We start from the raw sequence: 72089 nt of genomic DNA on the forward strand, positions 1-72089 counted from the left end.
CTTCTAGATGTGGGTTTTTTTTTCCAGTGGATTTGTGCAGCATATTGCACATCTCCTTTGCACTCCCCCCATAGACTTCTATGGGGACCCTGGGTGTGCAAAAGTAAAGCAAGCTGTGCAAATAACAAGCATAAATATGGAGATGTGTTTGAATCCATTTAATTCAATAGGTTCTATTCTCTGTCTCAAACGGCCGTAAATCTGGCCTTGATCTGGTTCTTTAAGGTCTCATAAGGGGCACTTAATGGGGTTAACCATATTGAATAACATGTTTAAAAATTGCAGGTACCCCAGTAACAAAGGTCTCTGAGCACCATGTTAGTGTTTGCGCCACCCCAATATATCCTGATGGAGGGAGTCAGACAATCTACAAGCTTTATAGTAGAACAGTTACAACTAATGCTCCAAACTTTGTGACATTTTTGGAAGGAATGTGCTGCTGCCCTTCCACTATGTGGAGCAGCCAGGGTGAAGGAGTGTCTGTGTGTACCTGTAAGCTCTTGAGGGGAGTCGTCGTGATGTCACTCTGATGTCAGGAAGCTTGTGCAACCTCAGAAGGAGGAGTGGAGAAGTGAGAGCAACTAGCAGATTAGACCCAAGTCGTCCAGCTGCCTGTGCCCAGCACGGGACTACTCTGCCACCCTCCTCCAGCCCAGGAATAAAGTGCCCCTTGTGCTGCACACCTGGAGGAGATCGCCCCCAGAAAGTGACAGGTAAGAGTACTGGGGAAATGCAGGAGTTTTCTCTGCAGCTGCTGCCATGCAAGGAAACTCTCCAGTGGGCTTAATGGGTTCAGCGTAGTTTTGTGTACTGTTTGCTTGATAGAGTAATGTGGAGGAGAAGGAGTTAAATGGAAATTATTTTGCCTGCAGAGCATGAAAACCCTGCTTTCTGGACCACTATGGAGAGGAATAGGTTAAGTATGCATTATTTGTAGCAGTATAGTCTCCGGTGTAAAGTAATGAGTATATATGTATATGTTACATGCATATGGCAAGTCTCCTCCACTTTCTAGACCTCTGTTGGAGGCAATGGGTGCTCAATACAGTGTACAGCTAGCTATACAGGAGCTCCAGGGCAGGAGTAGGCAGGGAGCTGCACTATGGGTTAATACATTGTTCTTACCTCTACCTGGAAAATAATTCGATTAGAAATGCATCATATGTGGAATGAGCCAGGAATGGGATATTCTTTTGTTGGCTTGCCGGCTGTCACCAAGTAGTGGTTTTCTGGCTTTAGCTAAATAAAGCTGGATCACTCTAATAATACATCCATAATACAGATCCATATTATGGACATAGATCAAAAGACGCGACATCTGTATGTCATCAATTTTTCATCGATATTTGTCTCTGGATTTGTATCACTTTCTATTGGACAAATACTGATCTGTATACACCCAATAAACAAAGAATACAAATACGGAGGCAAATACGCAAAAAAATAGGCCATGCTGCATTTTCGAAAAAAATGGCCTTGATATTAATTCTATTGATATTACAATCCCCTAGACACTAATCTAATATGGAGCAAAAATATTCTTGTCTGAAAGGGTGGTTTCACATCTGAAGTGGGGATTCAATTTTCCTGCTGCATTTGTGAAGCAGGAAAGGGGAATCCTCTGGCCAAATGTATCTATTTTATGACGGAACCGAATAGCGCCGAACAGACCTCAGTGACTGTAATGGTGTCAGTTTGGTTTCCGCTCAACTACCTGGCATTTAACGCATAGAGAGTTTTTTTCTTCCTTTATTTTGTACCGGATCTCGACAGAGCCTCCGATCGGACGTTCCAATGCAGATGTGAACCCAGCCTCAGGCTGCACTCACACAATTGGGTCGGATTCCACTTGCGAATATCTGCAGCAAAAGACCTATTAGTCATTGCGGAAATAAGTTGCAAATGCCAGCCTACGGTCAGCGTGTAGTCCGCGCGTTAGAAAACTTGCAAGCAGGGAATGAGATCAGAACATCCCATAGTCAACCGCCCAGGCTAAAATCCCTCTTTCTCTCTCTCTCTCTTTCTGTATTACCGCTGATCGTCTGCGTGGACAGCGATCGCGGAATCCGCAATTCAATTCTGGTCGTGTATGACCAAGAAGACGTTTTGCAGCATTCTAATATACTCGGTGCTACACGTCTTCTTAGTTTGTAAACAACATGATTGTTGTTTACATTCACATGTTGCAAACAGGTAAAGACCTTAATACTTCACAGTTAAAAGTTTGCAACAGTGTATCCAGATTTGGCAATCCTCAGAGATAAGCACAACAGTAGCATCAGATCTCTCTCCTCTGCTGTCACTAGATGGAAACAAGATTGTTCCCATTCACTGACAGAAAGCAGAGGACTTGAACATGGTGGGAACTTGTACCTCAGCCTGTATTTAGAAAGTTCACTATGCAATGCTTTTATATGCCGAATAGCTCTTTAGACATACAATATGCTTGACTCAAGACCTCCGTGGAGGGGAATGGGTTAAGAAGGCAGTACAGTATAGGTGGACTTGGAGGAAGTGGATTAAGCACACAGCATATTTGGGGAACCGTGGAGCAGGCAGTATATGCATGCTTGGTAGATGTGCAGGCAGTATATTCATACTTGGGGGGATAAGCAAATGTGTGGAGGGGAAGGGGTTAGCAGGTATTAGCAGTCCTGGGAAGCACAAAGGCTATAGTGTATGCTATTTATGGTTTACGCATTGCCTGCACAGAGCTTCAAACACATCCCAAACTCCCAGCAGACCCGTATACAAGCAGGCGACGTCTGCTACAAGGCGCAGCCGGTGGAGAATTTTCCACAGAGGTGGAAGATGTATGCAGCCTTAATATGGAGGGCGAATCGGGCAGGAACTACACCTAGACCGAGGGACGATATATGTGCCCACTCCCAAACATGTCTCTTAGGAGGAGGGGAGATGGATGAGCCCACACTGGTACATGCGTATTAGAAGGGGGAGATGGATCTGATATGTGTATTAGGCCAGATTCACACGAGCGTTTGCGTATTTGCGTGCACATGAGCGTAGCATTTTTGTGGAACAAACCATGCTTTTGTGCACGCACATTGGCATATTTTACTGTCCTTTTTGCACATGCATGGCATGTGCATTTACGAGTGCCAAAAAGATATGCAACGATTGAAATGGCTAATGTGTTCTTTTTCCGTAATTACACAGTGTTTCACGCATCTCCTAGCAGATTTTGCGCGCATCTGCACATGCCTATTGATTTCTATGGGGACGTTTTGTGCGAATTTTCACAGGAACATAGAGCATGCTTTGTTTTTTTGGCGCGACGAAAATGCGCAAGAAAAATACGCACATGTGAATGAACCTATTGAAATCAATGAGCTCTAGTCTGCGTATTGCGCATGCAGATTTTGTGTGCACAGATACACCGATGTGAAGTCATCCTTTACATGTATATAGAAGGAGAGGAAGTGGGATGCCCGCTCTGAGACATGTATATTAGGTGGTGGGGAGATGGATGTGCCAACTCTGATAATATTCACTAAGATTAGTGAGATGGTTGCACCCATTTCTCAAACGCCCTTCTATAAGCCCAATTTTTCTTACTCGATCAGGAGATAACTGTTAGGCCTCTTTCACACAAACGTCATTTTAACGCTCCGAAAGGCGCTCCAAAAAAATCACGACTATTACATGAACGCATAATGGTCGCAACCAAGTTGGGGCTATTATTCGCAATTTTTCACGGCTGGCTGTGGCGCCTTGCAGTGCACTGATGCCGCAGTCCTGAAATCCCTCGCTCAACAAAACAACTTTAATGACTTGAAATGCCTCACTAGAGGCATCTGTTATTGTTTAACAGCGCTAGCCGCTGTTAAACTCCCTCCCCCTCCCATTGCCAGTGACTCCCATAGGAGTCTATGGGAGCCACCAGCATTTTGCCGTCAAAAGATAGGACAAGTCCTATCTTTTGACACGAGAGAAATATCAGCGTTATTTTTGACGCATGACTTTTAGGTGCATCAAAAAATCGTTCATCTAAAAGAAGCCATAGGAAACCATCGGTTCTTTTATACGCAATTTTTTGATGCCCCTACTCTGTGTTGAAATGCCGTTCATGCGAAAGGGGCCTTAGGCTCCTTGTACACAATAAATCGATCGTTCATGCAGCCTGTTTATACAGGCAGACAAATAATTAGCAATGTCGTTCAGAATTGCGCTCGCATATTCAGTTGTTCACATTTACTGTACAAGTGAATATGAGCGACTAAACAATTGCTGTTTACATGCAACGATATGCGAACAAGCGATCGATTACTTTTATGCATGCATAAAATGAATGACGAACGAGAAGCGAAAGACATCGTCCAATCGTTAACTGCGTTTATTGTTCACATTCGCACTACCCGATGGTTTTTTGAATGATAATCGCTCCGTGTAAAAGGCGCCCCTAGCCACATCTGTTTAATGGTAGGAGCAGAGGGATAGGTGCCCATCAGATGTATTTGGCGCCACTTATCTCAAGGGACAATAGGATTGCAGCTGTCTCATGTCTGTGAATATCATTAGATCTTCAATAGTTTAGATCATGGCGGATCTTAGTAATGGCGGCACCATATAAAGTGAATAAACGCCTTCAGATTCACAGTGGAAGTGGTTAGAGTTAAACACCAAGTGACCTCATTACTTCTTGAGTTGTGTTTTTGGTCACAGTGTTTACACAAAACAGGCTGCACCTTTGTGCGTCCTACTTATCCAGACGCGACTCTGGACACCAACTGTATTTGTGCCCGTTGATTTGTATGTTCTGCTGTGTGTGTGTTAAAAATGATCTATAATGTTGACCTATAGGACCACCATTGACTCCGCCACCTATACAACTAGTCGTGTGCCGTACCACCTATGTAATCTATGGCCATGATGAGCTGCACATATGTTGTGGCTCAACAATGGAAGTGACTGCAGTGTAGATGAAGTTGTGTCATCCAGCCTCACTGTATGGGACCCCTTGCCGGATTAACAAACATAGAAAGTCTATTAACATAGTAACATAGTATGTAAGGCCGAATGAAGACAATGTCCATCTAGTCCAGCCTGTCTATCCTACCGTGTTGATCCAGAGGAAGGCAAAAAACCCCAAGGCCAGAAGCCAATTAGCCCTTTTGGGGGAAAAATTCCTTCCCGACTCCCTAATGGCAATCAGACTGTTCCCTGGATCAACCCCTAATAGTTCCTACCTGCCTATATACCAGGATTGACACTTAACCTAATATTTATATCCTGTAATATCCTTCTTCTCCAGAAAGACATCAAGTCCCCTTTTAAACTCCTCTATGGATTTTGCCATCACCACTTCCTCCGGTAGAGAGTTCCACAGTCTAACTGCTCTTACAGTAAAGAATCCCCTTCTATGTTGGTCATGAAACCTGCTTTCCTCTAATATTGTTATAGATCATCGACCACACAGGCTCAAGAGATCTAGTTTAAAAAAAGTTTTACTCAGCTGCTCCTTTAAATGACCTTGTATGACCTTGTATGTCATTAGAGAAAGTTGCAGAGCAAAGGACCAATCCCTAGTGAACAATAAGGTTATAGAGGAGTTTGCTTTTAATTGAAAGTCTTGGCAATAAAACTTTAATAACTATTGGACTGGGCATTCTGCTTTGCTGTGGCCTTGGCATGGCCTGAATAAAGCTATGTAGGACCTTGAGCAAAGCCTTCTCTGCAATGACCCAATAATGTCACCATTCTTGCTTTCAAGGAAATGCACAGCGTATTGCGCGTCCCGTTACACATTGCATGCACGTTTGCGCACCCCCATAGACGTATATTTGGGGACCTCTGGTGCACACAAAAGTAGAACACACTGCAATGTTTTTCGCATTCGGAGAAAAATAAGGAATGAGAACAAACCCATTCAAATCAATGGTATCTTTTTTCTGTGAATTGCGTATGTAAAATTTGCACGTGCAAATACACGCTTTGAAGCTGGCTGTATAGTTGCTGGGACCTGTCCTGAAAAATGTGGCGGAGGCCCCAGCTCACCTGCCTCCATGAATTTTAGATGGATGTTGATGGATCCTATTATGATCCTCAGGATTCACTGATGTTCTGATGTCTCTGTGGAGTCTTCACACCATAGCAAGGAGTGTGAATTAGAAGAGGAAGAGGCTAATTAGAGTAAACAGGCAAGTTTCAGTGTCCTGAGGGATGAAAGGTAATAGCCTGAGATGTATCATCTGCATAATTGTATGTAAATCCTCCTCTGTGTACTAATTACACTATAGACAATGGCTAACAGGGACTATTAGGGCCCTTTTACACAGGAGGACCTATCAGGCACAGATGTGCAATAGGTCATCCCAGGGTTCCTTCCATTGTGCATTGGTAGTGTAGACTTCTAATGCACCAGCCAATCAGAAAGCAGTGCACAGCGTGCATCAGGTAGTTAGAAAATTGCAGTAGCCATCTTGGACGACTAATAACAGGATTGGAAGCCTTAAAAGGACAGCAAAGAAGAACAACTGCAGGTACCATACTATACCAGGATAGTGGCTACTTACGAATAAATGAATTTGTCATTCTAGATAAACTGTCAATTAGAATGAACAGACTAGGAAGTATATAGAGTGACGTTTTTCTGATAGTCTCCATCAGAATGGACCAGATAAAAAGGATACCTCGTTTTTTTATGAGGCTAGCAAGAATAAGTCTATATTACTATATAGTCAGGAGCTAGGTTATGGTTCCTGACAGAAAGCGACCGTTTGTTTTGTTGCTTACAGGCTGGCTAATCTCTCAGCTGATGTATAGTGAGATGATGAATAGACCTAGCTAATTCGCGGAACTTAGCCCCGCCCCCATCCTGCCTCCTTTTATTGCAAATAGTGCAGAGGGGCGGAGAGGAGGCAGAGAGGGGGCGGGAGCTCAGTTCCTGCTCCTGGCTCTTCCATCCTCGACTCGTGAAAACCGAGCCGATATACGTTCGTGTGAATGCAGCCCACGGCCGCTCTCAAACACGTGTTCAGAAAACGCAGCTTGTAATCGTGGCATTTTTACCGGAATTTTGAGCCGTGTTTTTGGACACAGCTTACAGCGTGTGACGGTGCTTTTTAATGCATCCCATCATTGTGATGGATGAGGAGATGTGTTAAAAACCACGAAAACGCAAAAATAGAACAGACAGCGCTCGAAAATCATAGGGACAGCGCAGATTTGAGTAAGCTCATTAAAATCTATGGGAGTGTTGTACCGCGGTTAGTACGGCGCTCGGGACACCGCGCTAATAGCGGTAAAAAGCGGTGTGTGAGAGTGGCCTGCGGGGCTACAAACAAATGTTCATGTTCAGGAAATGCGTCATGTTTGGAAAGATTATGCCAAGGGGCAGATCATGTATGCAGCACGATATGGGTATGGGTACGGGGGAGTGTGGGGTGGAGGCCCGGGGGGGCCCCGAGCTGAACTTTTGCACTCGGGCCCCTTAGCCCTTAGGTACGCCCCTGCCTGCAGGGTTTTAAGAAACCCAGATTAGCTCAGTTAGTGACTACTGCTAGTACAGGGGGATGTTTTACCCTGTAACTGGGGTTCCCATGGATGACCCAGGTACAATGGAAAAGTAGTTTAAAAAAAAGTCAATGTGAATGACCCCCAGAGGTCTTATGGGATGTCATAGGGGACATTGATGGTTATAAATTTAAAAAAAAATCTTAAAGAATAAAATAAAAATATATGTAGAAAAGAAAAAATGACCTCCCGCCAATGCCACCCAACTGTCCTGTACTTTCATTTAGCGTCAATATACTCATTTTAAAAATAAACAACTATAAATTAAAATAAAACTAAAAAAAAAGAGAAAAGCCAGTAAAAAAATAGCCCTATATGTCGTGGGGAAAAAAAAGATACAGCAAAAATAATGTTGGTAATTGAAGAACAAAAATTAGGGCAGTAAAACCACCACATGGGTAAAATCCACAAGGGGTTAATCTCATAACCTTTTACATTGGATTCAACTATCGTCAAGGTTTCTGACCTAGTTAAGGTTTAATTACATTTACTTTACCAAACAGGTGAGCTTAAGGCCACCTGCAGACGAGTGGGTCGGATCCGGCGGTGAGAATTCTCGCCGCAGGATCCGACCCGAGCGCCTGCAGAGACGAGCGCGTACTCACCCGCGCCCGGCGGCCCTGGCTCTTTCATGTGCGCAGACCGGAGCCGGCGGCCGGGTGAGTGACGTTTCTGTGCGGGGCTCTGCTCTTCCCCTTTAGCATACATGGTCAGAGTGCGGGGCTAAGCCAGACCGGCTGCTGGCAGCACAAGTCTCTGGGACATGAGACAAGTGTGGTAAGGTATGTTTGGACAATGGATAGGGCACAGGTAACCTAGAAGTGATAAAAATCTACTTCCTAGGTAACAGACTGCAGTAAACACAACTTTGACAAACACAAGATCGTTTGATGCTCTGCCTGCCAACCTGAATGCTGGATACATAATGGGTTCCACTGCGACTCATTCCCCATTTGTAAGGGTCCTTTCCCGTGAAGCGTATGCTGATCAACAATGAGCATGTCAGTCAGCGCTAGTCTTTTGAGCAGATTGGTGCACAGAAGAGCTGCTGAGGAGAAGATGCAGCTGTGCAAGTACAGAGGGTACCGGTGTTATTACAACTGGACACAATTCCATAGTGACGGTACACGCCAAGAGAAGACACCACCGCCGCCCATTGTTCATTGTCTCAACCTTGTATTTAATGGACTCTTGCCTTACTTTGGTGGCCATGTTCCCCAGTAAAGTTTAATGAGTTCAAGATGTGTTCTTTTGTCTCAAATGCGCAGTGTTTCACGCATCTCCTAGCATATTGCACACACATTTGCGCATCCCCATTGATGTCTATGGGGACTTTCGGTGTGCAAATGTGCAGGAAAATAGAGCATGCTGTGGGGTTGTTTTGTGCAACCAAATTGCGCAGAAACACACTTACATGAGTGAACCCAATGAAATCAATGGGTTCTATTCTCTGCGTAGGTGTACCCGTGTGAATCAGGCTCAGGTTGTCAGGCCTCTGTTGCATCTATTTCATGGCACCCTTTAAACCCCCCCAGCTTACAAGTCAGTCAGGCGGTTTCATAAGTTGCCCTTTAAACACGAAGCTAACTAGGCACCTGTAAGCCTATCAGGGTGTTGCCCAGCCTTCCCTGAGCTTGCACGGACTACCTTGGTGACCACCTGGACCACCAGAAGCAATGAAATAATGACAGATAATTGTACAGTGATGGGAAACGTAAATGACTGAATTTGCAAATAGCTGGCACAGAAAAAAACAGGACTATACTGTATTTGTCTCTTTTTCCTGGGGTGGGCATAGTAGCGCATAGGACACGCTGAGGATGCCATTCATTTCTTATGTATTCTGGAAGCTATTACGTCTTCTCTCTTTCCTTTTTCCCAAGTGGAGCTTCCCTGCGCATTTTGCAGGCAGCTGCTTACATTGCTGGCCACTTCCTGAAATATGCAGGAAAACAATCAGAAACTCCAAAGAATTCCTATACTTAATGCATAGGTGATTGTATATGGAGCTATAAGGGACTTTGGAAAGGAAATTGCTGTGAAAATATTCCGCTGTAATGGAATTCTGTACCAAGGCAGAAGAGTCCTTGACCTGTTCCTCAACCCCTCGAGCTGGAAAGCCCCCCCAGAGTCAGGGGCAAGTGGTCTCCACTCAGCAAAGCTTACGGAGCCCTGTCTTTGCTTTATTATCTCCTTCTGCTGCCATCACTGTAGAAGGAAGAGATGGCCACATTTGTTAACCTTCCACATAGAACTCCGTACCGAGGCAGAAGAAGGGCCATGACCTATTTTCCAGCCCTCTAAACCAGATGGTGAGCAGCCCCCTGAACTCAGAAGTCTCAGTTTAGCCAGGTTGCAGGAAAAAGGGAAACCTGATAGCCACACAATCCCCCATTGATCCCCAGGTAGGACACTAATAAGGGCATCGCACCCTAAGTGACAAACAATGTGCAAAGGGAACACGCGGTGACATTTAGTGTATTTTCACATGTTGCGGATTCTTTGCTGGCTTTCAGCAGCTGAAAATCTGCACTGGATCTACAGTTTTAATTGGACTGTCTGAATACACCCCACGGCCATATGCAAGTTAGATGTGAGATTCAAGGGCGTAAATTGCATATATGGCACACAGACACGTGGCAATGTGCAGCCCGATCCCCAGTGGACATTGCATGTCTGATTCTCGTCTGTCATATGGATGAAAACCGGACATGCTGCGGGGTTGTTTTATGCATAGTCCTTTGGTCAATGTGAAGAAGCACCTGTGTGGATTGTCTAATTGGCTATAATGGGTTTGTGTGCTGTCCGTGAATCTTAGGGCTCGTTCTCTCAAGGGACTTAATCACTCCAAAATTCTGCAATTAAAAACGCACGCAGATATCTGCACCATTTAGGTCCTATAGCATACCTAAAATGCCCTAAAATAACCTTTCCAGGCCCAACCTCTGGAAGCCAAAGCGCTCTCTCCTTTCACAGGAGCTGTTTGCTCAGTTTAACCCTCGGATTTCAACAAGTGTAATGTTACATCTTCACTAACTTACTGGTTATTGTGTCTCTTCTTAGTTACAGATTTGTTGACCAAGCTCAGTAATGCGCAGTCATGTGTTACTCCCTTGCCAATGACAGGCGCTGTGGTATTCCTCGGCCCTGGCACATCTGGGAGACAACCTTTGAAAAGCTCCTGGGACTTGAAGGGTTACTTTTTCATGAGCTAAGCGTGATTTGCAGATGGGGAACAATATGTTTGCTGTCTGCCTGGGTAGTGTGAATAATCTGTTATCAGCTGCTCATATACATCAGGTTGTACGCCGCCAGCAGACTCCTACATCAGGTTATACGCCATTAGCAGACTCCTACATCAGATTATACGCCACCAGAAGATGCCTACATCAGGTTATACCCCACCAGCAGACGCCTACATCAGGTTATACGCCACCAGCAGACGCCTACATCAGGTTATACGCCACCAGCAGACGCCTACATCAGGTTATACCCCATCAGCAGACGCCTACATCAGGTTATACCCCACCAGAAGATGCCTACATCAGGTTATACGCCACCAGAAGATGCCTACATCAGGTTATACGCCATTAGCAGACTCCTACATCAGGTTATACGCCATTAGCAGACTCCTACATCAGATTATACGCCACCAGAAGATGCCTACATCAGGTTATACCCCATCAGCAGACGCCTACATCAGGTTATACGCCACTAGAAGATGCCTACATCAGGTTATACCCCATCAGCAGACGCCTACATCAGGTTATACGCCACCAGCAGACGCCTACATCAGGTTATACCCCATCAGCAGACGCCTGCATCAGGTTATACCCCACCAGCAGACGCCTACATCAGGTTATACCCCAGCAGCAGACGCCTGCATCAGGTTATACCCCACCAGCAGACGCCTGCATCAGGTTATACCCCACCAGCAGACGCCTACATCAGGTTATACCCCACCAGCAGACGCCTGCATCAGGTTATACCCCACCAGCAGACGCCTACATCAGGTTATACCCCAGCAGCAGACGCCTGCATCAGGTTATACCCCACCAGCAGACGCCTGCATCAGGTTATACCCCACCAGCAGACGCCTACATCAGGTTATACCCCACCAGCAGACGCCTGCATCAGGTTATACCCCACCAGCAGACGCCTGCATCAGGTTATACGCCACCAGCAGACGCCTGCATCAGGTTATACCCCACCAGCAGACGCCTGCATCAGGTTATACCCCACCAGCAGACGCCTGCATCAGGTTATACCCCACCAGCAGACGCCTGCATCAGGTTATACGCCACCAGCAGACGCCTACATCAGGTTATACCCTACCAGAAGACGCCTACATCAGGTTATACGCGATCAGCAGACGCCTACATCAGGTTATACGCCACCAGCAGACGCCTACATCAGGTTATACCCCACCAGCAGACGCCTGCATCAGGTTATACCCCACCAGCAGACGCCTGCATCAGGTTATACGCCACCAGCAGACGCCTGCATCAGGTTATACGCCACCAGCAGACGCCTGCATCAGGTTATACCCCACCAGAAGACGCCTACATCAGGTTATACGCGATCAGCAGATGCCTACATCAGGTTATACCCCACCAGAAGACGCCTGCATCAGGTTATACCCCACCAGCAGACGCCTGCATCAGGTTATACCCCACCAGCAGACGCCTGCATCAGGTTATACCCCACCAGCAGACGCCTGCATCAGGTTATACCCCACCAGCAGACGCCTGCATCAGGTTATACCCCACCAGCAGACGCCTGCATCAGGTTATACCCCACCAGCAGACGCCTGCATCAGGTTATACCCCACCAGCAGACGCCTGCATCAGGTTATACCCCACCAGCAGACGCCTGCATCAGGTTATACCCCACCAGCAGACGCCTGGTTCCTGTTGTAGTTTTCGTTGCTCTTGTAGTTTTCACAGGCAAAACACATTCATCTGTAAAAACCGCAGTAAAAACATTTGCTGTTGTTCCAGTGTGGTTTTATCCGCACATCAACCATAAGCAAGTGAATGTACCCTCAGGATATGTAGTCTTCCTTTTCATGTGGCAGAATCGCTACAGGCATTCCACAGTGGAATAGCCACAGTATTGGGTCGTTCACATGGACGATTTTGCGCAGCTAAGTTACATACGCAAAAAAGTCACGACAAATGGAACCAACCTTCAATGTAAACGTTCAGGTGAACGAATTTTATGCGCGCTTAAAAAAATAGGACATATGCGCTGCCTCTCTATCTCTCTCTCTTCTCTTCTCTCTCTTCTTCCTTCTTCTCTGCTCTTCTCCTTTCTCTTCTCTCCTCTTCCACTCTCTCTTCTCTCTTTTCTTCTCTTCTCCTCTCTCTTCTTTCTCTTCTCTGCTCTTCTCTCCTTTTTCTTCTCCTCTCTCTTCTTTCTCTTCTCTGCTCTTCTGTCCTTTTTCTTCTCCTCTCCTCTTGTACTCTTTCTTCTCTCCTTTTTCTTCTCCTCTCCTCTTGTACTCTTTCTTTTCTCTTTTCTTCTCTTCTCTGCTCTTCTCCTCTCTCCTTCTCTATTCTCTCTTCTCCTTTCTTTTCTCTTCTCTCTTCTTCTCTCTCCATGTGAATGAGCCCTAAGGGTGCCTACCCACTAGCGTTTTTTTAAGGCTGCGGTATTGCTGCATTTTTTAAATGCAAATATCAATGGGACTTTCTAATGTTAAAAACGCATTGCACAAAAATCGCAAGTTTGCGTTGCTGCGATTTTCCTGCGATGCATTTTTAACATTAGAAAGACCCATTGGCATTTGCATTAAAAAAAACACTGCGATATCGCTGCGTTAAGAAAACGCTAGTGGGTAGGCACCCTAAGGGCGCCCACCCACTGGCGTTTTTTTTTTCTTTGCGTTTTTTCTCAAGAGCAATTAGTTTTGAATGTGTTCCTGTCCACTGGCGGTTTTTTTTTCGGTCCGTTGCGTTTTTTAACATAGGAACTGTCAGTTGCATATGTGTTCTCGTAATGCACCCATGAATGTCAATGGAAATGGCGCGAAAAAGCCGCGAAAATGCTGCAAAAAACGCCGCGGAAAACGCTGCGTTTTTCACGCACAGAAATCGCAAACGCCAGTGGGTGGGCGCCCTAATTCTGCAATAATTCCACGGTGGCCAGATCCACACTTCGCCCGGATTCACACAAGCATATGCATGAGTGTAGCGTGTTTGGCAGGACGAATGTTGCTTTGTGGCATGCGCATCAAAGAATTTTACTGTATTTATTAGATGCGCAAGTCATGCACAATTGCGCGCAAAAAAAAGTGACGATGCTTCTAGCCATAATTAGTCTAATGAGTTCCAGATGTGTTCTTTTTCCTGCGCAATTATGTAGCTTTCCACACATCTCCTACCGTATTTTCCACGCATTTGCACATCCCCATTGCTTTCTATAGGACCTTTGGTTTGCAAATACACAAAGCATGCTGCTTTGTTGTTTTTTTGCGTGACCGAAATACATGCGCAAAATACACAAATGTGAACAAACCTATTGAAATGCATGGTTTCTATTTTCTGCATGTTGTGTGCGACAATATGCCCCTAAATAGTGCAGATTTGGCCACGTTTTCACTTGTATAACAGCTGCGAAATTCAACTCAAGTGGAAAAAAACACTGCATTCAGATGTTTATTTATAGGTGAGCTGCGCATTTCCACAGCAGCTATGCAAATGCTGAGCTGCGTATGTGCATATGGATTTAGCCATAACCCGTGTGCAGAATTTGCAGCACGGGCTCCACATGGAAACAGTGCGGAATCTGCTTCCGAAAGTGGCATGTCACTTCCCTTTTTTACTGCACATACATTTGAAATCCGCATGTGGAAATATTGTCCCATATACACTACAGCACGGATTCCCATTCAACTGCACAGGAAGCGGATTTCATGCAGAATTAGCAGCAAATTCCGCAGCAAAAGTCTACTGCATTACCATGGCCCAAGGCTTCTGTATAAGTACAAAAAAGACAAACAAAAACCTGTATGTAACCAAAAAAGGCCCAAACATGTCACTGAGGTGCTTTCACGTAAGAGTTTCATCCAATTGCGATATAGAAGCAACTCGCACATGAAAAGTACAAATATATTTTTCTCTTGGACCAATGCTCCGAGATAGAAAAATCGCCTAATTTTAGGCGATTCTTGATTTAAGAATCGCCCATTATTTCCATTGGCAGGCAAAACTGAACGTGTCATTTTGTGAGCGTATGTGTGAGAGCAACCTAAGACTTCGTTCACATTATTGTTTTGGATTTGGTTTTCCTGCTCTATAATGGCAACAGGCAATAACTCAATCCACTGGCCAAATGGATCTGCCTTGTGATGGAACCAGGAGGCGTTGAACGGACCCTATTGACTATATTGGAGTCTGCCTGATTTGGGCTGAGGAACAACACTACACAAGACCTATAGACTTGGGAGCATTGTTTTGCCATGTTTTTAAGACCCTGAAAGAAGGAAAACGTTCATGGATGGTGCCCTGAAACCTGCATCTTTTAACCTTTGTTTCCATATTCTTTACAGGAAATGGCTCTGTCTAGGAGTTTCTGTCCATCTGGAACCATCTTGGCTTCAACATGGCTTGTGTTCATCTGCTCTAATATGGTCAAGGCTCAAACCGCACCTGCAGGCTGTGGAGAAGATTTAAATACAATCTACTATAATTTATGTGACTTGTCGGCAGCATGGGGCATTGTCCTAGAAGCCTTAACCAGTGCTGGCATTGTCTCTTCCTTTATCCTTACCATTGTCTTAGTAGCCAGCACCCCCTTCATTCAGGACAAGAGGAAGAAGAGCATGCTGGGCACTCAAGTGTTTTTCCTCCTTGGCACAACTGGACTCTTTTGCCTTGTGTTTGATATGATTGTCCAAAAAGACTTCTCCACTTGTGCATCACGGAGGTTCCTCTTTGGTGTCTTGTTTGCCATCTGCTTCTCCTGCTTGTGGGTCCATGCCGGGAATCTTAACTACTTGGTGAGGAGAAACATCGGGCCAAGCGGTTGGTGGATTTTTGGCATAGCTGTTGCTCTTTCGCTGGTAGAAGTAATTATCAACACAGAGTGGCTGATTATCACCATCGTACGGACCACCGGTACAGTAGGACAGCCATGTAATTTTGTAAACGAGGACTTTGTAATGGCATTAATATATGTCATGTTCCTCATCATCGCCGGATTTGTGACCGCCTGGCCAGCCTTCTGTGGACGATATGGTCACTGGAAGAAGCACGCGGTCTTCATTATACTCACACTTTTCCTATCTGCTTGCATTTGGATTGCATGGATTGTTATGTTTGTCTATGGAAATTCTAGGGCTAGAAAATCACACCTTTGGGATGACCCAACATTGGCCATTGCTCTGGTATCAAATGCCTGGGCTTTTGTGTTTCTCTATATAATTCCTGAGATCTCTCAGTTGACCAAGCCAAGTCTAGAACAAACATTTGAAGAAGACCTTTATCCTTCTCGAGGGGTTGGTTACGAGACCATCCTCAAGGAGCATGCCTCCCAGAGCATGTATGTGGAAAACAGAGCATTCTCTATGGATGAGCCACAGTCTGGTAAGCACAGCACATAGGGTTGAATTCCTCTAGTGTGGATCTTATTCATAACTTTGTGGTACAATGGGGTCAAGAAGTTGATGGGCACCCACAGGAGAGAAGAAGAGGAGACCAGGGCCTCCAACACCTTGTGGAACTATGGGGTCTCCACCACCTTTGAAACCAAATATGGTCTCCACTGCCATCCTACCTGCACAGGATGGTTCTTCAATCCTGTTGTTAAAATCGTGATTGGTTCAGTCATGCAAGGGATCCTTAGGCTTCCTTTCTCATCATTCACCTTGGAGGTTGCAGGCTAATTTTCCAAACTTTGCTATGGATCATAGCATTTTTTAGTTAAAAGGGTCTTCCTACGAATTAAAACTGCTTCATGGCCACTCTGTCTTTTCTAGTTGCTGCTGACCAAGACATGTGACTGCTGCAGCCAATCAATGGCCACAGCAGTGAAGTTCTATAAACAGTGATTGGCTGCAGCAGTCATATGTTCTGGTCAGCAGCAACCAGGAAGAACAAAGTGGTTGTAAAGCAATTTTAAGTAATGTAAAACCCCTTTAAAGAGATTTTTTGGGACACCAGTATTGATGACCTATCCTTAGCCAATCAGCTATTTGAAGAGACAGTGGCGCTCCAATGAACGCTGTGGCCGCTTCTCAGACCATTAAAGGGGTTGTCCCGCGCCGAAACGGGTTTTTTTTTTTATTCAATAGGCCCCCCGTTCGGCGCGAGACAAACCCAAGGGATAGGTTAAAAAAAAAACAAGGTTTAGTACTTACCCGAATCCCCGCGCTGCGGCGACTTCTTACTTACCTTACCAAGATGGCCGCCGGGATCTTCACCCACGATGCACCGCGGGTCTTCTCCCATGGTGCACCGTGGGCTCTGTGCGGTCCATTGCCGATTCCAGCCTCCTGATTGGCTGGAATCGGCACACGTGACGGGGTGGAGCTACGAGCACCACCTCTCCGGCACGCATATTAGCACTTTCTGCTTAGGTTAAGCAGCGCTGCTGATTAGAGCCACCTGATTGGCTCTTCGGCACCACGTGACTACACAGCATGCACGCGGATTGCCTTCAGCAGCCGTGCACTACACACTACAGTTAAGCAGCACGGGGTTAGGGTTTAGGATTAGGTTTAGTGTTAGGTATAGGGTTTAGGGTTAGGTTGTGGGTTAGTTTTAGTGTTTAGGGTTAGGTTTAGGGTTAGTGTTTAGGGTTAGGGTTAGGTTTAGGGTTGGGGTTAGGGTTTAGGGTTAGGTTTAGCTAACCCTAAACCTAACCCCGTGCTGCTTAAGTGTAGTGTGTAGTGCACGTCTGCTTAACTGTAGTGTGTAGTGCACGGCTGCTGAAGGCAATCCGCGTGCACACTGTGTACTCACGTGGTGCCGAAGAGCCAATCAGGTGGTTCTAATCAGCAGCGCTGCTTAACCTAAGCAGAAAGTGCTAATATGCCTCCGGCACGAGCGGCCCCATTCACCAGGGAGAAGACCGGACTGCGCAAGCGCGTCTAATCTGGCGATTAGACGCTGAAATTAGACGGCACCATAGCGACGGGGACGCTAGCAACGGAGCAGGCAGGTGAATAACTTCTGTATGGCTCATAATTAATGCACGATGTACATTACAAAGTGCATTAACATGGCCATACAGAAGTGCTGAACCCCACTTTCTTTCGCGGGACAACCCCTTTCATGTAATATTGATTCAGCAGATCACTCTCACTCAACTCAATGGGATTAAGCTCCTGCACCAGGCGCCACCGCTATGTACTGGTGCTCTTCTTGGTATGCAGTGAAGATTCCACAGCACTTTCTAACCGATGCTGCCTTTTTAAAAGCTGATCTGTAAGAGTCCGGGAGCCTTGGAGCTAAAAAAAAAGGCAGCAAAAGTGAGCAAAAAATAAAAAACTTGAAAAAAGGCACCATTTTTTATTGTGTTTGATAACTCCCTGAAGAGCTACAGCTAGCATCTGGCCATGGTGTTCTTTGCAGGAAAAGGCAGCAAAACAATACAGAAAAAAGAAAAAAAATGCAAGAAAAGTTTTTGATGGTTTATGCCCCCCTTTTCATTTTTCTGTATGAACAAGCTGCCTGAGCGAACGAGCTAACGGTGACATCATTGGCTCGTTCAAATGCTAATCTTTTGACCCTTAATCATAACATACAATACATATTGATAATATATACAATGTTCATATACAGTATACTAAACCCCAAGGATCAGAGGACCACGTAAAGGTAGACTCCTAAATGGCCTCAACTTGACAATAAAATAACTTGTAAAGCTGCGTGATTAACTCTCTACACTCCCCAAATTTTATCAATTTTGGCCCAGGCACTGCGCTTTTTATACATCCAACTAGTAATTATTAGGAAATTACAGTACCAGTGTTTCTAGTGGCCCAATGCGCCACACAGCTGTGCTACATGGTACATCCATTATGATCCCCACACACACAGCTCTACTACATGCATCCTTCCTGACCCCACACATTACACACACAGCTATGCTACATCCATCCTGACCCCCCACATTACACACACAGCACATTAAACACACAGCTCTGCTACATCCATCCTGACCCCACACATTGAGCAAACAGCACATGATACACACAGCTCTACTACATCCATAGTGACCCCACACATTACACACAAAGCTCTACTACATCCATCCTGACCCCACATATTGCACACCCAGCATTTTACACACACAGCTCTACTACATTTATACTGACCCCATACATTACACACCCAGCACTTTACACACACAGCTCTACTACATCCATCCTGCGCCCACACATTACACACACAGCTCTACTACATCCATCCTGACCCCACACATTGAGCAAACAGCACATGATACACACAGCTCTACTACATCCATAGTGACCCCACACATTACACACAAAGCTCTACTACATCCATCCTGACCCCACATATTGCACACCCAGCACTTTACACACACAGCTCTACTACATCTATACTGACCCCATACATTACACACCCAGCACTTTACACATACAGCTCTACTACATCCATCCTGCGCCCACACATTACACACACAGCTCTACTACATACATACTGACCCCACACATTACACAAACAGTTCTACTACATCCATTCTAACCCCACACATTACACACACAGCACATTACATGCACAGCTCTACTTCATCCATCCTGACCCCACACATTCCACATATAGCACATGAGGCACACAGTTCTACTACATCAATCCTCACCCGACACATTACACACGCAGCTCTACTACATCCATCCTGACTCCACACATTACACACCCCACACTTTACACACACAGCTCTACTACATCCATCCTGACTCCACACATTACACACCCCACACTCTACACACACAGCTCTACTACATCCATCCTGACTCCACACATTACACACCCCACACTTTACACACACAGCTCTACTACATCCATTCTGACCCCACATATTACACACCCAGCACTTTACACACACAGCTCTACTACATTCATACTGACCCTAGACATTACACACACAGCTCTACTACATCCATCCTGAACCCACACGTTACACACACAGCTCTGCTACATCCATCCTGACCCATACATTACACACAGCTCTACTCTACAACCATCCTGATCCCACACATTGCACACACATCACATGGCACACACAGCTCTACTACATCCATCCTGAACCCACACATTACACTCACAACACATTACACACACAGCTCTACTACATGCATCCTGATTCCCACACATTAGACACACAGATCTGCTACATGCATCCTGATTCACACATATCACACACACACATCTGTTGTACATCCATGCTGATTTCCAGACATCACCAGCTCAGCAGACTCCCTGATACAGTGATCAGCCCCTGGTGGTGTGATCCCTGACTCCACCCACACAGGTGATCACATGACTGTGACATCATCCCAGGCACTGGTAGCTGCTGTTGGCTTATCCAGTATACAGTAATTTCTATCAAACTGCACAATGGCTTCTCCCACAGCAGTGACGTTACCAGAGGTCCTTTAGCCCACCGGATCTCTATGGTGACAGTAAGTTGGTGTCTCCTGTCAGGACTACTGAGTTGTGTCAGAGATAATAACTGCTTAGTTGTATTCTCATTTTGTTATTTTTGTCCTCCCCTTCCAAGAGCCCCAACTGTGGTGTTCTTCTGTCGGTCAGGCTCTGTGTTTTATATATGTTGTAGGACCTGCGTTGATGTCACCAGGGGGCGGAGCATGAGAAGCACCCACACACAAACATACATACTCATGGTCAAGTGATAGTTAGTAGTTTGACTTTGCAGTTGTACAACCCTATACTACTGCATATCCAATGCCATGTAAATTCTAGGAAGTCCGGGTAATAGCCACCACCACATATCTGCTTGTCATCCGGCCAGCTGATTCCCAAATGTCATATTCAATCAAATATGCAAATTTGACATTCAAGACCTTAGAAAAACCTGGATGAGGATTCCTATGGGAACAGTATTAGCAGCCATATTGGTAGTCTCCCAGCTTACTGCAAGCAAGTATAACTAGATAGCATCTGAATAACGTTGTAACAACACATCAGTCATATCGGCATTGCATGGGTAGACTTTCCTCATCAGACTTCATGGTGTAGAATGCTTCAGGCTGATTTCTGGCATTTAGTTTGGCCATGTTGTATAATTACAGCTTTAGGCCTCAAAATGTGTGCAGCTAAATTACACGCACAAAAATTGCAACTAGAACCAATGGTTTCCAACGGAAGCGTTCAGACGAAGGAATTTAATAATAAAATAGGACATGAGGTCTTAACCTATCCTTGGTGCGCAAAGCGCAGAAGCCCCCCTAGACTCCTGTGGGAGCTCGAAAAGAAGGGAGGGGGAGGTTAGATGCGTCCAACGCTCGTAGGACAGGTGTCTGTATTTAAGACATTAAGAATCATTGGGATGATCTTTCTGCCACCCACCGCCCCCAATCGTGCGAATGGGCAATTTTTGTGCTAAAGAGGCTCGGGGCATGATTGTGGAAAATCGTCCATCACACGATTTTGCCGTGATTTTCTCTTTTTGCGTAGCTATCTTCTGCGCCATCTTCACACCCACGTGAACGAGCCCTAACACGGCCGTATTTGCGCGCGTATATATGCACGCAAAATTTGTGTGTGCAATACACAGTGAATAAATCCTACTGATTTCAATGGGATCGTTCACAGATGCGGATTGTCCGGTGCATTTCAGTCGTGCAAAAAAAAAACCGCAGCATCTTCTATTTTCCTGAGCATCTGCACACTAAAAGTCCCCATAGAAGTCAATAGGGAGTGGAAATGCGTGCGCAATACATTAGGAGATGCGTAGGAACACTGGAATTGCATAGGAAAAAGTACACATCTGGAACTCATTAGACTAATTAGCCATTTCAATGGCTGGGATCATCGGTCCTTTTTTTTTGTTGGCATATGCTTTTGCGCACGGAAAAAACTGTGAAGTATTTACAGATGAACGTAAAAAAGCATAGTTCATAGTTCCGCAGATACGCAGCACTCATATGTGCGCAAAACCACTTACACTCGTGTGAAGTCGGCCTTACTCCCGTCTACCTTGTGAAACATCCCAATTACTTTATATCCCACAATCTGAGTATTTGGCGCTCCCGCGGTAGTCATGGCAATAACGCACGAGAAATTTTTCAAGTAAAATTTTACTTTTAGCCAGGAAAACAATTGCGCTACATGAGGAGGCGACCGCCAAAGCTTACAATATGGGTTTGTTCGGTGAACTCCATTGTCCCAATCAAAAAGATAAAGTGTATCTGGCAGCTGTCCAGAGAAATTTTCCAAAGTTTGGGCCGTATAGAACGATTCACCATCTTGGTTGGTTCCACTGATCCTCCCCTACAGCGCGTGCTTCGGGGGACTACTTTATCATTTTATTATTGGCTGTACATACCAGGGTCTTCTTCCTCCTCCACCCAGTTATGAGGTTAATGTCTGTTATCTGCTTTATTGGGGCTTTCGCTTCTGACTGACATCACAGTCAATGGCTCAGAACCATCCCTTGTGGTTTGGGACAGGATTATATTTGCTCTACGACGGCTCAGTGATTTATTTTCCAACAGAATGGTCCCGTTATACCCAGATGCCAACCGTATGGAATCTAGCCAGAATATGAATGTTTGTTGTATAAAACAGAAATTTTTGTAATTTGCGTTAGAATTGTTTTGGTTTTTTTTCAAGTAAACTTTTGTGCTTGCATCCCTATGATAACACTTCCTGCCTAAGGGTGGATACCCACTTGATAGCCTTGCGATGCGAGAGTGAGTGAAAATGCATGATAATGAAACCAATGATTTTTAATGGTTTCATTCTCATTTGCGATGTTTTTAATGTAATCTCGCATCGCAAAGAAGAATCTGCGATATCGCCCATTGTTTTCAATGGGGCCAGCGGCAGCAGCACTAGCATCATTGAAAACATAGGGAGAACATTGCACTCCCCTGACACAGCTGTGACAGCTATGGTAGGGGATTGGATTCCTTCACCACCGCCACCGTGGGGACCACGGGGATGAAGGAATCCTCTGCTACAGCTGTCACAGCTGTGGCAGAAGCCCGTAATGCCATCCCATTTCTTTCAATGCTGTGGCCAGTCAGAGGCAGTACTCAGCTGTCTTTCAATGATGGCTGGGCACTGCCTCTGATTGGCCACAGTGCTCAGCCAATCAGAGGCAGCGCTTTCTGGAGGCGGGAATTTTTCAATTTTTCAAGAAGTCTTCCGGGGCTGGAGGGAAGAGCCGGACGGCTCTTCTAGGGGAGTTAAACTTTTTTTTTTTACAGCTTGCTATCATTTTCAGAGAAGGGCTTATATTTCAAGCCCTTCCCCGAAAATCATTGCTCCAAACCCACTGCTTTCAATGGGACCGTAGCAGTGCCAGCCCCATTGAAAGAAATGGGATAGCATCACGGGCTTCTGCCACAGCTGTGTCAGCTGTGGCAGAGGATTCCTTCATCCACGCAGGGGGTGAAGGAATCCCCTGCCATAGCTGTCACAGCTGTTTCAGGGGAGCGCAATGTTCTCCCTACGTTTTCAATGGGGCTAGCGCTGCTGCCGCTGACCCCATTGAAAACAATGGGCGATATCGAGATGCTATCGTACAGCAAGTGGGTGTCCACCCTTAGGCCAGATTCACATGGGCATATTTATGCACGCAATACACAGTGAATAGAACCCATTTATTTCAATGGGTTTGTTCACATGCATATTTTTCCTGTGCATTTTGGTCATGCAAAGAAAACCCCCAGCATGCTCTATTTTCCTGCCCATATGCGAACCAAAAGTCCCCATAGAAGTCAATAAGGGGGGCGCAAATGCAAATATGCTAGAAGATGCGTGAAACACTGCAGAATTGCACAGAAAAAAACATATCTTGAACTCATTAGACTAATTAAGGCTGGGAGTATCGGTACATTTTTTTTGCACGCGCAACTTTGCACACAAAAAGCACCATAAAGTTCACTATTCCATAAAAACGCTGTGCTCATGCCCCCGCAAATACGCATACGCTCGTGTGAATCTCACCTTAGGGCTTTGGCGGTTCAGTGTTATTATTGGCACCCTGGCATTCTTACTAACCAATTATATGCCCTCTTTCACTTTTTTACCAGTACTAGTAAAGATAAGGCTGTATTTTGGTTCTTTGCCAGGAACCTCAGTGTCCTAGGACAGTGTGACAAGTGTGAAAATTACGTCTGCAAAAAGTGCCGAAATGAAAAATGTATTTCAATAGCTTCGCTTTCACTAACACGATTTTTACGCCATATTACTACACGCGAGAAAACATAGGATTTGCCCTATCTTTCAGATTTTTTATTTCTTGCACATAATAGCGAAAAGTTTGAACTGTTTAAAAAAAACAACAATCTATCAATGGTTCATGCACAAATACGCTGTGTTGAGGCGAGTGTATTTGTTCCTGTGCCTGTGTGTTCAAGCCCCAATGCAAGAGGTTATATAATGTGGCATTACCCTCAAAGTTAACAATTCAAAGTCCACAGCATGTGTGATACTTCTTTCTTAGTAAAACATTACAAAGGTTAATTATGGCAAAGCTGCATGCTCGGCGCCTGAGTCCTTGTTAGTAAAACTACAATACGTGTCTTTTGTACATGTACTTCTTGCTATGCACACACACTACTGCATAAAATATATCTCAATACCGTCACACTCTATAACTACTGATGACTTGGCTCATGGATATTATATCTAATTTTTCACATTTTTAAAGTTCAGATAAAACTTGATACAATAATAGTGTTTTCTATATTAACCTTGCTTCTAATGCCATAGTTTCTTTCTCTGTTGCCAGCCAAGCGCCCCGTGTCTCCATACAGCGGATACAATGGACAGATGAGGAGCAGCGTATACCAGCCCACGGAGATGGCATTAATGAACAAAAACATGGTAAGAGCCAAGCACAAGCCTGTGGCTGCCTGGGAGCTCCTACTTCCAGATAGCAGCTACACTGCAGCTATTCATAGTACACCGGATACTCATCCAAAGCAGACACCACTTCTAAAAGTCACACAGCACAGTTAAAGGGACAGTAACCTGACTGTAACTGACTTTTCATTGGCTTGTCTCCAAGAAGGTGGTATGTAAGCTCTGATTGTGTTTGCTACATCATATATATTATGCTCTCTGCATACCTCACAATCCCCAGATTTGTCTGGTTCTTTAAATTAGTCACAATTAAAGGGTCTGGATCTAATTAGAAGTGACATAGCTGTTTTCTTCCAAGAACAATGCCACACCTGCCCCAGGCTGAGTTTGGCATTGCAGCTTGGGTACACAGGGTGAACTGCAATATAACATACAGCTTGTAAACAGGAGTGGCATCTGCAGGGTCACACATGGCACATTAACCCTGATCTGCCAGCGACTAATGCACAGGACCATATTATGGTGCCCACAGAGGTATAGTCGATGCTACTCTAGCCCACACTATTATCTCAGTAACATGACATCACTGTAGCATGGAGCTTCTATGCAGATAGCACAGGGATATTTTCCAAAATGTCCATTAAGGGGGGAAAATAAACACCTTACCCCCTTGCCAGCTGCATCATATAAATATACGTCATATGATTGCAAAGGTGTGAGCAGCGGACTCAGGAGTTAAGTCCGCCCCACACCCAGTAGCTATCAGCTGGTTTTGAAAGTTGCCATCAATGCAGTCTGCCATAGGCTGCCATGCATCAATGCCTATTAATCCTTGCCTGTAGCAGGGCTTAATATGCACCACTGAAAATCACTAGATCCTGCAATACTGAAGTACTGCAGTCTTTAGTACAGCCGATTAAGTGATCGCAATTTCAAGTTCACTTTGGGGACTAAAAATAAATATAGAAAAGGGTTTAATTTAAAATGTAAAAAAGTATTAAAAGTTAAAAAAAAGCCTTTTCCATAAAAAAATATAAACAATGAAAACCCCCATATATTTGCTATCACTGTGTTCGTAAGAGTCCAAACTATTAAAAAATTGCACTATTTATCTTGCATGGTGAACACCAAAATAAAAAAGCGCAGAATGCCAGAAATTCAGTTTTTTTTGGTTACCCCAGCTTCCAAAAAATGAAATAAAAAGTGATCAAAAAGATGTATGTATCCCAAAAGTTACTAATGAAAACTGCAGCTCAACCCACAAAAAATGAGTCCTCATAAATTACCATAAAGACTTAAGAGTTTCAGAATATGGCGATGGTATGCTATTTATTTATTTTTTTAAAAAAAAAGCTTCTTTACTTTTTAAGAGTAGGAAATCAAAAAACTATGAATTTGGCATCGCTGTCATTGTGCTGCATGCAGGCTCTTCTATCCCTTTCTGTGTTTGCTGTTAATTAGTTGCTAAACTTCTTCTTCTTGCCTTCAGCCACAGACAGAGCTTCCATATGATGTAATCATTCCCAGAGCCACCGCCAACTCTCATCCAGCTTTTAGCGGAAACTCCACACTGAGAGCCGAGGATGCGTACGCTGCACAGAACCCGCACGGGGCAAATAACGGACAGGTAGACATACGCGCATTTATCTCCTCCTGATCCTTGGTTACAGCTTGTACTGTATGCCATTCACTAGTTAGCTGGCATCAGAGTTGACATCTCAGAGCGCGTGCATGGGATTCGTGTTCGGGGAAGTGTTCGCTTTTTTAACCGCGTCATTTTATTGAAAGTACTACTCCCCTAATATCCATCCCAGCCTGCTCTCCAGCCGTACAGGACAGTGTAAGGGTGTCTATAGGTGCCATGGTTAAAAGGGAGAATCCTGGCAACACTTCTAGTTTCACACGGTTGAAAATCACAGCAAAATTGCGTCTTTGTTCCCGCACTTTTCTAGCGTCAGCTATGCTTTTTCTTGAGAATAATCTTGTATTGCATCACTGCCTCCTGTGATTAAATCGCACGCTTTTTTTTATTGCAACAGTCAATAGGACTTTCTAATGTTAAAAACACATCGCAATGCACTAAAAAGTTTGTGCGTTGCGATGCAGAAAAAAAGAAGGCTCCATAGTGAAACCTGGGAGATAAAAAAAAAATCACACATCACAGAAAGAAAGAGCACGCCGCGATTTTTTTTTTCTCGCAACATTGTAAGAGTGAAAATATCGCAAATCTGAAGGAAAATGATTGGTTTCATAATTCTGCGTCTTTATTCACTCTCGCATCGTGCGATTTTATCGCTCGCATGAAACGACACTTAGGGCCTTTTTTTGCACTGGACGATTATCGCTCAGATTGCTGCGATCCAACAAAAATCTGAATGATTATTGTTCATTGTAAACACATGAAGCGAAGTCGTTGGCTTCTCGTTGGGTGTTCAGTTTCTGCATACAGAAAACTGCACAACCTATCGTTCCGTGTAAACAGGCGGTATCACTTATGAACGACCGCCTGCTTACTGCAAATGGAGGCGGGATGCAACAATCCGCGGAGCTCCGCCTCCATTCAGTCACCACGTTCATTCCTATGCGCACGAACAATTATCATTGGGACGAGCTGTCGGGCTTCTGCACCCAACAGGTCGCTCCGTGTGAAGGAACCGTTAGCCTGGCTTCCCACTAGCATAAGCGTATTTCCGTGCGCATTTGAACTGCATATTTGCAGAATGGGTGTTGCGTATTTGCACACGCGAATGCCTTCTCTACTGTACTAATTGCACATTTCAATGGATGGGAGCGTGATTGGGTGCTCTCCATGTATTAAACGTGTCATGAGTTCAAAAAATGCACACACAAAATAGACTTAGGTGAACGCGCAAATTTTTCACACACAATACTCAGCGCAAATACGTTCGTTTGAACCCAGCCTTTATCTGTGTGCCATTACTTTACAGCCTCTTTCACGCCAGCGTTTTATCGCGGCTATTTTGCAACAATGAAATGTTGGCTGACAATCGCGACCATCTTAAGTATTGGATTCCAATGCATTCATTCATATGGCCACATTTTAGCCGCCTCAACACATCATGGCCGCGATAATACGACATCCTAGCCGAATACGCTGGCCAATGTTTTGACGCAGCCGGAAAAGATAGGCCTTGCCCTATTTTTCACCCGTGGTCAGCCGGCAGCTCCCATAGAAGCCCATGGGAGCTGCCAGCAAAGGGAGGGGGGGAGTTTAGCAGCGGCTAGTGCTGCTAAAACATGTCAGCTGGCTGTATTGAGCCATTAGAAGTATTTAGGCCGGCCGAAAAACGCATCGCCCGTGTGAAAGAGGCCTAAGAATGGTTTTGTAATTACTTTGTAAGGCGAATATATGTTGTGTATGGGCGAACTCACATACGCATGCGCTCATGTGAAGGAGCCCTCAGCCCCATGCAGGATGTAACTAAGAATCGATACATGATACATTGAGAGATTAGTAAACGAGCCAGCGATGATTTTCTTGCTTGCATGAAACAAATGATAAGCGGATGAATAAACACCGCTGGCTGCTTTTATACTGAACTATTATTGTTCACATTCGAACGATCCCACAATTTTTTATATATTTTTTTAAGATCATGGTTCTGTGTAAACGCAGCTCTAATTGGGGACGAGGATTCGGGTTAGATATGGACAGAAATCTTGGTTTTTATTCTTTTCCTAAGATTCATTGTATTTTAATTTGTATTTTAGGTAAATCAATCCCCCTACAACCAATGGTGAGATCCAATTCTGCAACCAACAAAGCTGGAAACCACTTCTCCCCCTCTTATGTACCATCCAGCATAGTGGACTACAGAAGAGTCTTGTCACACAGCTGGCACTCTAATATGGATAATCATCTATCATTATGGGGCAAAAGCACCAATTTAGAAATGCAGGAGAGGTTAAAGGTTACTACAAGGTCAAACTTATGAATTACCAGTTAATGTGGCGTTCCATAACATAACCACGTGCGGTTGAATGCTTTATTTGCACAATCCTTTTGGAATTTCACCCCAGAGGCAGCCGGTATGTGCTCAGGTCTCAATAATCTCACTACTTCCCTAGTGCAACGATAGACTGAATTATCTCTATGGCAAATGTCTGCTTCCATACTAGGTCCTACATGTACCCTCCAAGGGGATGATATAATGCAGTCATTTCCAACCTGCGGCTCTCCAGCTGTTGTAAAACTACAACACTCAGCGTGCCTAATGCTAGAGACCAGGGGCATCACTGGACAATACTGGGCCCAATAGCAAGTTTTTGAGTGGGCCTCCCAGAGAACTTGCCAGCTCCATGTGATAGATAGGAGGTACTTGCGGACTGAGTCACAGGAAAGTCACAACTTCTGTAGAAGTACAGCTCGCAGCGCGGTCTGACTACTGTGCCGCAGAGGTGTGCCTTTATATGTGGCCCCAGACATATACTGTGCCTCCATATGTGCCCAATATACTGACCAGACATATATAGATCCAAGACCAGACAAAAATATATATACACTCATTGTAAAAAAAAATCCCTCCCCTAGAAGTTGTCAGAATTGAATTAAACTTTCTCTGTATGATTGTAACTTTGATATAAGTGATTACAATATCAGAGCAAAAGGAGAATTTATTGAAGAGAACTGACTCCTTGTAGGGAGGCTCTAGTACCCTGTTGTACCGTCTCTAGCTTAGATACAAGATGTGATACGGGTGGGCATGGAGGCTCTAGTACCCTGTTGTACCGCCTCTAGCTTGGATACAAGATGTGATACAGGTGGGCATGGAGGCTCTAGTAGCCTGTTGTACCGCCTCTAGCTTGGATACAAGATGTGATACAGGCGGGCATGGAGGCTCTAGTACCCTGTTGTACCACCTTTAGCCTGGATACAAGATGTTATATGGGCAGGCATGGAGGCTCTAGTACCCTGTTGTACCACCTCTAGCTTGGATACAAGATGTGATATGGGTGGGCATGGAGGCTCTAGTACCCTGTTGTACCACCTTTAGCCTGGATACAAGATGTTATATGGGCAGGCATGGAGGCTCTAGTACCCTGTTGTACCGCCTCTAGCTTGGATATAATATGTGATATGGGCGGGCATGGAGGCTCTAGTAGCCTGTTGTACCACCTCTAGCTTGGATACAAGATGTGATATGGGTGGGCATGGAGGCTCTAGTACCCTGTTGTACCACCTCTAGCTTGGATACAAGATGTGATATGGGTGGGCATGGAGGCTCTAGTACCCTGTTGTACCACCTTTAGCCTGGATACAAGATGTTATATGGGCAGGCATAGAGGCTCTAGTACCCTGTTGTACCGCCTCTAGCTTGGATACAATATGTGATATGGGTGGGCATGGAGGCTCTCTAGTACCCTGTTGTACCACCTTTAGCCTGGATACAACATGTTATATGGGCAGGCATGGAGGTTCTAGTACCCTGTTGTACCGCCTCTAGCTTGGATACAAGCTGTGATACGGGCGGGCATGGAGGCTCTAGTAGCCTGTTGTACCACCTCTAGCTTGGATACAAAATCTGATACAGGTGGGCATGGTGGCTCTGGTACCCTGTTATACCACCTCTAGCTTGGATATAAGATGTGATGGGGTGGGTATAGACACTATAGTACCCTGTTGTACCACTTCTAGCTTGGATACAAGATGTGATATGGGTGGCCATGGAGGCTCTAGTACCCTGTTGTACCGCCTCTAGTTTGGATACAAGATGTGATACGGGCGGGCAGTGGTCAACAAGCTCTACACAAGCAGAAGAAGAGGTCACTACACACAAGGAGCCTCCGAGAACCTTTTATAGGCCAAGGGGGGAACCAGTTTTAGGGCCTCCGGTGACAAGACTGTTCATCTAATCACCACAACTATCATCATCTGTTTATCTGCCTGAGATGGAACTGCAGGACGAGTTTTGCAGCAAAACAACTTTTTCTGGGGGCCCGGAGTATTTTTGACAAAGAGAACTCACAGAACCCAGACTAGACCCCCAAATTAATTTGGACTCCAGACTTAGATTCCCAAAAAATAAACTCAGGCCCTAGACCAGACCCCTCCATTTACGTACAGCTTCTCACCCCCACATCTTCCTCACCCCTGGACGGCACTGCACATGGTGTTCTGTGTGTAGGAAGCGGGAAGTGATAATGAGCGTTATCTATTTATCAAACTCAATATACTGTATGACCACTGACACCAGACCCTCCTGAGAGCAAGCAGCTACCCCCTGCTGGGACTAGTAGTCTCGCACCACCACTGCTAGGATGCAACAGGCCTGCACTGTCACACAGCGGGCTCTGATTGGTTGCTAGGGGCAACAAGATGACATTTTTCTCTCCTGGCCCCTTTCAGCCCTGTGGGAATAATATCTGCTGCCGTACTGCTCCTGACTATATGCCAGGGCCCTGAAAACAACCGAAATGTACTAAGGAAGTCCGTTTATTTCACTAGTTGCTTACGGAGCAGTTATGGAGAAAATATCAATGTTTTTAATGTATACTTTACCTGATGTTGTTTATAGAGTATTATTTTTAGGGCTGACTCACACAGTCATACGTTTGCTGCGTATTACGCGCATATTTTTTACGCACTTAGGCCTGATAAACACGAAGGAATTCACACGACTAACTTACATGCGCAAAACAAACATGCGACTATTAGAACCAATGGTTTCCTATGGAAACATTCAGATGAAGGAAATTTAGCTGCGCAAAAAAAAGCGCACGTACAAAGATAGGACAAGCGGGACTGAAATTCAGCGACTGAAAATCCTGCTGCGTGAAAAGATGGGACCTGAGCTAACTTTGGTGCGCAAAGTGCAGAGGCCTCCATGGACTCCTACGGGAGGCGACGGGCAAATCCTGCTGCTGGGGATTTCCTTATTTTCCCCTGCATGAGATCCCCGGAATTGCGCTGGGAGGAAAGGAGTCCCCAGCGATGAAGGGACCCCCCTTTGATCTCTGTCGTGGGGCTTCCCTTCACTGGAGAGATAGAGATGAAGGGGGTTCCCCTGGGGACTCCCTCCTTCTCTCTTACCAGCAGCACATCTTTTCGGTCAGTCCCGGCCAAGTGAACAGCTCTCACCCTTACAACTAGCTCTGAATGGACGATTTTCTGCGGCGCTAGTTGCGCTGCTAATAGCTGCATGGATTCCACGCTTGTGTGAATGAGGCCTAAGTATGATTTATATTAGGCCATTCAGACCTGCGTTTTTTTCTCACGAATGTGTAAAAAAACCGCAGCATATCCTATATTGGTGCAAATCACATGCGTAATATGCGCATTATAGGTTAGATATGCGTAATATGTTACATGCGTATTCGCTGCGTACAGGGTTTTACGCACATAATACGCAGCAAACATACGGCTGGGCCCGTGAGCCCTTACACTTTGTTTTGCGTATGCAAGTGATTGAATGTCGGTGTGAGTGATCTTGCTATGGGGCGATTATATGGTCTTCTGTTACCGTGCTTGCGCTGGCTCCAAGAAGAACAAGAATGTTCTATTTAATTCACCCAAGGAATGAACCTCTCACTTCTCGTAGCTTCATGGCTGCATTTATGTTTCCAGTTGATGAAAGAAAAAAAAAGTAAAGTTAAAAAAAGTACATATTTAAATTAAATTTGTTATATTGCCATTATTTGTAAATAAATGGAAAGAAAACTGTACATTTCATGGCTGAATTGGAGTTTTTCAGATGGTTGTTATTGTGTCCCCTTCAGTTTTTCCTTTTCTTCTTCTTATCCCTTCTAGAGGTCCCTTAGTTTCAGTAAAACTTTGAAAAGCATTTTTTAAGATATAAGCTTTTCTGGCCGATTTTGGACTGAAAATTGGACGGAAATAGGACCTATTTATAGGAATGGCTTTATGCACACAGGCTTTTCTTCACGCGGACTAATAGTCCAAGTAAAAAAAAATTGCAGCCTGTCCTATTGTTGTTCAATCTTCGGAGGAGAGTAGGACACACGCACATGTGTGGGTTCCTGTGCATCAAACCGCATGCGGGCCAGATGTCCGATCTGAGAATCTGGTATTCTCTGCTCTGTTGCTAATTCTCTTAGGCCTCCCTTCCCTCTGCAATTAACGCGGAATTTTCAGAGCCGCGCTAATCACGGTATAACGCTCCCATTGTAACCTCTCATGCAGCCACTCGATTTTCAAGCAGAGCCTGTTCTATTTCTGACGTTTAGCGCACCTCATCCATGATGAGGTATGCTAAACTCTGCTGTTGGCCGCTGAGGTCCAAAGTAAAAGTAAAGTGGCGGAAAAAGCGCCGCTATTGAAATTGCGGAGCTTTGCAAACGCCTGTGTGAGGCAGGCCTTATTGGATTATTCTTTGGCTCTTATGTTATGTTTACCCACTTCTGATCCACCCGGCGTCTTTGACTCTGTCACCAACCAGTGGCTACTCTGAGGATGCAACTGGGGGATTGTAGCAGAGAAGGCCATATCCCTCAAACAAAGGTTAAAGAGTGTATAACCTGTGGTCTTTGGGAGCTGCTAACCAAAGTAACGAGCACAAAACCTGGTTGAGAATGCACATTTGCAGCAGACGTGTTTGCTTCCTTGACATTGGTAAGATAAGACATAAGATAAAAATGCTTTTAATATACCATAATAAGAATGGTAACAAATGATATTACAAATACTAATAGCAATCGTTATATTGTTGTAACACATCACATGTCATAAACATGGCTGTGGTTTAGCTTCCTCTTCTGCTTGCTAGAATAGATAAAGATACCTCAACTTCCCTTTAACAGACTCTAGCAAAGATAAAAATGTGATAATTCAAGGCAGACAGGATGCTAGCTAAGACTCTTATAGATATCAGCAAAGGGGACATTTGTATTTTTAAAGATAATTCAATATACAATGTGCTCCTGTGATGGTATCTGGTGCCAGCTTAGATAGCACATCATGTGGCAAATTGTCCCCCTTCCCCATTCTTTCAGGGGTTTCTCCAACCCAGGCATTGTGTGTCACACAGAGTGGACCTGTCCCTTGGTGGTTTGCTTCTGGTCTATAATCTATTTAATATTATGCTCAGACATGCTCCGTGGGTGGCCCTGCTTCATCATCACACACCAGATCTATCTCACGCTCAATTTCACCTTTGGACCTTCTTTCTACTGGCAGCAAAGCAAACTATTGCCCACTCTTGGAAGAAAATGAACATTTCCGTACAGGAGGTCAAATCCAGGATGGATGGGCTCTTCATAAATGAGAAACTATCTGCGGTAGTATAGTGTTGGATAAAGATGAGCAGTTCTTTAAGATTTGGCAACCCTGGATCGATCCCCATCTTTTCGCCTTGTCCCCAGCCCTGACATGATGTTTCCCAATAGATGCCTTTTGGTATATGCGGTGGCTCTCAGCCCCCCTAGTTCCCTGGTCTTTGCCCATACCCTGCCCTACTCTTCCTTGGCTCTTCTTTCCTTTCTGCTTCTTCCTCTCCTTTCCTTACCATTCCTTCTTTACCCCCCTTTCCTTTCCTCTCTTTTTCTTGCTCTTTATTATCCGGTGCTCAGTGGTTGTATTATTGTCCTTGGTTCCCTGCTATTCCAACTGGTTCTGAACTTTTTTGATCATTTGTGTGGTTTTATCACATTTTCCTATATAAGTTAGTATACAAACTCAACACGATGTGACCTTTCACATAGGACGGAATTACGCCGCAGGTCACAGCCAAATCCGCAGCTGAGGAAGTCCACACTAAAATCCACAAGTCTAAAAGTGGATTTTGTTGCAGAATTGCAGGCAGGTTTTAAGGCACTTTCTAATCCTTACTGCAGCTTGCGGTGCGTTGTTTGAAAGGTTCCTAATACTCTTCATTTTGTTAGTATGTTTTTTCACAAAGTGTCCGTACTTAATCTAATTTACTTCATTTATGATTTTGCTGATGAGACGCTTTATTGTACCTGCGCTTTCTTTATTGTAAAACCAACAATAGTTTTTAAACAGAAGGTCCGGATGATCAGATCGGACTTAAAACTAACTTTTTTGTCTGTTATCATAACCCACCCTTACCTAAGTAAGATGTAAGCTATAAAAATGTCTGTTGTACTAAATGACCAGTCCTGGTCTATACTGGCTCAGAACTCTGCAGCTATGTAAGGGGTTAAATGACTATATGTATATATTAATCACTTAAGGAAGCGGCCTATTTTGGCCATAAGAACGCAATGATTTTTGGGGATTTACATTTCCACTTTTCAAAAGCCATAACTTTTTAATTTTTCCGTCGACCTGGCTAATGCACATGCCTTTTCCCATGCAAAAAGTACAGTAAATTACACTGATGTGCATGAAAAAAGAAACATTCATTCCACAAATATGCTGCACTCATGTGCACACAAATATGCATACGCTCGTGTGACACCGGTTTTATTCTGTAGGGCACATTGAAAGAAAGTAGAGATGAGCGAGCACCAAAATGCTCGGGTGCTCGTTACTCGGGACAAAATTATCGCGATGCTCGAGGGTTCGTTTCGAGTAACGAACCCCATTGAAGTCAATGGGCGACCCGAGCATTTTTGTATAACGCCGATGCTCGCTAAGGTTTTCATTTGTGAAAATCTGGGCAATTCAAGAAAGTGATGGGAACGACACAGCAACAGATAGGGCAGGCGAGGGGCTACATGTTGGGCTGCATCTCAAGTTCCCAGGTCCCACTATTAAGCCACAATACCGGCAAGAGTGCCCCCCCCCCCTCCCAACAACTTTTACTTCTGAAAAGGCCTCATTAGCAATGCATACCTTAGCTAAGCACCACATCTCCAACAAAGCACAATCACTGCCTGCATGACACTCCGCTGCCACTTCTCCTGGGTTACATGCTGCCCAAACCCCCCCCCCCCCCGCACGACCCAGTGTCCACAGCGCACACCAAAGTGTCCCTGCGCAGCCTTCAGCTGCACTCATGCCACACCACCCTCTTGTCTATTTATAAGTGCGTCTGCCATGAGGAGGAACCGCAGGCACACACTGCAGAGGGTTGGCACGGCTAGGCAGCGACCCTCTTTAAAAGGGGTGGGGCGACAGCCCACAATGCTGTACAGAAGCAATAAGAAATCCAATCCTGTGCCACCTCCATCAGGAGCTGCACACGTGGGCATAGCAATGGGGAACCTATGTGCCACACACTATTCATTCTGTCAAGGTGTCTGCATACCCCAGTCAGACCGCGTTTTTTTATAAATAGTCACAGGCAGGTACAACTCCGCAATGGGAATTCCGTGTGCACCCACAGCATGGGTGGCTCCCTGGAACCCACCGGCTGTACATAAATGTATCCCATTGCAGTGCCCATCACAGCTGAGGTAACGTCCGATTAAATGCAGGTGGGCTTCGGCCCACACTGCATGCCCCAGTCAGACTGGGGTTCTTTAGAAGTAGACACATGCAGTTACAACTCCCTGTGGACCCACAGCATGGGTGGCTCCCTGGAACCCACCGGCGGTACATAAATATATCCCATTGCAGTGCCCAACACAGCTGATGTAACATCAGCTTTAATGCAGGTGGGCAAAAAATTAATTGGATTACACTGTAGGCGAGGGCCCCAAAAAATTGGTGTACCAACAGTACTAATGTACGTCAGAAAAATTGCCCATGCCCAACCAAGAGGGCAGGTGAAACCCATTAATCGCTTTGGTTAATGTGGCTTAATTTGTAACTAGAGGCAGCCCAGTTAAAATAAAAATTGGTTCAGGTGAAAGTTTCAACGCTTTAATGAGCATTGAAACGTATAAAAATTGTTTACAAAAATTATATGACTGAGCCTTGTGGGCCTAAGAAAAATTGCCCGTTCAGCGTGATTACGTCAGGTTTCAGGAGGAGGAGCAGGAGGTGGAGGATGAATATTATACACAGATTGATGAAGCTAAAAGGTCCACGTTTTTGATGGTGATCGAGAACAATGCTTCCATCCGCGGGTGCAGCCTATGTATTGTTTAGGTATCGCTGCTGTCTGCTGGTGGAGAAGAGAAGTCTGGGGAAATCCAGGCTTTGTTCATCTTGATGAGTGTAAGCCTGTCGGCACTGTCGGTTGACAGGCGGGTACGCTTATCTGTGATGATTCCCCCAGCCGCACTAAACACCCTCTCTGACAAGACGCAAGCCGCAGGACAAGCAAGCACCTCCAGGGCATACAGCGCGAGTTCAGGCCACGTGTCCAGCTTCGACACCCAGTAGTTGTAGGGGGCAGAGGCGTCACGGAGGACGGTCGTGCGATCGGCTACGTACTCCCTCACCATCCTTTTACAGTGCTCCCGCCGACTCAGCCTTGACTGGGGAGCGGTGACACAGTCTTGCTGGGGAGCCAGAAAGCTGTCAAAGGCCTTAGAGAGTGTTCCCCTGCCTGTGCTGTACATGCTGCCTGATCTCTCTGCCTCCCCTGCTACCTGGCCCTCGGAACTGCGCCTTCGGCCACTAGCGCTGTCGGATGGGAATTTTACCATCGGTTTGTCTGCCAGGGTCCTGTGGTATAGCATCACTCTCGAACCCCTTTCCTCTTCGGGTATGAGAGTGGAAAGGTTCTCCTTATACCGTGGGTCGAGCAGTGTGTACACCCAGTAATCCGTAGTGGCCAGAATGCGTGTAACGCGAGGGTCACGAGAAAGGCATCCTAACATGAAGTCAGCCATGTGTGCCAGGGTACCTGTACGCAACACATGGCTGTCCTCACTAGGAAGATCACTTTCAGGATCCTTCTCCTCCTCCTCCTCCTCCTCCTCCTCCTCCTCAGGCCATACATGCTGAAAGGATGACAGGCAAGCAGCATGGGTACCCTCAGCAGTGGGCCAAGCTGTCTCTTCCCCCTCCTCCTCATCCTCCTCATGCTCCTCCTCCTCCTCCTCAACGCGCTGAGATATAGACAGGAGGGTGCTCTGACTATCCAGCGACATACTGTCTTCCCCCGCCTCTGTTTCCGAGCGCAAAGCGTCTGCCTTTATGCTTTGCAGGGAACTTCTCAAGAGGCATAGCAGAGGAATGGTGACGCTAATGATTGCAGCATCGCCGCTCACCACCTGGGTAGACTCCTCAAAGTTTCCAAGGACCTGGCAGATGTCTGCCAACCAGGCCCACTCTTCTGTAAAGAATTGAGGAGGCTGACTCCCACTGCGCTGCCCATGTTGGAGTTGGTATTCCACTATAGCTCTACGCTGCTCATAGAGCCTGGCCAACATGTGGAGCGTAGAGTTCCACCATGTGGGCACATCGCACAGCAGTCGGTGCACTGGCAGATGAAACCGATGTTGCAGGGTGCGCAGGGTGGCAGTGTCCGTGTGGGACTTGCGTAAATGTGCACAGAGCCGGCGCACCTTTCCAAGCCGGTCTGACAAGCGTGGGTAGCTTTTCAGAAAGCGCTGAACCACCAAATTAAAGACGTGGGCCAGACATGGCATGTGCGTGAGGCTGCCGAGCTGCAGAGCCGCCACCAGGTTACGGCCGTTGTCACACACGACCATGCCCGGTTGGAGTCTCAGCGGCGCAAGCCAGCGGTCGGTCTGCTCTGTCAGACCCTGCAGCAGTTCGTGGGCCGTGTGCCTCTTATCTCCTAAGCTGAGTAGTTTCAGCACGGCCTGCTGACGCTTGCCCACTGCTGTGCTGCCACGCCGCGCGACACCGACTGCTGCCGACGTGCTGCTGCTGACACATCTTGATTGCGAGACAGAGGTTGCGGAGGAGGAGGGTGGTTTAGTGGAGGAAGCATACACCGCCGCAGATACCACCACCGAGCTGGGGCCCGCAATTCTGGGGGTGGGTAGGATGTGAGCGGTCCCAGGCTCTGACTCTGTCCCAGCCTCCACTAAATTCACCCAATGTGCTATCAGGGAGATATAGTGGCCCTGCCCGCCTGTGCTTGTCCATGTGTCCGTTGTTAAGTGGACCTTGGCAGTAACCGCGTTGGTGAGGGCGCGTACAATGTTGCGGGAGACGTGGTCGTGCAGGGCTGGGACGGCACATCGGGAAAAGTAGTGGCGACTGGGAACTGAGTAGCGCGGGGCCGCCGCCATCATACTTTTGAAAGCCTCCGTTTCCACAACCCTATACGGCAGCATCTCCAGGCTGATAAATTTGGCTATGTGCACGTTTAACGCTTGAGCGTGCGGGTGCGTGGCGGCGTACTTGCGCTTGCGCTCCAATACTTGCGCTAGCGACAGCTGGACGGTGCGCTGACAGACATTGGTGGATGGGGCCGAGGACAGCGGAGGTGAGGGTGTGGGTGCAGGCCAGGAGACGGTAGTGCCTGTGTCCTGAGAGGGGGGTTGGATCTCAGTGGCAGGTTGGGGCACAGGGGGAGAGGCAGCGGTGCAAACCGGAGGCGGTGAACGGCCTTCGTCCCACCTTGTGGGGTGCTTGGCCATCATATGTCTGCGCATGCTGGTGGTGGTGAGGCTGGTGGTGGTGGCTCTCCGGCTTATCTTGGCGCGACACAGGTTGCACACCACTGTTCGTCCGTCATCTGCACTCTCAGTGAAAAACTGCCAGACCTTTGAGCACCTCGGCCTCTGCAGGGTGGCATGGCGCGAGGGGGCGCTTTGGGAAACAGTTGGTGAATTATTCGGTCTGGCCCTGCCTCTACCCCTGGACACCGCACTGCCTCTTGCAACCTGCCCTGCTGCTGCCCTTGCCTCCCCCTCTGAAGACCTGTCCTCAGTAGGCGTAGCAAACCAGGTGGGGTCAGTCACCTCATCGTCCTGCTGCTCTTCCTCCGAATCCTCTGTGCGCTCCTCCCTCGGACTTACTGCCTTTACTACTACCTCACTGATAGATAACTGTGTCTCATCGTCATCGTCCTCCTCACCCACTGAAAGGTCTTGAGACAGTTGCCGGAAGTCCCCAGCCTCATCCCCCGGACCCCGGGAACTTTCCAAAGGTTGGGCATTGGTCACGACAAACTCCTCCAGTGGGAGAGGATTCGGAACCCTTGCTGCCCATTCTGGGCAGGGGCCCGGGAACAGTTCCTGGGAGTCTGCCTGCTCCTCAGAATGTGTCATTGTAATGGAGTGAGGAGGCTGGGAGGAAGGAGGAACAGCAGCCAGAGGATTCAGAGTTGCAGCAGTGGACGGCGCAGAACTCTGGGTGTTCGATAGATTGCTGGATGCACTTTCTGCCATCCACGACAGGACCTGCTCACACTGCTCATTTTCTAATAAAGGTCTACCGCGTGGACCCATTAATTGTGAGATGAATGTGGGGACGCCAGAAACGTGCCTCTCTCCTAATCCCGCAGCAGTCGGCTGCGATACACCTGGATCAGGAGCTCGGCCTGTGCCCACACCCTGACTTGGGCCTCCGCGTCCTCGTCCTCTAGGCCTACCCCTACCCCTCAGCATGGTGTATTACCAGTAGTGCAGAAACAGAACACTGTAATTAAATGTGCCGCTTATTGGCCTGTGGTTGGAGGCTGACTTCACTTACGGAACGCACAGCAGAGCCAGGAAATAATTTTGCGCAAGCCTGCTGTAACACTTAGCTGGCTGCGTATGAATTAGGACAACTACCCCCAGCACAGACCCAGTACACCGAGGACAGTCACAGGCAGCCCAAATAGATTTTTTTTCCCAAATGTTTTTGGAAAGGCCCACTGCCTATATACACTGTATATGTCTTCTCTCTCTGCGTCACCACTACTGGCCCTGGAGTATCTAAAATAACTGCAGACTGTTGCACTGTGGACTGGAATACAGCGGTGATGTAACAGCCAACACAGAGGCAGGAAAGAATTTTGCGCAAGCCTGCTGTAACACTTAGCTGGCTGCGTATGAATTAGGACAACTACCCCCAGCACAGACCCAGTACACTGAGGACAGTCACAGGCAGCCCAAATAAATTTTTTTTCCCAAATGTTTTTGGAAAGGCCCACTGCCTATATACACTGTATACGTCTTCTCTCTCTGCGTCACCACTACTGGCCCTGGAGTATGTAAAATAACTGCAGACTGTTGCACTGTGGACTGGAATACAGAGGTGATGTAACAGCCAACACAGAGCCAGGAAATAATTTTGCGCAAGCCTGCTGTAACACTTAGCTGGCTGCGTATGAATTAGGACAACTACCCGCAGCACAGACCCAGTACACTGAGGACAGTCACAGGCAGCCCAAATAGATTTTTTTTCCCAAATGTTTTTGGAAAGGCCCACTGCCTATATTCAATAAATATGTCTTCTGTCCCTGCCTCACCACCACTACTGGCCCTGGACTATGTATAATTACTGCAGGGCGCAATGCTCTGCACAGCCGATATACAAAAAAAAAAAAATGTGCAACACTGCAAAAAGCAGCCTCCACACTACTGCACACGGTTAGATGTGGCCCTAAGAAGGACCGTTGGGGTTCTTGAAGCCTAAAATACTCCTAACACTCTCCCCATAGCAACTCCAGCAAGACAGCACTTTCCCTGATCTCTGTCAGAATGCATCTGTGGCGAGCCGCGGGAGGGGCCGATTTATATACTCGGGTGACACCTGATCTCGCCTGCCACTCACTGCAGGGGGGTGGTATAGGGCTGGAACGTCACAGAAGGAAGTTGTAATGCCTTCCCTGTCTTTCTATTGGCCAGAAAAGCGCGCTAACGTCTCAGAGATACAAGTGAAAGTAACTCGAACATCGCGTGGTACTCGTTTCGAATAACGAGCATCTCGAACACGCTAATACTCGAACGAGTATCAAGCTCGGACGAGTACGTTCGCTCATCTCTAAAAGAAAGCTTTTTATATATTAGTTTCTGAGGTGCCAAACCAAATGTTTGTCCAAGGCGAAAGGGAGTTTAGCTGCGTTCCTGTTATATAATGCTTACAATTGTGGGTGCCGCTGAGATACAATTATACAATAATATCATCTATTAAAGGTATTTGTGGTCTGATGAAGCACATTCCATAGTGCAGATGCAGCAGAAGAGAGGTCAAGCGACAATAATGTACTGAGGGTGAGCGCTAATCCATGAGATCGGTGCTCATCTGCCTTGTCTTTACATAAGCCAATTCAGACTCTGTTAGGTGACCAATGATCATTCGGCCGACCAGCGAGCATAAAAGATACGATTAGCCAAGTGTTCATGCGAGGAGGGTTCACTCATTGGTCAGCTAATTGTTTGTTCTGTTACATTGCCCAATGATTAGGCAAACATTCTTGCCCGATAATTGGGCCAGAGGAAAAACCCTTAAAGGGATATTCCAGTTGTAACAAGTTATCCCCAGTCAGTCCCCAAATGAATGCAGCGGAGGTCACACAGGCGCACCACTGCTCCATTCATTTCAGTGAGGCTGCTGCAGATTGCCAAGTTCAAATGCTCGGCTCTCTCTGGTACTGTCACTGAAATGAATGAAGAGGTGGAGCGCTTGCACGGCTTTGGCTGTGTTCATTTGGTTACTAACCAGACCCCATTTCTCGGGATAGGTAGGGTTACTAATGGTCAAGCCTTTACCGATTAGCTAGTTATTCCCTGTCCAGTGAATGAGGGATAACTTGCTACAGCTGGAATACCCTTTTAAAACATGTTATAAGATACAAGATGATGGCAATGAGAGGTGGGAGGCACAGAGAGGGTTGGTTACAGAGGTACATGAAGGTGCAACAATACGAAGAGCTTTGTAGATGAGTTACAAAGGTTAACCCTTTCCAATCCACTGTCGGCCGTCTGAAGACATTATGATTTAAGGCTGTACAGCTCTGATGTTGGAAGACATCCGTCGGGGTTCTCTTACTGTATATTGCCAGCCTTTCTGCTGCCGGAGCCTATCCAAGGTGTCACCTCATGCAGTACTGGCTTTAGCCAGCATATAACGCTGTTGTATAACAGCAGAAAAAGAGTAAGCCCCCTAGGAAAACCATGATACAAATTGGATTGGAAAGGGTTAATACTTTATTCTAGAAGAAACAAGTAACCAGTGTAATTATTGATAGAGGAGTTCACATGAGCAGTCATTTTCCAACAATCTCAATTTCCAAAGATTTAATGCTTTTTGTTAAAATTTTGTGAAAAAGAATTAGTCTTTCGTTAGATTTTTTTTACATTTTTTTTTTAGCTCTTCTTGGGCCTTTTTGCTTTCTCCACCCTAGCCACATGGCTGGTTAGCTGAATGGTTCAAATAGCCCAGGAGGACATTCTAATTCCTAATAGGTGCCCTATTAGGGGGTTATCTAGGGAGATTATTCAGTCACTCCTTAATGCTACAGACAACTTATCACCATAGGCGTCACTGAGACCTTTCAGACCAGAAAATCGCAGTATGGAAGCTCTTTCACACAACTGTATGCATTTTTGCGGTTGCCCATATGCACCGTAACAACGCATGAATGAAGAATTGACACAATCGAGTCCTGAACTTTAGCCATGTATTTTTTGCGGTTCACAGGGCCGCTACTGCATATCGGCAAAAAATATGTTGCAGCACAGAAATCCATCGATCGGCAAAAATCCTCGGAAGGACTGCTATTGCTAAAATAGAGTCAACTGTTTTCTTTTCCCAGAATTGTACTCTGAAAATCTCCCCCTCCCTTTTTTCCACTTCCATTGAAGTCGATGGGAGCTTCCTGTGTATTTCGGCAAAAGATAGAGCAAGACCTATCCTTTGACTTGGTGTATAAAATCATTGACTGAAAACAGTGGTGTACGTGCTATTTTTCCCGGAGCAATTTTTTTATACGCCCAAAAATCATTAATCTGAATGAGTACATTAGAATCCAATGCTTTGCATGGTCGCGGTTTTTTGGTTAATTTTTGACGCGACTAAATAGCTGCATAAATACGGTCGTGTGAATAAGGCAATACAATTCTGGCACAACATTTTCTGAGCCTCCTGAGTATAGGAGGGTTTAGAGGTAATGATTATTGTTCAAAGACTCAAAACAAATGAAAATGAACAATAGCATTTGGTTTAAATAGGAACAAACAAGAACGGTTCACTTTTCTTTGGTATTCAATTTCACGTGGAAAAAAAATCATTGTTGGTTCGTTCACTTCTCGTTGCATTTAAACTCTCCCCGCTTAGTGTTTCACAGAAATGCCTAAAAGAAAATGTCAAAGATCCATAAACCTTCAGATACTGATGTATTTTTCTTTAGCTCGACTCTTAATGTGATGTGAGATCATAATGTGCCATGCTATCCAGTTGGTTTATTTACACTTTGAATTACTTTACAATGGGATTAGTGGTGTTAATTTATTAAAACAATAGATTCTAATGGGTTAACATAAGATAACTATCTGCGCCGTGAGATCACAATGAAGATAAAATTTGCCGCAACTGTATGTCGTCCATATCCAGGCCATAATGACGGCATATATTCATTATAAATTTTAGTTCAAGGTCCAAATCATAAAAGATCATTAATATTAATCAATTAGTAATCATTTACTAAAGGCCGTTTGCAGCACATAGAGCAGTCTATTAAGGTATTATAACATGGGCATGTAAAGGAATTCACTAACTTGTCTTGCAAATTTAATCACATTTAAAGGCCAATTTAGACACAACGATTATCGCTCAAAATTCACTCAAAAGCCATCTTTTGAGCGATAATCGTTGTGTGTAACTGTACTTACATCGTGCAGTTTTGGTTACCCTGTCACTCATCGTTGTCTTTCAGCATGTTGACGATGAGCCTTCTCAGGGATTTACAGCAGGATACAGCTGATACTATTGTTTCAGCTGTATCCCGCTCTTTGATGACAGGCGGGGTATGAAGAACAGAGCGGTCCAGCTCTGTTCTTCATACTCCGCTCTGAGTGCTCGGCTCTATAACAGTCGGGTGCTCCATGCAGAAAACATCAGGATGCAAAAGACAAGCGGGGACACCCCACTGGTCTTCTGCATCCTCTACACGGAGTGCCCGGCTGTACTACTACCCTACTACTATAATACTGTACAGGAATATAACTACTATAATACTGCCCCTATGTACAAGAATATAACTACACATAATACTGTCCCCTATGTACAAGAATATAACTACTATAATACTACCTCGTATGTACAAGAATATAACTACTATAATACTGCTCCTATGTACAAGAATATGACTACTATAATACTGCTTCCTATGTACAAGAATATAACTACTATAATACTGCCCCCTATGTACAAGAATATAACTACTATAATACTGCCTCCCATGTACAAGAATATAACTACTATAATACTGCCTCCTATGTACAAGAATATAACTACTATTATACTACCCCTGTGTACAAGAATATAACTACTATAATACTGCTCCTATGTACAAGAATATGACTACTATAATACTGCTCCTATGTACAAGAATATGACTACTATAATACTGCCCCCTATGTACAAGTATATAACTACTATAATACTACCTCCTATGTACAACAATATAACTACTATAATACTGCCCCCTATGTACAAGAATACAACTACCATAATACTGCCTCCTATGTACAAGAATATAACTACTATAATACAGCCTCCTATGTACAAGAATATAACTACTATAATACTGTCCCCTATGTACAAGAATATAACTACCATATTAGTGCCTCCTATGTACAAGAATATAACTACTATAATACTGCCCCTATGTACAAGAATATAACTACTATAATACTGCCTAGTATGTACAAGAATATAACTACTATAATACTCCTCCCTATCTACAAGAATATAACTACTATAATACTGCCCCCTATGTACAAGAATATAACTACTATAATACTGCCTCGTATGTACAAGAATATAACTACTATAATACTCCTCCCTATCTACAAGAATATAACTACTATAATACTGCCCCCTATGTTCAAGAATATAACTACTATATTACTGCCTCCTATGTACAAGAATATAACTACTATAATACTGCTGCTATGTACAAGAATATAACTAGTATAATACTGCTCCCTATCTACAAGAATCTAACTATTATAATATTGCCCCCTATGTACAAGAATATAACTACTATAATACTGCCCTCTATGTACAAGAATATAACTACTATAATACTGCCCCGTATGTACAAGAACATAACTAATATATTACTGCCTCCTATGTACAAGAATTTAACTACTATAATACTGCCCCTATGTACAAGAATATAACTACTATAATACTGCCTAATATGTACAAGAATATAACTACTATAATACTCCTCCCTAGCTACAAGAATATAACTACTATAATACTGCCCCCTATGTACCAGAATATAACTACTATAATACTGCCCCTATGTACAAGAATATAACTACTACAATACTGCCCCTATGTACAAGAATATAACTAATATAATACTGCCCCTATGTACAAGAATATAACTACTATAATACTACTCCTATGTACAGAAATATAACTACTATAATACTGCTCCCTATGTACAAGAATACAACTACTATAATACTGCCCCCTATGTACAAGAATATAACTACTATAATACTGCTCTCTATGTGCCAGAATATAACTACTATAATTCGGCCCCCTATATACAAGAATATAACTACTATCATACTGCCCCCTATGTACAAGAATATAACTACTATAATACTGCTCCCTATCTACAAGAATCTAACTATTATAATATTGCCCCCTATGTACAAGAATATAACTACTACAATACTGCCCCTATGTACAAGAATATAACTAATATAATGATGCCCCTATGTACAAGAATATAACTACTATCATACTGCCCCTATGTACAAGAATATAACTAATATAATACTGCCTCCTATGTACAAGAATATAACTCCTATAATACTGCCCCCTATGTACAAGAATATAACTACTATATTACTGCCTCCTATGTACAAGAATATAACTACTATAATACAGCCCCTATGTACAAAAATATAACTACTATAATACTGCCTCGTATGTACAAGAATATAACTACTATAATACTCCTCCCTTTCTACAAGAATATAACTACTATAATACTGCCCCCTATGTAGAAGAATATAACTACTATAATACTGCCCCTATGTACAAGTATATAACTACTAGAATACTGCCCCCCTATGTACAAGAATAAAACTACTATATTACAGCCTCCTATGTACAAGAAGATAACTACTATAATAATGCCCCTATGTACAAGAATATAACTACTATCATACTGCCCCTATGTACAAGTATATAACTACTATAATACTGCCCCCCTATGTACAAAAATATAACTACTATATTACTGCCTCTTATGTACAAGAATATAACTTCTATAATACTGCTGCTATGTACAAGAATATAACTACTATAATACTGCCTCGTATGTACAAGAATATAACTACTATAATACTGCTCCCTATGTACAATAATATAACTACTATAATACTGCCCCTATGTGCAAGAATATAACTACCATAATACTGCCCCTATATACAAGTATATGGTAACATTAGGAGGAAGGAGAAGACTCCGGTATCCAATCACGTTTGGGATCTACATGGGGGCAATGAGTATTGCCTTAAATTTCAAGGGATCGAATTGATAAGGAAAGACGTAAGAGGAGGAGATCTTGAAACACTACTCCTTCAAAAAGAAGCGAGGTGGATCTATAAGATGGAAACAGTACAACCAAACGGGCTAAACGAACAATTGACATTTAACTGCTTTATCTGAGAGCCAATAGAGAACAACTAAGTGTTTATTCTGTTAAACATATCAGCTTTTGCTGAAACATATTCGGCCACAACTGGGAATAGGAATTATAAACTAATGAGAAAATTACATCAAAATTAGTCCTTCCTATATTGTATCAATGAATAGTGAAAGAAGAGGGGGAGGAAAAATTAAAAAATTGAGAATTAAAAATAATATCCTTGTCCTGAATATACGTTGGAAGCATACAATAAATATTGGGTACACTTATGAAATCGCAGTTGTCCTATATGACTTACCTGTGTTCAATTCCTCGAAGATTATTGTTATAATCGTATATGTGCATATTGCATCTGCATGTCATATGCTTCTATGATGCATATAACATATACTGGGGCACTAAAATGTTGACGCAGTATTGAAGTAAGTATCAAACTGAACATATCATGGATAGACGACATGGATAAAATAATAATATTGTTTTCCAAGTATATCTTTAATATATGAATTCTTCTTGTGCGTTAAAAACCTCCATGTAAGGCCGCCGCTATGTCCTTCCTAGTTACACTCAGTAACCAACCAGAACCAAGCTACGTTATCATGTGCTCCATTCTATATCTTCAAGTAAAGCTGTATAATGAAGGAAACCATTAGACGGAACGTAATGACGCGTGGGTGGCGCGTTGATGTCAGCACGTCACCTTGCGTCGCCAAGTCACATGACTGCATGTCTTTGGCCTGGCCCCTAGTGAATGGCACGCCTACTCTGACACGTCATCGGAGAGTGCAGAAACCTTCAGGTAGAATGTAACGACGCGTGGGTGGCGCGGTGACGTCATCGCGTCACCTTGCGTCGCCAAATCACATGACCGTATGTCTCCGGTCGGGCCCACAGAGAAAGATACGCCCACTTCAACGCGTCATTTGACGCACTAGTGGAGACAAACGGAGCCCGATCATCAATGCCACATAGATCACTGCAGGAAGGTGAAACTAAACCAGCGCCCTGCATCAGAGACAGTATCCCTCTTTTTTAGCCTATAAGGCATAGCGATATTTAGCGAGGGCCGGGCTTCAATGTAAAATACAGGGAGGAGTTATGACGTCATCACGTTAGCGTGGTACATCAGAGACAACGCCTCCACTGTTTTAACCAATGAGAGGGCCATATTTACGACGGAGCCAAGGATGGGGAGGTATATGCACATTATAAACATAACTAAGTAATTAGACCGCCGAGTGCGATCTAAGCAAGGGACAAACGATCACCATACATAATCCTCTCTTCTGAACATTCATTGATCAAGAAGGACAGTTATATAAGGACACCAATAAGTGCATCATGCATAAATGCTTTAGTTTATATAGAATCCCGCCCAGCTGTATAACCATTGGCCGCGATCTGGGATATCCCCTCCCAAGGGAGGGATTGAGTGAGCTATATAAAGCTCAAGACCTGAATAACACACAGATAGCCCTGACCTACCATCCAGGCCAGAGGCGCTACTACTCTGATCCTAGCACATAGAAACTCTTGCATTATAGCAGAATTAGAAACTAACTATACTCTAGTATGGAAAACTGCATCCCTACCTAGCATGCCGTTACCTTAATCCAATTACGTTAGTCTTTGACTCTCTGTTCCCTAGCACAGTGTGGGGTCTGCATACACTTTGCAGTCCCACGATATAATTGATTATATTGAGATAGTAAGGGAGATACCAGTGACACATTGGTCACACTCCCTATTTGATATATCAATTGTATCTATTGCAAAGTCCTCCTATCTTTGCTAGCTGGGTGAATATTTAAAGAGCCACATATGCTCATTATAGCATGCGGGTACTCTCTTGCTTGACACTAGAGCAAAATGAGAACTACAATAAAAGAAAGTGAAATCGATATCACGTGCATAGTATCATAGATTCTGATCAAAATTGCACCTGATATAATACTTTCTAAAACTCTGAATACACTCTGACAAGCTAGGAATTTACCTATGCACTGAGTGTTCACTTGCTGATAGTCATAGCATATTCAGAGTACCTGAAAGTAAGCAATTCTGCTATTACCAATAGGAACAATATACGAGTTATAAATAATCTATGTGCAACTATCCTAAAAACGCTGGAACAGTAATAACTCTATACAGATAGTACTAATCAATGTGATCTCCTGATGATCCGTTCTATGAACGGTGAAACGCGTTGAGACCAAGAGACCAAGATCGAGATTGTACATAGCATTAAAAATTGAAGAAAGAATATATCCATACTGTATTTTGATAAATAAACTGAAAACATCACATATTAGATAAGTGATGAAACCGAGTTCAAATCGCTATTAGAAAATAAAAAGTGGTCGCCCCAATATCTATTCTTTTGAAAGAGGGCTACCATTTGTTCCTTTGCTACTTTTATTATGGGATTTCCATTTCTATTATGGGAACATAGAGGCTAGCAATACCGTGATAACTGGATGCTGTTTAACATCAAGAATATACGCCTTCTGTGTACTCCCATAATCCCAGAATAAAGGGATGATATACCTGTTCCCCAACTAGATTCTTCTGGAACATGAAGTAAAATAGACACTGGGGCACTAACGGTGACACTCAATCTATCCCAGTGAAATAGTCTTACCACACACTAACATGCTCAGAGGAATAATAGAAGGTTGGGGAAGGTTAACCAAGAAAGGGATTTTTTTCTATTATTAGTTCCTGCGTTCCCTCTCTCCCCTTTTTTCTACCACTTTATTAGTGCCCGTACTTAAATTGGGGACTATTTAATATTGACAAGAAGTGGTAGTAGTCTCTTCTATAAGAGACTCGTACACCTCTCTACACGTAGAGGTTTTCTTGTAGTGCCCTATTTGTGTTTTCTGGTTTAAAAATATAACAAATAAAGTTTACTGATTTTAATTTTATTTTGTCTAAACTGTGAAGGGCTTTCAAATTGACTATTAGACAATTCTGCCTCTGTGACCAATTTATATAACTACTATAATACTGCCCCCTATGTACAAGAATATAACTACTATAATACTGCCTCGTATGTACAAGAATATAACTACTCTAATACTGCTCCCTATCTACAAGAATCTAACTATTATAATATTGCCCCCTATGTACAAGAATATAACTACTATAATACTGCCCTCTATGTACAAGAATATAACTACTATAATACTGCCCCGTATGTACAAGAACATAACTAATATATTACTGCCTCCTATGTACAAGAATTTAACTACTATAATACTGCCCCTATGTACAAGAATATAACTACTATAATACTGCCTAATATGTACAAGAATATAACTACTATAATACTCCTCCCTAGCTACAAGAATATAACTACTATAATACTGCCCCCTATGTACCAGAATATAACTACTATAATACTGCCCCTATGTACAAGAATATCACTACTATAATACTGCCCCTCTATACAAGAATATCACTACTATAATATTGCCCCCCTATGTACAAGAATATAACTACTATATTACTGCCTCCTATGTACAAGAATATAACTGCTATAATATTGCCTCCTATGTACAATAATATATCTACTATAATACGGCCCCCTATGTACAAGAATATAACTACTATATTACTGCCTCCTATGTACAAGAATATAACTACTATAATACAGCCCCTATGTACAAAAATATAACTACTATAATACTGCCTCGTATGTACAAGAATATAACTACTATAATACTCCTCCCTTTCTACAAGAATATAACTACTATAATACTGCCCCCTATGTAGAAGAATATAACTACTATAATACTGCCCCTATGTACAAGTATATAACTACTAGAATACTGCCCCCCTATGTACAAGAATAAAACTACTATATTACAGCCTCCTATGTACAAGAAGATAACTACTGTAATAATGCCCCTATGTACAAGACTATAACTACTATCATACTGCCCCTATGTACAAGTATATAACTACTATAATACTGCCCCCCTATGTACAAAAATATAACTACTATATTACTGCCTCTTATGTACAAGAATATAACTTCTATAATACTGCTGCTATGTACAAGAATATAACTACTATAATACTGCCTCGTATGTACAAGAATATAACTACTATAATACTGCTCCCTATGTACAATAATATAACTACTATAATACTGCCCCTATGTGCAAGAATATAACTACCATAATACTGCCCCTATATACAAGTATATAACTACTATAATACTGCCCCCTATGTACAAGAATATAACTACTATAATACTGCCTCGTATGTACAAGAATATAACTACTCTAATACTGCTCCCTATCTACAAGAATCTAACTATTATAATATTGCCCCCTATGTACAAGAATATAACTACTATAATACTGCCCTCTATGTACAAGAATATAACTACAATAATACTGCCCCTATGTACAAGAATATAACTACTATAATACTGCCCCGTATGTACAAGAACATAACTAATATATTACTGCCTCCTATGTACAAGAATTTAACTACTATAATACTGCCCCTATGTACAAGAATATAACTACTATAATACTGCCTAATATGTACAAGAATATAACTACTATAATACTCCTCCCTTTCTACAAGAATATAACTACTATAATACTGCCCCCTATGTAGAAGAATATAACTACTATAATACTGCCCCTATGTACAAGTATATAACTACTAGAATACTGCCCCCCTATGTACAAGAATAAAACTACTATATTACAGCCTCCTATGTACAAGAAGATAACTACTATAATAATGCCCCTATGTACAAGAATATAACTACTATCATACTGCCCCTATGTACAAGTATATAACTACTATAATACTGCCCCCCTATGTACAAAAATATAACTACTATATTACTGCCTCTTATGTACAAGAATATAACTTCTATAATACTGCTGCTATGTACAAGAATATAACTACTATAATACTGCCTCGTATGTACAAGAATATAACTACTATAATACTGCTCCCTATGTACAATAATATAACTACTATAATACTGCCCCTATGTGCAAGAATATAACTACCATAATACTGCCCCTATATACAAGTATATAACTACTATAATACTGCCCCCTATGTACAAGAATATAACTACTATAATACTGTCTCGTATGTACAAGAATATAACTACTCTAATACTGCTCCCTATCTACAAGAATCTAACTATTATAATATTGCCCCCTATGTACAAGAATATAACTACTATAATACTGCCCTCTATGTACAAGAATATAACTACAATAATACTGCCCCTATGTACAAGAATATAACTACTATAATACTGCCCCGTATGTACAAGAACATAACTAATATATTACTGCCTCCTATGTACAAGAATTTAACTACTATAATACTGCCCCTATGTACAAGAATATAACTACTATAATACTGCCTAATATGTACAAGAATATAACTACTATAATACTCCTCCCTTTCTACAAGAATATAACTACTATAATACTGCCCCCTATGTAGAAGAATATAACTACTATAATACTGCCCCTATGTACAAGTATATAACTACTAGAATACTGCCCCCCTATGTACAAGAATAAAACTACTATATTACAGCCTCCTATGTACAAGAAGATAACTACTATAATAATGCCCCTATGTACAAGAATATAACTACTATCATACTGCCCCTATGTACAAGTATATAACTACTATAATACTGCCCCCCTATGTACAAAAATATAACTACTATATTACTGCCTCTTATGTACAAGAATATAACTTCTATAATACTGCTGCTATGTACAAGAATATAACTACTATAATACTGCCTCGTATGTACAAGAATATAACTACTATAATACTGCTCCCTATGTACAATAATATAACTACTATAATACTGCCCCTATGTGCAAGAATATAACTACCATAATACTGCCCCTATATACAAGTATATAACTACTATAATACTGCCCCCTATGTACAAGAATATAACTACTATAATACTGCCTCGTATGTACAAGAATATAACTACTCTAATACTGCTCCCCATCTACAAGAATCTAACTATTATAATATTGCCCCCTATGTACAAGAATATAACTACTATAATACTGCCCTCTATGTACAAGAATATAACTACAATAATACTGCCCCTATGTACAAGAATATAACTACTATAATACTGGCCCGTATGTACAAGAACATAACTAATATATTACTGCCTCCTATGTACAAGAATTTAACTACTATAATACTGCCCCTATGTACAAGAATATAACTACTATAATACTGCCTAATATGTACAAGAATATAACTACTATAATACTCCTCCCTAGCTACAAGAATATAACTACTATAATACTGCCCCCTATGTACCAGAATATAACTACTATAATACTGCCCCTATGTACAAGAATATCACTACTATAATACTGCCCCTCTATACAAGAATATCACTACTATAATATTGCCCCCCTATGTACAAGAATATAACTACTATATTACTGCCTCCTATGTACAAAAATATAACTGCTATAATACTGCTGCTATGTACAAGAATATAACTACTATAATACTGCCTCCTATGTACAATAATATATCTACTATAATGCGGCCCCCTATGTACAAGAATATAAGTACTACAATACTGCCTCGTATGTACAAGAATATAACTACTATAATACTGCTCCCTATCTCCAAGAATATAACTACTATAATACTGCCCCTATGTACAAGAATATCACTTCTATAATACTGCCCTCCTATATACAAGAATATAACTACCATATTACTGCCTCCTATGTACAAGAATATAACTACTATAAAACTGCTGCTATGTACAAGAATATAACTACTATAATACTGCTCCCTATGTAGAAGAATATATCTACTATAAGACGGCCCCCTATGTACAAGAATATAAGTACTATAATACTGCCTCATATCTACAAGAATATAACTACTATAATACTGCTCCCTATCTACAAGAATATAACTACTATAATACTGCCCCCTATGTACAAGAATATAACTACTACAATACTGCCCCTATGTACAAGAATATAACTATTATAATACTGTCCCCTATATTCAAGAATATAACTACTATAATACTGCCCCCTATGCACAAGAATATAACTACTATAATATGGCCCCCTATGTACAAGAATATAACTACTAGCATACTGCCCCTATCTACAAGAATTTAATTATTATAATATTGCCCCCTATGTACAAGAATACAACTACTACAATATTGCCCCCTATGCACAAGAATATAACTACTATAATACTACCCCCTATGTACAAGAATATAACTACTATAATACTGCCCCTATGTACAAGAATATATCTACTATAATACTGCCCCCTATGTACAAGAATATAACTTCCATATTACTGCCTCATATGTACAAGAATATAACTACTATAATACTGCCCCCGATATACAAGAATATAACTACTATAATACTGCCCCTATGTACAAGAATATAACTACTATAATACTGACCCTATGTACAAGTATATAACTACTATAATACTGCCCCCCTATGTACAAGAATATAACTACTATATTACTGCCTCCTATGTACAAGAATATAACTACTATAATACTGCTGCTATGTACAAGAATATAACTACTATAATAGTGCCTCCTATGTACAAGAATATAACTACTATAATACTGCCTCATATGTACAAGAATATATCTACTATAATACTGCCTCCTATGTACAAGAATATATCTACTATAATACGGCCCCCTATGCACAACAATATAACTACTATCATACTGCCTCATATGTACAAGAATATAACTACTATAATACTGCTCCCTATCTACAAGAATATAACTACTATAATACTGCCTCCCATGTACAAGAATATATCTACTATAATACGGCCGCCTATGTACAAGAATATAACTGCTATAATACTGCCTCGTATGTACAAGAATATAAATACTATAATACTGCTCCCTATCTACAAGAATATAACTACTATAATACTGCCCCCTATGTGCAAGAATATAACTACTATAATACTGCCCCTATGTACAAGAATATAACTATTATAATACTGTCCCCTATGTACAAGAATATAACTACTATAATGCTGTCTCCTATGTAAAAGAATATAACTACTATAATACTGCCCCCTATGTACAAGAATATAACTACTATCATACTGCCCCCTATGTACAAGAATATAACTACTATAATACTGTCCCCTGTGTCCAAGAATATAACTATCATAATACTGCCCCTTATGTACAAGTACAAAACTACTATAATACTACCTCGTATGTACAAGAATATAACTACTATAATATTGCCCCCTATGTACAAAAATATAACTACTATAATACTGCCCCTATGTACTAGAATATAACTACTATAATACTGTCCCCTATACACAAGAATATAACTACTATAATGCTGTCTCTTATGTACAAGAATATAACTACTATAATACTGCCCCCCTATGTACAAGAATATAACTACTATCATACTGTCCCCTATGTACAAGAATATAACTACTATATTACTGCCTCGTATGTACAAGAATATAACTACTATAATACTGCTTCCTATCTACAAGAATATAACTACTATAATACTGCCCCCTATGTACAAGAATATAACTACTATAATACTGCCCCTATGTACTAGAATATAACTACTATAATACTGTCCCCTATACACAAGAATATAACTACTATAATGCTGTCTCTTATGTACAAGAATATAACTACTATAATACTGCCCCCCTATGTACAAGAATATAACTACTATCATACTGTCCCCTATGTACAAGAATATAACTACTATATTACTGCCTCGTATGTACAAGAATATAACTACTATAATACTGCTTCCTATCTACAAGAATATAACTACTATAATACTGCCCCCTATGTACAAGAATATAACTACTATAATACTGCCCCCTATGTACAAGAATATAACTACTATAATGCTGTCTCCTATGTACAAGAATATAACTACTATAATACTGCCTCGTATGTACAAGAATATAACTACTACAATACTGCTCCCTATCTACAAGAATATAACTACTATAATACTGCCCCCTATGTACAAGAATATAACTTCTATAATACTGCCCCTATGTAATAGAATATAACTGCTATAATACTGTCTCATATGTACAAGAATATAACTACTTTAATGCTGTCTCCTATGTACAAGAATATAACTACTATAATACTGCCCCCTATGTACAAGAATATAACTATTATAATACTGTCCCCTATGTACAAGAATATAACTACTATCATACTGCCCCCTATGTACAAGAATATAACTACTATAATATTGCCTCCTATGTACAAGAATATAACTACTATAATACTGCCCCTATGTACAAGAATAAAACTACTATAATACTGCCTCGTCTGTACAAGAATATAACTACTATATTACTGCCTCCTATGTACAAGAATATAACTACTATAATAGTGCCCCTATGTACAAGAATATAACTACTATAATACTGCCTCCTATGTACAAGAATATAACTACTATAATACTCCTCCCTATCTACAAGAATATAACTACTATAATACTGCCCCCTATGTACAAGAATATAACTACTATAATACTGCCCCTATGTACAAGTATATAACTACTATAATACTGCCCCCCTATGTACAAGAATATAACTACTATATTACTGCCTCCTATGCGCAAGAATATAACTACTATAATACTGTCCCCTATATTCAAGAATATAACTACTATAATACTGCCCCCTATGCACAAGAATATAACTACTATAATATGGCCCCCTATGTACAAGAATATAACTACTAGCATACTGCCCCTATCTACAAGAATTTAGTTATTATAATATTGCCCCCTATGTACAAGAATACAACTACTACAATATTGCCCCCTATGCACAAGAATATAACTACTATAATACTACCCCCTATGTACAAGAATATAACTACTATAATACTGCCCCTATGTACAAGAATATATCTACTATAATACTGCCCCCTATGTACAAGAATATAACTTCCATATTACTGCCTCATATGTACAAGAATATAACTACTATAATACTGCCCCCGATATACAAGAATATAACTACTATAATACTGCCCCTATGTACAAGAATATAACTACTATAATACTGACCCTATGTACAAGTATATAACTACTATAATACTGCCCCCCTATGTACAAGAATATAACTACTATATTACTGCCTCCTATGTACAAGAATATAACTACTATAATACTGATGCTATGTACAAGAATATAACTACTATAATAGTGCCTCCTATGTACAAGAATATAACTACTATAATACTGCCTCGTATGTACAAGAATATATCTACTATAATACTGCCTCCTATGTACAAGAATATATCTACTATAATACGGCCCCCTATGCACAACAATATAACTACTATCATACTGCCTCATATGTACAAGAATATAACTACTATAATACTGCTCCCTATCTACAAGAATATAACTACTATAATACTGCCTCCCATGTACAAGAATATATCTACTATAATACGGCCGCCTATGTACAAGAATATAACTACTATAATACTGCCTCGTATGTACAAGAATATAAATACTATAATACTGCTCCCTATCTACAAGAATATAACTACTATAATACTGCCCCCTATGTGCAAGAATATAACTACTATAATACTGCCCCTATGTACAAGAATATAACTATTATAATACTGTCCCCTATGTACAAGAATATAACTACTATAATGCTGTCTCCTATGTAAAAGAATATAACTACTATAATACTGCCCCCTATGTACAAGAATATAACTACTATCATACTGCCCCCTATGTACAAGAATATAACTACTATAATACTGTCCCCTGTGTCCAAGAATATAACTATCATAATACTGCCCCTTATGTACAAGTACATAACTACTATAATACTACCTCGTATGTACAAGAATATAACTACTATAATATTGCCCCCTATGTACAAAAATATAACTACTATAATACTGCCCCTATGTACTAGAATATAACTACTATAATACTGTCCCCTATACACAAGAATATAACTACTATAATGCTGTCTCTTATGTACAAGAATATAACTACTATAATACTGCCCCCCTATGTACAAGAATATAACTACTATCATACTGTCCCCTATGTACAAGAATATAACTACTATATTACTGCCTCGTATGTACAAGAATATAACTACTATAATACTGCTTCCTATCTACAAGAATATAACTACTATAATACTGCCCCCTATGTACAAGAATATAACTACTATAATACTGCCCCCTATGTACAAGAATATAACTACTATAATGCTGTCTCCTATGTACAAGAATATAACTACTATAATACTGCCTCGTATGTACAAGAATATAACTACTACAATACTGCTCCCTATCTACAAGAATATAACTACTATAATACTGCCCCCTATGTACAAGAATATAACTTCTATAATACTGCCCCTATGTAATAGAATATAACTGCTATAATACTGTCTCATATGTACAAGAATATAACTACTTTAATGCTGTCTCCTATGTACACGAATATAACTACTATAATACTGCCCCCTATGTACAAGAATATAACTATTATAATACTGTCCCCTATGTACAAGAATATAACTACTATCATACTGCCCCCTATGTACAAGAATATAACTACTATAATATTGCCTCCTATGTACAAGAATATAACTACTATAATACTGCCCCTATGTACAAGAATAAAACTACTATAATACTGCCTCGTCTGTACAAGAATATAACTACTATATTACTGCCTCCTATGTACAAGAATATAACTACTATAATAGTGCCCCTATGTACAAGAATATAACTACTATAATACTGCCTCCTATGTACAAGAATATAACTACTATAATACTCCTCCCTATCTACAAGAATATAACTACTATAATACTGCCCCCTATGTACAAGAATATAACTACTATAATACTGCCCCTATGTACAAGTATATAACTACTATAATACTGCCCCCCTATGTACAAGAATATAACTACTATATTACTGCCTCCTTTGCGCAAGAATATAACTACTATAATACTGTCCCCTATATTCAAGAATATAACTACTATAATACTGCCCCCTATGCACAAGAATATAACTACTATAATATGGCCCCCTATGTACAAGAATATAACTACTAGCATACTGCCCCTATCTACAAGAATTTAATTATTATAATATTGCCCCCTATGTACAAGAATACAACTACTACAATATTGCCCCCTATGCACAAGAATATAACTACTATAATACTACCCCCTATGTACAAGAATATAACTACTATAATACTGCCCCTATGTACAAGAATATATCTACTATAATACTGCCCCCTATGTACAAGAATATAACTTCCATATTACTGCCTCATATGTACAAGAATATAACTACTATAATACTGCCCCCGATATACAAGAATATAACTACTATAATACTGCCCCTATGTACAAGAATATAACTACTATAATACTGACCCTATGTACAAGTATATAACTACTATAATACTGCCCCCCTATGTACAAGAATATAACTACTATATTACTGCCTCCTATGTACAAGAATATAACTACTATAATACTGATGCTATGTACAAGAATATAACTACTATAATAGTGCCTCCTATGTACAAGAATATAACTACTATAATACTGCCTCGTATGTACAAGAATATATCTACTATAATACTGCCTCCTATGTACAAGAATATATCTACTATAATACGGCCCCCTATGCACAAGAATATAACTACTATCATACTGCCTCATATGTACAAGAATATAACTACTATAATACTGCTCCCTATCTACAAGAATATAACTACTATAATACTGCCTCCCATGTACAAGAATATATCTACTATAATACGGCCGCCTATGTACAAGAATATAACTGCTATAATACTGCCTCGTATGTACAAGAATATAAATACTATAATACTGCTCCCTATCTACAAGAATATAACTACTATAATACTGCCCCCTATGTGCAAGAATATAACTACTATAATACTGCCCCTATGTACAAGAATATAACTATTATAATACTGTCCCCTATGTACAAGAATATAACTACTATAATGCTGTCTCCTATGTAAAAGAATATAACTACTATAATACTGCCCCCTATGTACAAGAATATAACTGCTATCATACTGCCCCCTATGTACAAGAATATAACTACTATAATACTGTCCCCTGTGTCCAAGAATATAACTACTATAATACTGCCCCTTATGTACAAGTACATAACTACTATAATACTACCTCGTATGTACAAGAATATAACTACTATAATATTGCCCCCTATGTACAAAAATATAACTACTATAATACTGCCCCTATGTACTAGAATATAACTACTATAATACTGTCCCCTATACACAAGAATATAACTACTATAATGCTGTCTCTTATGTACAAGAATATAACTACTATAATACTGCCCCCCTATGTACAAGAATATAACTACTATCATACTGTCCCCTATGTACAAGAATATAACTACTATATTACTGCCTCGTATGTACAAGAATATAACTACTATAATACTGCTTCCTATCTACAAGAATATAACTACTATAATACTGCCCCCTATGTACAAGAATATAACTACTATAATACTGCCCCCTATGTACAAGAATATAACTACTATAATGCTGTCTCCTATGTACAAGAATATAACTACTATAATACTGCCTCGTATGTACAAGAATATAACTACTACAATACTGCTCCCTATCTACAAGAATATAACTACTATAATACTGCCCCCTATGTACAAAAATATAACTACTATAATACTGCCCCTATGTAATAGAATATAACTACTATAATACTGTCTCATATGTACAAGAATATAACTACTTTAATGCTGTCTCCTATGTACAAGAATATAACTACTATAATACTGCCCCCTATGTACAAGAATATAACTATTATAATACTGTCCCCTATGTACAAGAATATTACTACTATCATACTGCCCCCTATGTACAAGAATATAACTACTATAATATTGCCTCCTATGTACAAGAATATAACTACTATAATACTGCCCCTATGTACAAGAATAAAACTACTATAATACTGCCTCGTCTGTACAAGAATATAACTACTATATTACTGCCTCCTATGTACAAGAATATAACTACTATAATAGTGCCCCTATGTACAAGAATATAACTACTATAATACTGCCTCCTATGTACAAGAATGTAACTACTATAATACTCCTCCCTATCTACAAGAATATAACTACTATAATACTGCCCCCTATGTACAAGAATATAACTACTATAATACTGCCCCTATGTACAAGTATATAACTACTATAATACTGCCCCCCTATGTACAAGAATATAACTACTGTATTACTGCCTCCTATGCGCAAGAATATAACTACTATAATACTGCTGCTATGTACAAGAATATAACTACTATAATACTGCCTCCTATGTACAAGAATATATCTACTATAATACTGCCTCGTATGTACAAGAATATATCTACTATAATACTGCCTCCTATGTACAAGAATATATCTACTATAATACGGCCCCCTATGCACAAGAATATAACTACTATCATACTGCCTCATATGTACAAGAATATAACTACTATAATACTGCTCCTTATCTACAAGAATATAACTACTATAATACTGCCTCCCATGTACAAGAATATATCTACTATAATACGGCCGCCTATGTACAAGAATATAACTGCTATAATACTGCCTCGTATGTACAAGAATATAAATACTATAATACTGCTCCCTATCTACAAGAATATAACTACTATAATACTGCCCCCTATGTGCAAGAATATAACTACTATAATACTGCCCCTATGTAGAAGAATATAACTATTATAATACTGTCCCCTATGTACAAGAATATAACTACTATAATGCTGTCTCCTATGTAAAAGAATATAACTACTATAATACTGCCCCCTATGTACAAGAATATAACTACTATCATACTGCCCCCTATGTACAAGAATATAACTACTATAATACTGTCCCCTGTGTTCAAGAATATAACTATCATAATACTGCCCCTTATGTACAAGTACATAACTACTATAATACTACCTCGTATGTACAAGAATATAACTACTATAATATTGCCCCCTATGAACAAAAATATAACTACTATAATACTGCCCCTATGTACCAGAATATAACTACTATAATACTGTCCCCTATACACAAGAATATAACTACTATAATGCTGTCTCTTATGTACAAGAATATAACTACTATAATACTGCCCCCCTATGTATAAGAATATAACTACTATCATACTGTCCCCTATGTACAAGAATATAACTACTATATTACTGCCTCGTATGTACAAGAATATAACTACTATAATACTGCTTCCTATCTACAAGAATATAACTACTATAATACTGCCCCCTATGTACAAGAATATAACTACTATAATACTGCCCCCTATGTACCAGAATATAACTACTATAATGCTGTCTCCTATGTACAAGGATATAACTACTATAATACTGCCTCGTATGTACAAGAATATAACTACTACAATACTGCTCCCTATCTACAAGAATATAACTACTATAATACTGCCCCCTATGTACAAGAATATAACTACTATAATACTGCCCCTATGTAATAGAATATAACTACTATAATACTGTCTCATATGTACAAGAATATAACTACTTTAATGCTGTCTCCTATGTACAAGAATAAAACTACTATAATACTGCCCCCTATGTACAAGAATATAACTATTATAATACTGTCCCCTATGTACAAGAATATAACTACTATCATACTGCCCCCTATGTACAAGAATATAACTACTATAATATTGCCTCCTATGTACAAGAATATAACTACTATAATAGTGCCCCTATGTACAAGAATATAACTACTATAATACTGCCTCCTATGTACAAGAATATAACTACTATAATACTCCTCCCTATCTACAAGAATATAACTACTATAATACTGCCCCCTATGTACAAGAATATAACTACTATAATACTGCTGCTATGTACAAGAATATAACTACTATAATACTGCCTCCTATGTACAAGAATATATCTACTATAATACTGCCTCGTATGTACAAGAATATATCTACTATAATACTGCCTCCTATGTACAAGAATATATCTACTATAATACGGCCCCCTATGCACAAGAATATAACTACTATCATACTGCCTCATATGTACAAGAATATAACTACTATAATACTGCTCCCTATCTACAAGAATATAAATACTATAATACTGCCTCCCATGTACAAGAATATATCTACTATAATACGGCCGCCTATGTACAAGAATATAACTGCTATAATACTGCCTCGTATGTACAAGAATATAAATACTATAATACTGCTCCCTATCTACAAGAATATAACTACTATAATACTGCCCCCTATGTGCAAGAATATAACTACTATAATACTGCCCCTATGTACAAGAATATAACTATTATAATACTGTCCCCTATGTACAAGAATATAACTACTATAATGCTGTCTCCTATGTAAAAGAATATAACTACTATAATACTGCCCCCTATGTACAAGAATATAACTACTATCATGCTGCCCCCTATGTACAAGAATATAACTACTATAATACTGTCCCCTGTGTCCAAGAATATAACTATCATAATACTGCCCCTTATGTACAAGTACATAGCTACTATAATACTACCTCGTATGTACAAGAATATAACTACTATAATATTGCCCCCTATGTACAAAAATATAACTACTATAATACTGCCCCTATGTACTAGAATATAACTACTATAATACTGTCCCCTATACACAAGAATATAACTACTATAATGCTGTCTCTTATGTACAAGAATATAACTACTATAATACTGCCCCCTATGTACAAGAATATAACTACTATCATACTGTCCCCTATGTACAAGAATATAACTACTATATTACTGCCTCGTATGTACAAGAATATAACTACTATAATACTGCTTCCTATCTACAAGAATATAACTACTATAATACTGCCCCCTATGTACAAGAATATAACTACTATAATACTGCCCCCTATGTACAAGAATATAACTACTATAATGCTGTCTCCTATGTACAAGAATATAACTACTATAATACTGCCTCGTATGTACAAGAATATAACTACTACAATACTGCTCCCTATCTACAAGAATATAACTACTATAATACTGCCCCCTATGTACAAGAATATGACTACTATAATACTGCCCCTATGTAATAGAATATAACTACTATAATACTGTCTCATATGTACAAGAATATAACTACTTTTATGCTGTCTCCTATGTACAAGAATATAACTACTATAATACTGCCCCCTATGTACAAGAATATAACTATTATAATACTGTCCCCTATGTACAAGAATATAACTACTATCATACTGCCCCCTATGTACAAGAATATAACTACTATAATATTGCCTCCTATGTACAAGAATATAACTACTATAATACTGCCCCTATGTACAAGAATAAAACTACTATAATACTGCCTCGTCTGTACAAGAATATAACTACTATATTACTGCCTCCTATGTACAAGAATATAACTACTATAATAGTGCCCCTATGTACAAGAATATAACTACTATAATACTGCCTCCTATGTACAAGAATATAACTACTATAATACTCCTCCCTATCTACAAGAATATAACTACTATAATACTGCCCCCTATGTACAAGAATATAACTACTATAATACTGCCCCTATGTACAAGTATATAACTACTATAATACTGCCCCCCTATGTACAAGAATATAACTACTATATTACTGCCTCCTATGCGCAAGAATATAACTACTATAATACTGCTGCTATGTACAAGAATATAACTACTATAATACTGCCTCCTATGTACAAGAATATATCTACTATAATACTGCCTCGTATGTACAAGAATATATCTACTATAATACTGCCTCCTATGTACAAGAATATATCTACTATAATACGGCCCCCTATGCACAAGAATATAACTACTATCATACTGCCTCATATGTACAAGAATATAACTACTATAATACTGCTCCCTATCTACAAGAATATAAATACTATAATACTGCCTTCCATGTACAAGAATATATCTACTATAATACGGCCGCCTATGTACAAGAATATAACTGCTATAATACTGCCTCATATGTACAAGAATATAAATACTATAATACTGCTCCCTATCTACAAGAATATAACTACTATAATACTGCCCCCTATGTGCAAGAATATAACTACTATAATACTGCCCCTATGTACAAGAATATAACTATTATAATACTGTCCCCTATGTACAAGAATATAACTACTATAATGCTGTCTCCTATGTAAAAGAATATAACTACTATAATACTGCCCCCTATGTACAAGAATATAACTACTATCATGCTGCCCCCTATGTACAAGAATATAACTACTATAATACTGTCCCCTGTGTCCAAGAATATAACTATCATAATACTGCCCCTTATGTACAAGTACATAGCTACTATAATACTACCTCGTATGTACAAGAATATAACTACTATAATATTGCCCCCTATGTACAAAAATATAACTACTATAATACTGCCCCTATGTACTAGAATATAACTACTATAATACTGTCCCCTATACACAAGAATATAACTACTATAATGCTGTCTCTTATGTACAAGAATATAACTACTATAATACTGCCCCCTATGTACAAGAATATAACTACTATCATACTGTCCCCTATGTACAAGAATATAACTACTATATTACTGCCTCGTATGTACAAGAATATAACTACTATAATACTGCTTCCTATCTACAAGAATATAACTACTATAATACTGCCCCCTATGTACAAGAATATAACTACTATAATACTGCCCCCTATGTACAAGAATATAACTACTATAATGCTGTCTCCTATGTACAAGAATATAACTACTATAATACTGCCTCGTATGTACAAGAATATAACTACTACAATACTGCTCCCTATCTACAAGAATATAACTACTATAATACTGCCCCCTATGTACAAGAATATAACTACTATAATACTGCCCCTATGTAATAGAATATAACTACTATAATACTGTCTCATATGTACAAGAATATAACTACTTTAATGCTGTCTCCTATGTACAAGAATATAACTACTATAATACTGCCCCCTATGTACAAGAATATAACTATTATAATACTGTCCCCTATGTACAAGAATATAACTACTATCATACTGCCCCCTATGTACAAGAATATAACTACTATAATATTGCCTCCTATGTACAAGAATATAACTACTATAATACTGCCCCTATGTACAAGAATAAAACTACTATAATACTGCCTCGTCTGTACAAGAATATAACTACTATATTACTGCCTCCTATGTACAAGAATATAACTACTATAATAGTGCCCCTATGTACAAGAATATAACTACTATAATACTGCCTCCTATGTACAAGAATATAACTACTATAATACTCCTCCCTATCTACAAGAATATAACTACTATAATACTGCCCCCTATGTACAAGAATATAACTACTATAATACTGCCCCTATGTACAAGTATATAACTACTATAATACTGCCCCCCTATGTACAAGAATATAACTACTATATTACTGCCTCCTATGCGCAAGAATATAACTACTATAATACTGCTGCTATGTACAAGAATATAACTACTATAATACTGCCTCCTATGTACAAGAATATATCTACTATAATACGGCCCCCTATGTACAAGAATATAACTACTATAATACTGCCTCGTATGTACAAGAATATAACTTCTATAATACTGCTTCCTATCTACAAGAATATAACTACTATAATACTGCTCCCTATGTACAAGAATATAACTACTATAATACTGCCCCTATGTACAAGAACATAACTTTTATAATACTGTCCCCTATGTACAAGAATATAACTACTATAATGCTGTCTCCTATGTACAAGAATATAACTACTATAATGCTGTCTCCTATGTACAAGAATACAACTACTATAATACTGCCCCCCTATGTACAAGAATATAACTACTATCATACTGCCCCCTATGTACAAGAATATAACTACTATAATACTGCCTCGTATGTACAAGAATATAACTACTATAATACTGCCTCGTATGTACAAGAATATAACTACTATAATACTGCTCCCTATCTACAAGAATATAACTCCTATAATACTGCCCCCTATGTACTAGAATATAACTACTATAATACTGCCCCTATGTACTAGAATATAACTATTATAATACTGTCCCCTATGTACAAGAATATAACTACTGTAATGCTGTCTCCTATGTACAAGAATATAACTACTATATCACTGCGCCCTATGTACAAGAATATAACTATTATAATACTGTCCCCTATGTACAAGAATATAACTACTATAATACTGCCTCGTATGTACAAGAATATAACTACTATAATACTGCCCCCTATGTACAAGAATATAACTACTATAATACTGCCCCCTATGTACAAGAATACAACTACCATAATACTGCCTCCTATGTACAAGAATATAACTACTATAATACTGTCCCCTATGTACAAGAATATAACTACTATCATACTGCCCCCTATGTACAAGAATATAACTACTATAATATTGCCTCCTATGTACAAGAATATAACTACTATAATACTGCCCCTATGTACAAGAATAAAACTACTATAATACTGCCTCGTCTGTACAAGAATATAACTACTATATTACTGCCTCCTATGTACAAGAATATAACTACTATAATAGTGCCCCTATGTACAAGAATATAACTACTATAATACTGCCTCCTATGTACAAGAATATACCTACTATAATACTCCTCCCTATCTACAAGAATATAACTACTATAATACTGCCCCCTATGTACAAGAATATAACTACTATAATACTGCCCCTATGTACAAGTATATAACTACTATAATACTGCCCCCCTATGTACAAGAATATAACTACTATATTACTGCCTCCTATGCGCAAGAATATAACTACTATAATACTGCTGCTATGTACAAGAATATAACTACTATAATACTGCCTCCTATGTACAAGAATATATCTACTATAATACGGCCCCCTATGTACAAGAATATAACTACTATAATACTGCCTCGTATGTACAAGAATATAACTTCTATAATACTGCTTCCTATCTACAAGAATATAACTACTATAATACTGCTCCCTATGTACAAGAATATAACTACTATAATACTGCCCCTATGTACAAGAACATAACTTTTATAATACTGTCCCCTATGTACAAGAATATAACTACTATAATGCTGTCTCCTATGTACAAGAATATAACTACTATAATGCTGTCTCCTATGTACAAGAATACAACTACTATAATACTGCCCCCCTATGGACAAGAATATAACTACTATCATACTGCCCCCTATGTACAAGAATATAACTACTATAATACTGCCTCGTATGTACAAGAATATAACTACTATAATACTGCCTCGTATGTACAAGAATATAACTACTATAATACTGCTCCCTATCTACAAGAATATAACTCCTATAATACTGCCCCCTATGTACTAGAATATAACTACTATAATACTGCCCCTATGTACTAGAATATAACTATTATAATACTGTCCCCTATGTACAAGAATATAACTACTGTAATGCTGTCTCCTATGTACAAGAATATAACTACTATATCACTGCGCCCTATGTACAAGAATATAACTATTATAATACTGTCCCCTATGTACAAGAATATAACTACTATAATACGGCCCCCTATGTACAAGAATATAACTACTATCATACTGCCCCCTATGTACAAGAATATAACTACTATAATATTGCCTTCTATGTACAAGAATATAACTACTATAATACTGCTCCTATGTACAAGAATATAACTACTATAATACTGCCTCGTATGTACAAGAATATAACTACTATAATACTGCTCCCTATCTACAAGAATATAACTACTATAATACTGCCCCCTATGTACAAAAATATAACTACTATAATACTGCCGCCTATGTACAAGAATATAATTACTATAATACTGCCCCTATGTACAAGAATATAACTACTATAATACTGCCCCCCTATGTACAAGAATATAACTACTTTATTACTGCCTCCTATGTACAAGAATATAACTACTATAATACTGCTGCTATGTACAAGAATATAACTACTATAATACTACCCATTATGTACAAAAATATAACTACTATAATACTGCGCCTATGTACAAGAATATAACTACTTTAATACTACCTCATATGTACAAGAATATAACTACGATAATACTGCTCCTATGTACAAGAATATAACTACTATACTAGTGCTTCTATGTACAAGAATATAACTACTATAATACTGCCCCTATGTACAAGAATATAACTACTATAATACTGCCTCGTATGTACAAGAATATAACAACTATAATACTGCTCCCTATCTACAAGAATATAACTACTGTAATACTGCCTACTATGTACAACAATATAACTACTATAGTACTGCTGCTATGTACAAGAATATAACTACTATAATACTGCCCCCTATGTACAAGAATATAACTACTATAATACTGTCCCCTATGTACAAGAATATAGCTACTATAATACTGCCTCCTATGTACAAGAATATAGCTATTATAAAACTGCTTCTATGTTCAAGAATATAACTACTATAGTACTGCCTCATATGTACAAGAATATAACTACTGTAATACTGCCCCCTATGTACAAGAATATAACTACTATAATACTGCCTCGTATGTGCAAGAATAGAAGAACTACTATGATCCTGTTTCTAAAGAAAAAGAATATAACTTCTCTATAACTGTTCCATATGAACAAGAATAGAGCTACTATAATACTGTTCTCTCTGTAAAAAAAGAGACACTGACTTTTCAGACAACTTATGCTTATTGACTAGCTGGTGTTAGTCCCATCATTTCCATAGTATACTTTCATTAAAAATTGTGTTGCTTTACTACAGTAAATCACATTAGAAGTGGCTGCCACTAGTGACTCCTCTTCCAGTTTCTCGGCAATCTACCATCTGTCAATAGGTACAGAACATCTGTAGTAAGGAGGGCACAAGAATGTTTCCTTAGAAATGGTGGGGAGTATTTATTTTCATAGGAGAGCTCCAGTGCATTCACAGGCTGCAGAATGACAGATCTGCAGAAACAGTGATAACATTCTCCACAATTTTTGCCTCCCCTGGGTGTGTGTGTATACCCACATTAATTTAAGTTTACCATTTAGCCAAAATGCCTAAATTGTCCTGGGGGAGCAGAGGGCGGGAATACAGATACACCCCCCTGCTGTTTGGACCACAGACTGTGCAATGCAGCATAGGAATTCTGGGCAAAGAAGTTCAGGACAGTGAACTACTAGCAGAATGCATGACTTGCTACATGTTCCTCTCTAAAAGTGGATTGCAAACAGCAGGGGAAAAAAAATGTGGAAGACCACCTGAAAATCAGAACGTACAGTCATGAAGCAAATGAGGGGGCAAGTAGAACGTTATTATTTTAGAAAACCTGCTAAAGATTCTGGTGCACTTTAACTATTACAGCCGAGAGGCTTGGGTGCAACTCACATCGGACACCTGTTCATGTGCTGGCTGATAGTCTGTGTCTGCATGAAAAACGTGGTAGTGTGCGCAGCCTCCAACACGTGGATAAAAAAATGCCAGTGTGTTAGAGGCCTTATTTCCAAAAAATCTGAGTGTGGTTTCAGAACCAACAATTAAAAATAAAAACATTTTTTTCTGTCGTTTTTTTTAACATTTTGTTTGGCAAAAAAAGCAGCGACTAAATATTGGCTGTAGATCAATAGAGAATTATGAATCGGCTACAAACACTACTTTTTCATGTGCTGTTTTTGCTCAAATGTAATTATTTTTTAATTTCAAAAATAGCATGTTCTAGGTATGGCATTTTTACCGACATTTCCCTAAGGCCTCATCTACATGGGCAACATGTTAGCAAGGCGAGAAAATCGCAATGATATCGCATCAGTGATTCGTGCGATATTGCTGTGTTTTCTCACAGCGATAACGCGATTTTGCGGTGCTACAAAGTGGGGCTACGAAGTCGCAAGACTTTATAGCACCACCTGCAATGATTTTCAGGGGAGAAGGGGGCTTGAAATATAATCCCTACCCTGAATATAAGCCCTAGCTGCAGTAAAAAAAAAAAATAATAATACATCACCTAAGAAGCACTGTCTGGCTCCAGCGCGCGTCTCTTCTTCACGGTGGGCACTCGTCTTCAGTCTTCTGCCAGCCCTTCCTGGATTGGAGGATCAAAATCTGCGCCTCCAGGAAGGGCTGGCTGTGATTGGTTCACGAGGGCTGGGGGCTCAGCCAATCAGAGGCAGCACTCGATAAACCAATCACAGCCATTCATTCATTCATTGAAACCTGCATATTTGTGGAATGAATTATACCGTTTTGTGTGAACATCTGCATATTTTACTGTACTTTTTATGCCTACAAGGCGTGTTAATCTGTGCGTGGCAAAGAAAGATGCACCGATTGAAATGGCTAATTAATCTTAATGAGGTCCAGATGTGTTATTTTTCCTATGCAATTCCGCAGTGTTTCATGCATCTACTTGTGTATAGTGCATATGTGCCCCCCCCCCCCCCCCCTCACACACACACGCACACACACACCCCTCCCATTGAATTCTATGGGGATCTTTGGTGTGCAAATCCCCAGAAAAATAGAACACGTTCTATTTTTTTGTGCAATCAAAATCCGTGCGCAAAATACGGAAATGTGACTAAACCCATTGAAATCAATTACTTCTATTTTCTGCATATTGAGCATGCAAATATGCGCAGAAATACGCCTGTGTGAAG

At 41.0% G+C, this 72089-nt stretch overlaps 1 protein-coding gene across 1 annotated transcript; it reads left to right on the forward strand.

The window, feature by feature from the left end:
• Window positions 1-541: 541 nt before the first annotated feature.
• On the forward strand, window positions 542-32243 carry GPRC5C (G protein-coupled receptor class C group 5 member C). Its single transcript, XM_066587632.1, has 5 exons — window positions 542-713; window positions 15086-16121; window positions 24487-24581; window positions 26050-26187; window positions 28293-32243. The coding sequence occupies exons 2-5, from the start codon at window positions 15089-15091 to the stop codon at window positions 28320-28322; spliced, it is 1296 nt and encodes a 431-aa protein (XP_066443729.1). The 5' UTR covers window positions 542-713; window positions 15086-15088; the 3' UTR covers window positions 28323-32243.
• Window positions 32244-72089: the final 39846 nt, after the last annotated feature.

The sequence above is a fragment of the Eleutherodactylus coqui genome, chromosome 13 (assembly GCF_035609145.1).
Source record: "Eleutherodactylus coqui strain aEleCoq1 chromosome 13, aEleCoq1.hap1, whole genome shotgun sequence".
In the NCBI taxonomy this organism is placed as follows: domain Eukaryota; kingdom Metazoa; phylum Chordata; class Amphibia; order Anura; family Eleutherodactylidae; genus Eleutherodactylus; species Eleutherodactylus coqui.

Bases quoted from the DNA above. Each gene is read 5' to 3' on its own strand.
- GPRC5C (XM_066587632.1), top strand. From the start codon at position 15,089: ATGGCTCTGTCTAGGAGTTTCTGTCCATCTGGAACCATCTTGGCTTCA. The intron at 16,122-24,486 runs GTAAGCACAGCA...CTCTGTTGCCAG, and splicing joins TATGGATGAGCCACAGTCTG to CCAAGCGCCCCGTGTCTCCA. The intron at 24,582-26,049 runs GTAAGAGCCAAG...TCTTGCCTTCAG, and splicing joins CATTAATGAACAAAAACATG to CCACAGACAGAGCTTCCATA.